Source organism: Hippocampus guttulatus, chromosome 22 (genome assembly GCF_054856545.1).
Source record: "Hippocampus guttulatus isolate MCC_2025c chromosome 22, RoL_Hgut_1.0, whole genome shotgun sequence".
NCBI classification, from domain to species: domain Eukaryota; kingdom Metazoa; phylum Chordata; class Actinopteri; order Syngnathiformes; family Syngnathidae; genus Hippocampus; species Hippocampus guttulatus.
In genome coordinates, this window is record NC_141282.1 from 253,204 (window position 1) to 324,923 (window position 71,720).

Consider the following 71,720-nt stretch of genomic DNA (forward strand, 5'->3'; position numbering starts at 1 on the left):
TTTAACAATAAACATGTTATATTGTTACAATAACCGTTTTTAACATTGAAGAAGCAAACTTGAGAAGTGTGCAACCATGGCTTAAATCCACTATAGGCTGAGTACAGTAAATATTCCCATCCCCGGAATTCTATGAAAAGAAATATCCTTCACTCGTAATAAAAACCTATGCATTAACATTTTGACGACGATATTACGTGTTACCGGAACTTACGTAAGCGGAAATTCCACTCGCCGTAACCCGGATGAAGGCGTAATGCCGCGGGAGCTTAAATACACGCAACGCCCACCCGATGCGACGGAAAAGACACCATACTGAGACGTTTTCACTTCGCGTTTTTCGATCATCAGATTCGAAACGACGACGTGTAAGTGAGTTTTTATTGGCGTGCGTTTTACTGTAATTGTGAATGATTTTAACTTTATTCACTTACGTCCTGTAGAACGCGACACTAGCTTAAAAGCAGCACCCACTCGACACGACAGAAGAAACGTGTTCGCCTCGCCGTTTTCATTCATCAGATTCGAAACGATGACGTGTAAGTGACTTTTTATTGGCATCCGTTTTACTGTAATTGCGAAAGATTTTAACTTTATTCACTTACGTCGTGTAGATCATGGCATCGAAACGTAGAAGAACTAATGACTGTAGCGGAGCAAGTGAAATGCATCCGTTTGAGCGAGGCTGGACTCAAAGTAAAAAGCATCCAGGAGACACTTGGAGTCGGAAAGACGCAAATCTACAAAACTTTAAAAAACAAGGCATCGATTCAACTCCTGATGACAAGCCACCATCCAGCAAGGAAGCAATGCAAATGGCAACAAAAATCCTTCAGTATGCACAAGAATTACCAGACATCGGTGAGCAACGGGACACTTGCAACTAGCAAGAAAACTGTATGACACGCAGGCAAACATTGTCATAAACCAAAGAATGCATCCAACAAAACAATCCAAAATAGACACATTTTTTTCCCCAAGACAGAAAAAAATAAACATTAAAATACTGTATGTATTTTACTGTTGTGATTTTTTTGGGATACACCTGTATTGCAGTTTTTGTTACAAAAATATACTGTCCAAAAACTGTTTATATATTTTATTGATTGTATTGTGACAGGTGCACTTTGTCAACAAACTTGCAGGTTCATAAAGGACATGTACCATACTCCTTTCCCAAATGAGGAATTTCTGTTATCAGGACAAATTGGACAGCGCAAACACGAGTCCGTACTAGTTTACCTTAGATGTGCACTTTATAATGTTATATTGCTCTGTTTTGATTCCATAAAAAGAGCTGTTAAAGCAGCTGTTGTGTGACAAAAAAAAATGTTTTCACCGTTGTTGTTGGACAGTAATATTGTGTGAGAGATTATGTGTAACTGCTCCAAGTGAAAAGTGTTCATGTAAAATTGAAAATCGAAATTATTTCAGTAAATATTAGCATTTTGCACATAGAAAACTGATTCATGATTCCATGTTGTGAGAGCATTAAAATGGGGAAAAATAGGACAAAAAATATAAAAGGAATTTCAGAAACGATAAAAAATGCCTGAGTAATCATGATTAATAATTAGTTAATGAGTTAATTACGACAGTTGCGTTTTTAATTAGATTAAATATTTTAATCGTTTGACAGCTCTAATATATATATGGCTACACTGTTACTCTAACGCAGTGTGTTATGCCTCGGATAAACCGAGTTTGGGGGGATCCAAAAAGTGTAGACAAAGACAAGGTCTCCGTAGGAAAAAAGACAATTTAATGTCTCAATCGCACCGAAAATAAGGCGAGAACATAAAGCGCTGGTCCCCAATAAGGACCAGGAGGCAAATCCAAACGAGTAACAAAAAGCACTTGCACAAAAAAGCAAGGACGAAAAATAAAGATCGCAAAATACGAACGAAAAACAGTGTAACACCAGTACGCGCACAAAAGCCAGATCATCAAAACAAAACAGTACTTACTCAAAAATGGGTACCGAGAACTATAACGCGAAATCACGACGAGGTCAAAAGCCAATAAGTCAAAGAACAGCGAAGACAGCAATGCCATAGAACAATACTCCCACAACAGGTGAATGGCGGAGGAGTCCTTAAATGCTGAGTCTAATGGTTACAGATTGGCAGCAGGTGTGCAGAAAGTCCGCTCATGCCACCTGCTGGCCAGACCGCAAAACCGAAACGTGACACAGTGTTCCTCAAATATTGGGGCGGGCGCGAGGATCCGTCAAGGGGGGTGTGTTTGACCTCGGGAACATCAGAATCAGAATCATCTTTATTGGCCAAGTATGTAGAACGCACAAGGAATTTGTCTCCGGTATAACACGCTGCATTAGTATCATCATAAACAAGGACATGACAAATAATTATGGAAAAATTAAGTATGGAAGGACATTTCGTAATGTAAGTGAACCGTAGTGCGGTGGTACCACCCAGTGACAACTGTGAGACAATGTGCAAAGTGTCAAGCAGAGCTAAAGTGATCAGTGGTAGAATACAATACTATGACAGTTTGTACAGTTGGTGCAGAAGATCATTGAACCATTTTAAAGTGACCATTAGCAGTATTTGTAGGACAAGAAGTGTGCAATTGTGCAGATGTCCTTGAGCGCTTTGAAGTGTCTGGTGCGGTGTAGTGTACGTCAGTGACTGTTTAGGGAGTTAATGGCTAGAGGGAAGAAGCTGTTTAATTGTCTGCTGGATTTGGTGCGCATGGATCGGTAGCGCCTGCCTGAGTGGAGTAGCTGGAAAAGGTGGTGGGCAGGGTGCGGGGGATCCAGTAGGATTTTCCGTGCCCTTGTCTTGATTCTTGCAGTGTGCAAGTCCTCAAGAGTGGGTAGGGCGGTGCCAATGATTTTTTCCGCTGTCCTAACAGTCCGTTGAAGTCGGATTTTGTCCTTTTTTGTGGCAGGAAGCTTTTTTATTTTGATTTTTTTTTTGACTGTCCTAGAATAAAGTGCAGTGGCACCTGCACTACATTAGGGGGCAGTGGCGCTCTCGTTGGCGGAGTTTGCTCATTCGAAGGGAGGAAATATGACGAGGTGTATGTAGTGCTTGGCTTCACTGTGACTGCGATGGCAGACGAGGAAAGATTGATGTGCTTACTGTGTCTAAAAATGTTGGTAGCGGACAGCATGAAGCCAAATAAATTAAGGCGTCACTTAAAGACATTACACCCCAATCACGCTGATAAGCCGCTTGAGTTTGTTCAGCAAAAATGTGTCGAATATTGCCAACAGGTGTGTCCTGCTTCAAACCTCACTTCGAAAAGCTGTGCATTGCAAAACGTGCTCATTGTAGCCATTAATCCAGACGTCCTCTTTTGATTTAAAAGAAATCAGCACAAATTATTTTATATATTTTTGTTTTGCAAGTTAGTGTTTTTTTAAATATTGTGCTCTTGATTTAATGTTGGTGACCAGTTTGAATGCATTATTTATTGACAGTATCGTATGGTTTGACATTGTCATGATTGGGTTTAGGGACCAACAGGTGGCACTGCAGGGCTCCCCCGGCAGCTGCACACCTGTTGGTCATAGGTAATAAGGGCCTTAAAAGGACTCCCAGCCCGAACACTCAGTGTCGGGTCATTGTTTGCTCTTGGCTACTGTCATGTCATGTTTGTTTGTTTGCTTTTGCTACTGTCATGTTCGTTTGTTTGCTGTTCCTTTGCTGCAATCAAGTTTGTTTCAGTCATGTTTTGGTTGCTGTTATGTTTTATCTTCAGTCATGATTTTTGTTTGCTACTTTGGACTTTGTTTGCTTAGGATTTAGTTTTCTGTGTTTTATAAATACACTTCTTCAAATACACCCTGCTCCTCTCTCCTGCCTGCTTTTTGAGGTCCACCACCACCTCGCAAACGTGACAGACATGGTCAGTCAAAAAATGTTTACAGTTTAATTAAGGATTTAATTTTATTTTTGAATTTCAGATGCACTTTAAATCTTTTCTGTTCCAGTTAATGAAGCTATTCTTTGTTGGAAGTTGGTCCATATATGTTTTTTATTCTCTTATCGGTTAATAAGAATACAGTGTTATGCAGAGGTGTATTTATAAACATTTTTTAGAAAATGATACTATTTCAGTGATAATTTTACAGTTTACTCCCAGCGAGTGCAGGGACTCGCTGATCAGAAAAGTATGAGTCCCATTATGCATTTAGAGATTCCCAAATTTCGAATTATGAAATGGTCTACTTATTCAATTGCATATGATAATAACACAAACAACAACATATACAGTACATAGAATTATAAACAAATGCTGCAAAAATTTAAATAATTCAGGAGCAGGCCTGAGGATTTCGGAAATTCACGGTAACCGTTTTTCGGTTCCGTCGGATTACCCAATGGGAAGCCACAGTAACTAATTTTGGATTCCGAAAACATTCATCAGGGGAACCCATTTTTCTATTTTGACTGATATTCGTAATCAAGAATTCTGAAACTCAAAATTATAATGTTTCAAGGTTAAATGTTTGAAAACTATGCATTAACATTCAATATTACATCAGCAGCTGTGTACTCCAGGCTTATTCAAAAAAATAAATGGATCAAAATATGGTGTACTCATATGGCATCATGAATACAGCATACCACATAACACATATTTTTTCCAATCCCACACTGCAAAGATTAATTTACTGGTAATCATTAATACAGGTAAGTATTGATGTGGCTTGACATCCTCTTCCCAAAACGATGCATGTGTAATCTACTATCAATTTGATGAAAGAATCTACCACACGTCATCATTAGTTCTACCAACAGTTAACATTAGCATTACTACACCTTGTGACGAATGTTTTATTCCTAAAGTTACCATGCTACAACCAGTAAATTATAGAATAACCAAGACTGTTTCATAATATTCTTCATAGCGATTAGCCTATAGATCTAATGACCAACTTGCCTCGTAATCGTGCCTCCCGTCATATCTCGCTCTCGTGTCCTGTGCATACATCACAGGTGAGTTTAGTGATACGCCCTTCGAACGATTCATACGAAAAATCAGACTGGCATTCCCATTTCTTAAATGTCGTAATTAGTAGACCTTTGTGTGTTTTTTTTCACCGCCGTCTCAAACTTTCATCCGCGCGATTCCTCAGTTTGCGGACTAAAATAGCAACCCCCATGCACACATAACGTTTTCTGTTCTGCCCCCCCAACACTGAAACAAAAAAACGAAATAAATTAGAAGAAACACACTCACACACCACACCACAAACACACATACAGGCACAGTGAAATCGCGTTGATCACACAGGAGAGATTTGATCGCGTACAGTCAACTCGTGTGCGGTGATTTTTCGGTACCGTCAAAATGACGCTACGGAAACGAGGGGGGTGGGAGAGATGTTCTTCCTTGGGGGGGCATGACAGAAAATAATTGAGAAACACTGCTCTAATGTGTTTAGTACTCTTGTTAACATTTTTCAGATCAAGCTAAACGAAGCTAAGCTAGGCCGAGAAACACAAACGTACACCGAGACGACTTTAATTGAACACGTAGATTCAACGAAATGTGTTTTAGCCCAGCGAAGTGATGGTGGACGCCCCGATGGAGGTTTGTGTGTGTGTGTGTGTGTGTGTGTGTGTGTGTGTGTATAGATATATATGGTGGATGGTCAGCTCCAAAGGTCGACTGACAAGAGGCACAGGAGATGAATCTTTTTGCCCATAAATAAGCAACCATTCATTGAACGTGCGCCTTAAAAACCAAAGCGCCTTATCGTCCAGAAAATACGATGTGTGTGTGTGTGTGTGTTTACATACATGCTGTGATAACTCACTTATCGGGGTTAATGGAGACTGGGCCCTTGCCGCGATAAGTGACAAACCGCAAAGGAGGGTTTGCAAGGAATTTTTGTGTTTGTGGGTACCAGCGTGTTTAAAATATGTAAACAGTGATTAAACTTCACAAATTTGAGACAAAGACTACAGCAGTACACATATTTACTGAAATCTTTAATCATAAAACCTTATACAGTCATTCACATTCATCAGCACTGCCCCCTGAGAGAGGCGAAGAGACTTGTGATGGTGTCCTCGAAGGTGGCTCTCACTTTACGCTCTGATGGTGTAGCCACCATTAGCCTCCAGCTAGCTCCTGCCAACTACCCCCGCTCAGCCAATGTGTTTATGATAAGACAATTCATCGGTATTGACAGAATCGAGCTGCTGCTTTCGGTGAAGCTGAAGCCCTTTTTCTCTCGCTCCCCCCCCCCCCCTTTCTCACTCTTTCTCGCTCTTTTTCTCTCTCCCCGCTGCGCAAATAGATGAGACAGTATGCCAGAGAATCAACAGTGTGACGTGACACAAGGCTTCCCGAGTGTCTCGTCAAGCTGGGTGGGGCTCTGAAGATGCACAGCCAATCAGCTCACGGGATGAATCCACTCATCCAAAACCTCTGAGTCGTTTGGCACTTTTTTTTCTGAAAACAGTACTTGGGGGGGAAAAAATGCGATGTACTGAAGCTGCGATAAATGAAGTGTGATATAGTGAGGGATCACTGTCGAGTTATCGCTCTTTTTTCGTGGTTCAGAAATGCCCCGCAACAGGTGAAAAGCATGTGGTAGAATTTGCGCTCTGGACTTATAAACCACCACCATGAATAAAAATAATCAAAGAAAGAAAGAAAAATCCACCACTAATACTGTCCGCCTGCGCTGCACCGCTTCCCGGGCGTCGCTCCTCGTCCTTCCCGGAGGTGCATCCGCCACGGGTCTCGTCAGGGCTTCCACCTCGATGGCTCCAGGGGCATCACCTCCTTTTGGTCGTCCTCCCGCCAGCCACGCAGAGACAACGGCAGAAACGGCGGCCGAGCTGCGGACCACGGCGTGTTGGCCGGCCTGGCTGGGTCGGCTAGTGCTCCTCGCGACGGCGACGTTGCCGGCGTCAACTATTTATAATCGCTATTCATCTCTCCTTTTATGATTTATAATTTTATCTGTGGTTTTATTGTTCTTGTTTTGGTTGTAAAGTGTCCTTGAGTGTTTTGAAAGGTGCTTACAAATGAAATGTATTATCCATCCATCTTCTAACGCTTATCCGGGGCCGGGTCGCGGGGGCAACAGCTTTAGCAGGGAAGCCCAGACTTCCCTCTCCCTAGCTACTTCTTCCAGCTCTCCCCGGGGGATCCCGAGGCGTTCCCAGGCCCGCTGGGTGACATAGTCTCTCCAGCGTGTCCTGGGTCTTCCTCGGGGTCTCCTCCCGGTGGGACATGCCCGGAACACCTCACCAGGGAGGCGTTCAGGAGGCATCCGAATGCCCAAGCCACCTCATCTGGCTACTCTCGATGTGGAGGAGAAGCGGCTTGACTCTGAGCCCCTCCCGGATGACCGAGCTTCTCACCTTTTCTCTAAGGGAGAGCCCGGACACCCTGCGGAGAAAGCTCATTTCGGCCGCTTGTATCCGGATCTCGTTCTTTCGGTCACGACCCATAGCCCGTGACCATAGATGAGGGTTGGAACGTAGATCGACCGGTAAATTGAGAGCTTCGCCCTTTAGCTCAGCTCCTTCTTCACCACGACAGACGATACAACGTCCGCATCACAGCAGACACTGCACCGATCCGCCTGTCGATCTCTCGCTCCCTCCTGCCCTCACTCGTGAACAAGATCCCAAGATACTTAAACTTCTCCACTTGGGGCAAGATCTCCTCCCCGATCCGGAGGGGGCACTCCACCCTTTTCCGACTGAGGACCATTGTTTCAGTTTTGGAGGTGCTGATTTTCATCCCAAGCGCTTCACACTCGGCTGCGAAACGCTCCAGTGAGAGTTGGAGAGCCCTGTTTGAAGGAGCCAACAGCACCACATCATCTGCAAAAAGCAGGGATGCAATACTGAGGCCACCAAAACGGACCCCCTCAACGCTTCGCCTGCGCCTAGAAATTCTGTCCATAAAGGTTATGAACAGAATCAGCGACAAAGGGCAGCCTTGGCGGAGTCTTACCCTCACTGGAAACGATTCCGACTTACTGCCGGCAAGCGAACCAAACTCTGACATCGGTGGTATAGTGACCGAACAGCCCGTATCAGGGGGCTCGGTACCCCATACTCCCAAAGCACCCCCCCACAGAACTCCCCGAGGGACACGGTCAAACGCCTTCTCCAAGTCCACGAAACACATATAGACTGGTTGGGCGAATTCCCACATACCCTCGAGGACCCTGCTAAGGGTGTAGAGCTGGTCCACTGTTCCACGGCCGGGACGAAAACCACACTGCTCCTCCTCAATCTGAGGCTCGACTTCCTGACGGACCCTCCTCTCCAGCACTCCTGAATAGACCTTACCAGGGAGGCTGAGGAGTGTGATCCCTCTGTAGTTGGAACACACCCTCCGGTCCCCCTTTTTAAAAAGAGGGACTACCACCCCGGTCTGCCAATCCAGAGGCACTCTCCCCGTTGACCACGCGATGTTGCAGAGGTGTGTCAACCAGGACAGCCCCACAACATCCAGAGCCTTGAGGAATTCCGGGCGGATCTCATCCACCCCTGGGGCCTTGCCACCGAGGAGCTTTTTAACCACATCGGTGACTTCAACCACAGATATAGGAGAGCCCACCTCAGGGTCCTCAGACTCTGCTTCCTCCAAGGAAGACGTGTTGGTGGAGTTTAGGAGGTCTTCGAAGTACTCTGCCCACCGGTTCACAACGTCCCGAGTCGAAGTCGGCAGTGCCCCATCCCCACTGTACACAGTGTTAGTGGTGCACTGCTTCCCCCTCCTGAGACGTCGGATGGTGGACCAGAATTTCCTCGAAGCCGTCCGGAAGTCGGCTTCCATGGCCTCACCGAACTCTTCCCACGCTCTGGTTTTTGCCTCGGCGACCACCGAAGCCGCGTTCCGCTTGGCCAGTCGATACCCGTCAGCTGCCTCTGGGGTCCCACAGGCCATAAAGGCTCGATAGGACTCCTTCTTCAGCTTGACGGCATCCCTTACTGCTGGTGTCCACCAGCGAGTACGAGGGTTGCCGCCATGACAGGCACCAACCGCCTTACGGCCACAACTCACATGTGGACACCCTTATGTTTGAACAAGGTGTTCGTTATGGACAGTCCGTGACGAGCACAGAAGTCCAATAACAAAACACCACTCGAGTTCTGATCGGGGGGGCCGTTCCTCCCAATCCCAGTCTCACAATTACTATTATGAGACACGTGAGTAATTAGAGCTTGAAAATGCAATTAAAATGACATATGCACTTGTCAATTTAACCAATTTCAGTTTTGTGGTTGTCAATGTTGATTTGTGTTACATTGAAAATAATTATTATAATCTTACTGGATTTCTTCGAAGCTGACATGTGTCACTTCATCATCTGATGAACTTAGTTCATCTTCATCACTGTCCTCCTGTCATGATTCGGTTTATGGACCAACAGGTGGCACTGTAGGGCTCCCCGGCAGCTGCACACCTGTTGGTCATAGGTAATTAGGGTCTTAAAAGGACTCCCAGCCCGAACACTCAGTGTCGGGTCATTGTTTGCTCTTGGCTACTGTCATGTTTGTTTGCTGCAATCAGGTTTGTTTCAGTCATGTTTTGGTTGCTGTTATGTTTTATCTTCAGTCATGATTTTTGTTTGCTACTTTGAACTTTGTTTGCTTAGGATTTAGTTTTCTGTGTTTTATCAATACACTTCTTCAAATACACCCTGCTCCTCTCTCCTGCCTGCTTTTTGGGGTCCACCACCACCTCGCAAACGTGACACCTCCCCAGCAATATACTCCACATCTTGGTCCAGGACGTGTTGACTGTCCTTTTCCACGTCACTCTCCTCTTCACTGTCTGTGTCAACCAGTGGCATACAGACCTTTTTCCTTTTGGGTTCTGGTTGGCCCAAGTTGCATTGCATACCAATGGACCGGTAATTTGCCCTCTTCTTACATTTCTCGCATGGAGGACAATACTTCCGTTTTTTTCAAAACGTCAGTTTTGCTTGATTTGACAAAATGACAGGTCAATATTCATGTTTGAAAAACGTTCACAAAAATAATAAATAATAAATATTATATGTTGTTATTATTATATATTGCGGTCATATGATTTTTTACGAGCTTGATTTTTTATTTTTTTTTGGTGTGCCCCCATCCCCCCCAGGTTGTTGGTGCCCTATGCGTAGTGCGTGATCAGCGTATGCCGAGCACCGTGCCTGACTGTATTGTTAGCCACTCACATGAACACGACCAGATGAAATTCATTCTTGCGCACCCTAAAAAAAAACCGTGTGGAATGTGCAACCATTTTGGTCAAAGTCGCGAGCTCTGGAAAGACAAGCTTTGCATGTAGGGGAGGATCTTCGATTAGCCTCATTTGTTTGTTGAAAAAAAAATGCAGATTAACAATTCAGTCGATTACCTAAAAAAAAAAAAAATTTAAATCTAGAATGAATAAAATATTTTTCTTCCTAATGCATTTCAATGGTAATCTATTAAACGTGGAATTTGGCTTTCATGGGTCGGTCTTTTTTTTTTTTTTTTTGGCCCAAATGGATGTGATCTAACCACAAATCATTTGGCACCAGCAGTTGCGATAATCTGTAATGTTCCATATTTTTCATCCCTAATCTGTGATGCGTCCAGGATACACGTTTGCCATCACCTTCCTTTTGCAGATCTCTGAGAGGCCAGAGTAGAATGAAGGCTGCTTGGGCCTCGGCAAAGAAAAGGGGAGCCATGCCACAGCTGGGTTGGTCCGAGTGACGCACTTGGGAACCAAACTCGTCCATGATGTACCACACTGGAATCTTCTCCTCCGCACACTGAACGTCGCAGCATATTAGGATTAGAAAGAAGCGCATGTCATTCAACCCGTAGAGTACAGTGAACATTCTCAGCGCCGTATTGACAGCATTCCTTCGCATATTGGCATGAGTGACAGTTTTGGAAGCAGTGACTGATCACTCTTTCTGTACAAATCAAACAAAATCATGGTTTGTCTTCAGAGTGAGAGGTTTTCATCTAGATGCAAGTAGTAACTTTTATTTCTAAAAGAAAGAATGATTTCGTTGCATTACTACAATTCAAACTCATTAACTCCCTACGCCCTATTTCCACGTCTTTTCAGACTCCACCCATTCAATCCTAGATCCTTATTTTTTTTCTTTTTTTTTTTTCAAGAGTTAAGGTGAAAAAAAAATAGTGCAAATTGCAGGTACTGAATTTAAAATTGGACACATGGAAAAGAATCATCACATGTAACGTCAGTTACACCAGTGGTCCCCAGCCCGTGGGTCATTTGGTACCGAGCCGCACAGAACGAACTTACATTAGCTCTGTTTTATTTGTTTCGGAATCTGAATTGTTTTATTTTGAAAAATGACTTGATCCATCTACAGCACAGGTGTCAAACTCAAGGCCCGGGGGCCAGATCTGGCCCACCACGTCATTTTATTTGAACGGCGACGGCAGCTCAAACATGTCAACTTCCTTGATCCTTTCTAAAATGTCTTCCAAATTTTTAAATTCTCATATGTAATAAATAAGACATATATTCTAAGCATTTTCTTGTTATCAAACCCCTCATGTGACTATCATTTAAGCAATCATTGAATCAACAGTTATTCTTGACTTCTTTGTATGGTTTCAGTCATCTCCTCCAAGTGTTCCAGCATTGGAGCAGATGAGTCCAGAGTAGTATTGTGATTTTGCTTGCGAGATAGAATCCTTGTAGACGGATAGTTGAGCTGTATAGATGTCCTTGTGAGCAGTGAGACCGGTTTTCCTATAAAGTCTCTCAAGCTGCCGGGTTTGGGATTTCAAGGAACGGAGATGAGGGGTGAACCAAGGGGCAGACCGAGTAAAAAGGACAGAGCGGGACTTGACAGGGACGAGCGTATTGAGGATGCTGATGAGACCAGAGTTATATCGGAAAACCAAATCATCAGGAGTGGAATCAATGTCCGGAGTCAGGGTGGTCAGCCATGCAGTGAGAGAGTCAATGTTAATGTCTTTAATATGACGGTAAACGATGGTCCGGGGTGATTTGGCAGTTGAGAGCTGGAGCGTAATGTTGAATGAGATAAGGAAGTGGTCTGTTATTGGAAGTTCGTCAGCAGTACAGTTGGAGGGGGTAAGACCAGAGCAACAAATCAGATCCAGGGTGTGACCTTTGATGTGTGTGGGTAAGTCTACAAACTGATCGAAACCAAAACTGTCAAGTGAAGAAGTGAAGTCAATGGTAAGAGAAAGGGCAGAGAGAGAGCGAGACCTCCTCCGCGACCGGGCGGGGCTTGGAAATGTAAACAAATCCCGGGGGAGTAGGATGTCGTTAAGGTCCCCAGGAGTTTGCCAGGTTTCATTCAAACAGAGAATGTCAAGCTTACGGTCAGTGAGGATATCTTGGATACGATTACCCTTCCCAGTAAGCGAACGGATGTTGAGTATCCCGAGGTTGACGCCGGCAGTCTCGCTGCTGCGAGGACCGTTAGCCGACCTAGCCAAGCCGGCTAACACACGATGGTCGACGGACCCGCCGGCATTCCTGGATGGCCGAAGGGAGGATGACCAGAAGGAGGTGATGCTGTTGGATCGGTCGAGGCAGAAGCCCCGACGAGACCCACGGTGGATGTATTTCCGGGAAGGAAAGCGAGCGATGTCCGGGAGCAGGTGTAGAGCAGGAGGAGGGCCCAGCCATTGGAAGCGGAGCCTGAGGAGCTCAGCCACCGAGTACCGGAACAGACCCTCGACAGGTCGATGGAGGAGCGACAGGATGGTCCACAACAGTAGAACCCAGACACAGGCCCTGCCAACCCCCATCACGGGGCACAACGGAGCGGAGATGGCACGGGGCCTGGTCCGAGAGCCGAGCAGGTAGGACGCTGAGACGCCAGTATGAAAACAGTTGAAAATGGTTGAGGGTGTGAAGCAAGAGTGGATTGGGGGCTGGAGTGGAATGATTGTCGTATGAAGACAGTAATTCCGTGCAAGGACAGTAAAACAGTCGACCGTAAAAACACCGTAAAAACACAAAAGTTATGGGAGAGCAGCGGCAGCCAGACGCGCCAGCGTTCACTCATCCCGGAAGCAATCTACATAATCCGACAGCGAGCGAGTACAACAAAGGTATTGTTTGGCCCCAAAATGTTATAATACAGAATATATTTCAGCAGACCTTTACTTTTCTTTTAATCCTTCACGCCGCGACCTTATCTTAAACTCATGAACCCCTTTCTGCTTCAGGTTGTGTGTAAATACATCGAGGACCCGGTGCTGTTCAACTCAACTCTCAACTCAACTCAACTGTATTTATAGAGCACTTTCAAACGGCCATTGCTGCATACAAAGTGCTGTACATGGAGCAACTAACATATACAGTACAACAGTAAAGCAACAAATCAAGAGGGAGGACGTTGGACTGGTCAAGTTTGACATCCGCTACATGTTGATGCTACGCTCTGTCAACCCGCTGCGTCTCTACGCCTACAATGTCTTCTAGTTGCGCTTTGCAAATAGGTATTGCACCGCAATCATAAAAATATCGATAGTTTTTTTCTAAAGCATACAAGTTAGAGAGCCAGATACTAAATCTGACAGATTTGGAGCAAGAAGGACGATTGTGTCGATCTCATCTATCTGCATTTTGTCAAGCCATCACACACGCATTTTTCCTCAATCTCTTTAGACCAGTGGTACGTACGAAGCAGGAAAAGGGAACTGCTTCGTACTTAACAGAGAAAATGAAAATAAGCGGATCCCCGAAATAGCAGACACCAACAAGGACTTTGTAAAACAATAATATTTATTATAAACAAAAATCCCGCCTAATAAACAACAGAAAACGCTGGTCACAGAACGATAGCCAGGCAATAAGGAACGCGACAACAGAAAGCGCTGGTAAAAACGAGCACCAGGAAATAAGGAAATGCGACAACAGAAAACGCTTGCAAAACAACGGCAAGGAAAGTATGTTTAAACGAGTACTACTTCACGTACGCTAAGATAATGATTCCCGTGGAACGACGATAATATAACCAACCGCGAAATGGTAACGAACAATAATTTGTGAAATATGGGCAACAGCAGTGGCACGGCATGTAATACTCCGGCAATGGGTCGACCGCCGGAGCGCCTAGATATAGCATGTGCAATCACTGAAAAATAGGCAGCAGGTGTGCAGGCGGCAGAAATGAACGCGTGCCACCTGCTGCCGAATACGGAACATGACAGTACCCCCCCCTCAACGGACGCCTCCCGGCGGCCCACCCGGTTTGGACGGGTGAGAAGCGTGGAAGTCACGAATTAGGGACGGGTCTAAGATCCAGGAGCGGGGGACCCATTGCCGATCCTCTGGCCCGTAGCCCTCCCAGTCAACCAGATACTGGAACCCCTTGCCCCTGCGCCGAGAGTCCAGGATGGCCCGCACAGTGTACACGGGGTCACCGTCGACGACCCGTGGAGGAGGAGGCGAGGTGGGAGACGGAGCCAAGGGACTGGTCGCCACCGGCTTGATCAGCGAGATGTGGAACACAGGGTGAACCTTCATTGAGGCCGGTAACCGGAGCTTGACCGTGACGGGGTTGATGACGGAGTCCACCACAAACGGTCCGGTGAACCGTGGCCCCAACTTGGCAGATGTGCCGGCCAAGTGCAGGTCCCTCGTAGCCAGCCACACCTTTTGCCCCACCACGTAGGTCGGTGCCGGGCGTCCCTGACGGTCCGCGATCTGCTGGTTTCTGGACGCGGTGCGGGACAATGCGGCCCTGGCCTCCTTCCACACGCGATGAGCCCGTTTGAGGTGGAACTGCACCGACGGAACCTCCACCTGACCCTCCTGGGACGGGAACAGCGGTGGTTGGTACCCGTAGGCCGTCATGAAAGGGGACCGCCCAGTAGCTGAAGAGACGAGGGTCTCACCCAAGGTGGAGTATGCTAAGGACTAAGGACGAGGGACGGTGGAGACACACACAACGGAGGGCTGCCCCCAGATCCTGGTTGGCGCGCTCCGCCTGCCCATTGGACTGCGGGTGGTATCCCGACGTCAAACTCGCCGTGGCCCCCAGGGACCGGCAGAACCGCTTCCACACTCTGGACACGAACTGGGGCCCCCGGTCGGACACAATGTCCTGAGGAATGCCATGGAGGCGGAAGACATGCCTGACGAGGAGGTTGGCGGTCTCCAACGCCGACGGCAATTTGGACAGAGGGATGAAGCGGGCCGACTGGGTCCACAATGGTGAGAATGACGGACCGCCCACGGGATGGAGGAAGACCCGTGACAAAGTCCAGGGAGATGTGGGACCAAGGTCGAGGAGGAATGGGTAATGGTTGGATCAATCCAGCCGGAGGCCGATGCGAGGCCTTGCCGCAGGCGCAGGTGGAGCAGGCGTTGATGAACTCCATGACATCCTTCCGTTGCTCCGGCCACCAAAACCGCTGGGAGATGAGGTGCAAAGTCCGGTTCACCCCGGGATGGCAAGCCACCTTGGACGCGTGCCCCCACTGCAACACCTCCGAGCGCAGTGGTGGAGGCACAAACAGCTTCCCTGCGGGACAATCAGCCGGGACTTGGACCCCATCTTGAGCCTCCTGAACCCTCCGCTCGATCTCCCACCTCAACGCCCCCAGGATGCGATGGTCCGGGAGGATGGTTCCTGGTGTGGGGTCCCTTTCCGCAGGATCGTGGAGGCGGGAGAGGGCGTCAGGCTTTGTGTTCTTAGATCCGGGACATTATGTGAGGGTGAAATTAAATCGTGTCAACAGAAGCGCCCACCAGGCCTGTCGAGAATTCAGTCTTTTTGCGGACCGAATGTACTCCAGGTTTTTATGGTCCGTGAAAACGGTGAAGGGTTCTGTAGTCCCCTCGAGCCAGTGTCTCCATTCCTGTAGTGCCGTCACCACAGCTAGTACTTCACGGTTTCCCACGTCGTAATTCGCCTCCGCGGCACTGAGACGACGAGAGAAAAAGGCCGGAGAACGTTGAGACAAAACTGCCCCCACTCCTGAATCCGAGGCGTCCACCTCTACTACAAAAGGGTGGTCAGGATCAGGATGCTGCAGTACCGGTGGGTTAGTGAAAGCTCTTTTCAAGTTTGCGAACGCTGTGTCTGCGTCCGAGTCCCATGTAAACGGTATCTTAACGGAAGTCAACCGGGTTAACGGAAGAGCCTGTTGGCTATAATTATGAATGAATCGTCTGTAGAAGTTGGCAAACCCCAAGAAGCGTTGCAGTTCCTTGCGGCTGGTGAGTGTAGCCCACTCCACCACCGCCTGGATCTTTACGGGGTCGGCCCTCAGTTTACCCTGCTCGATGATAAATCCCAGGAACGAGATGGCTTGTACGTGGAACTCACACTTCTCTGCCTTGACGAAGAGCTTGTTCTCTAATAACCGTTGTAAAACGAGCCTGACGTGCTGTTTGTGCTCCTGTACTGACTGGGAGAAAATCAAAATATCATTGAGATAGACGAAACAAAAGACGTTCAGCATATCCCTCAACACGTCATTAACCAGACTCTGGAACACGGCGGGGGCATTAGTCAGACCGAAAGGCATGACTAAATATTCGAAATGACCTAATGGAGTTTTAAAAGCCGTCTTCCATTCATCACCTTCTCGCACGCGAACCAGATGGTACGCACTACGCAGGTCTAATTTTGAGAAAATGGTGGCCGATTGTAACGGAGCGAAAGCGGAATCTAACAATGGCAGGGGGTATTTATTTTTAATCGTTATGTCATTATGCCCCCGATAATCCACACACGGCCGTAACGACTTGTCCTTCTTTTCAACGAAGAAGAATCCGGCACCTAACGGTGATCGTGATGGTCTGATGAGACCTGCAGCGAGCGAGCTGTTAATGTAGTCCCTCAATGCCTCTTGTTCTGGTCGAGACACCTAATATAATCGAGATCTCGGCGGGGCGCCCACCTGCAGGTCTATGGTGCAGTTGTACGGACGGTGCGGAGGCAGAGATCGGGCGCGATCCTTGCTAAAAACCTGTTTCAAATCGTGATAGTAACTAGGCACCCCGTCAAGGCAGATGTCTTCAGGGGCATCGTTACAGACACGCGTGTGCCCCCCTACGGCAGACCGCAAACAATGCTCGTGACAGAACGGGCTCCATAGTTCTATGGCCGGGCGGTTCCAGGATATGATTGGGTTGTGAATCTTGAGCCAGGGCAAACCGAGAATAACCGGAACGGCTCGGGAATGCATCAAATAAAACCGTATGTGTTCTACGTGATTCCCTGACAATCTGAGCTTAAGTGGTTCCGTGATCCGTGTTACCACCGCCAGAAGGCGTCCGTCGAGATCGTGAACACGTTTCTTTTCGGCTAGTTCCTCGCTCGAACAGCCTATCTCCGAGGCAATGTCTGTGTCCAGAAAACAGTCATCGGAACCGGAGTCTATTAGAGCCCAGATCGGACGCGCCCGAGATGCCCCGTAGATCTCACCCTCGAGTCTCCTGGGGCGTCCCGGTCGAGAGTCGACTCTCCGAGGCTCTCCAGATTCAGTGCGGGGTCGTGACTCACAGTAATCAACGGTCGTAGGTGGATGAGGTCCCGATGAGCAGGGAGCGGCCCGATGTCTCAGTAGGTCGCGGTTGGAACCAGTACCGGTGGGTTAGTGAAAACCAGCCTGGTCCCCGAACTGGCGCCGTCTCTCCTCCGGTTGGGAATTTCCGCCCCCCAGCTGCATCGGCTCCTCCCTGGCGGCAGCCCTCCGGTCGCTGGGATGCTCCCCGGGCCCAGCTGTCCGAGTTGTCTCGGGGGATGCACCATGGTTCGCTGTGTGCCGGAACGGGAACCAGCCACCTCCGCGCTCCCGGCTTCTCTCTCTCAGGCGGTTGTCCAAGAGCAGAGAGAGATCAATCAACTCCTCCAGGTCGGTACTGTTGTCGCGGGTGGCCAGTTCATCTTTAAGCGCCGCGTTAAGCCCGCGACGAAACAAGCCACACACCGCCCGGTCGCCATAGCCACTCTGGGCAGCCAAGATGCGAAACTCGATCGAGTAGTCCGCCACGGATTGTCTCCCTTGGCGGAGCTCCAGGAGTCGACCCTCAGCCTCTCTTCCCCGCACAGGATGGTGGAACACCCGACGAAACGCCGCCACAAAGTCGGGGAAGGAAGACCGAAGGTTCGGTTTTGCTTCGCGCACTGCAATTGCCCATGACGCCGCCCGACCAGTCAATAAGCTCATGACATATGCAACCTTTGCGTCATCACTGACATAAATGGAAGGCTGCTGGTCAAAAACGAGCGAGCACTGGTGGAGGAAGTGCCCGCACTGACCATGCTCGCCTCCATAGCGTGGAGGATGTGGAAGCCTCGGTTCCCTACTAAAGTAAGACGGGGCGGGTACCTCCGGGGTAGGCGCTCTCCGTCCCTCTAAAATAATTACGCGAGGTTCGTACTCCTCGAGCCTGTGAGCCAGCATGGAGACCACGCCGCGGAGCTCTGATATGGTTTGGCTCTGCTGACAAGTTGCTCTTGACGAGACAGAGCCGACAAAACCTTATCGATGTCTGCGGGATCCATGGTGGCCGGAGTATTCTGTCACGTTACGTACGAAGCAGGAAAAGGGAACTGCTTCGTATGTAACAGAGAAAATGAAAATAAGCGGATCCCCGAAATAGCAGACACCGACAAGGACTTTGTAAAACAATAATATTTATTATAAACAAAAATCCCGCCTAATAAACAACAGAAAACGCTGGTCACAGAACGATAGCCAGGAAATAAGGAACGCGACAACAAAAAGCGCTGGTAAAAACGAGCACCAGGAAATAAGGAAATGCGACAACAGAAAACGCTTGCAAAACAACGGCAAGGAAAGTATGTTTAAACGAGTACTACTTCACGTACGCTAAGATAATGATTCCCGTGGAACGACGATAATATAACCAACCGCAAAATGGTAACGAACAATAATTTGTGAAATATGGGCAACAGCAGTGGCACGGCATGTAATACTCCGGCAATGGGTCGACCGCTGGAGCGCCTGGATGTAGCAGGTGCAATCACTGAAAAATAGGCAGCAGGTGTGCAGGCGGCACAAGTGAACGCGTGCCACCTGCTGCCGAATACGGAACATGACATTTATAACACAATAACTGCAGCATACAGTACATGTACTGTCTATAAAAACTACAAATTATAAGAAGGGTTGGACGATTTGCTACAAAATGAGATGAGTAACAGACCCTAGTGGCTTTTCCTTCCACTCACTCATTGCCTCGAACTTTACCTCCCCCCCCCCGATCACCACACATGACAGCATTTTTCAGCTGATGTTGTGCAACGAACTTTTGAAGTCAGCCACGGGACGCTTCGAAGCCTTCGATGCTCATAGTTAGCCCTTTGGAACTCGCCTTATCTCTTTTTAGCGGTCCAATTTGCGAAAAGTTTTTAACACGACCACAGTCAAACCATTCCAGGAAACGTTCGTCGACTCGACCGTCCGTTGAGCCGCAAGCAATTCACTCCGAGCAGGGAAATTGCAAGAATCGCTTCCTTGTTTTTCAAAGTCTCGTAAATTTGAGTCTTTCCGACTCCAAGCGTCTCCTGAATATTTCATACTTTGTAACCCGCTTCGTTTAATCAGATGCATATCACTTTCTCTTCCGCGATCATTACTGTTCCTCTTTGTTTGGATGCCATGGTCAACAGGGCGTAAATGTAAATGAATGAAATTAAAATTCCAGTAAAACTTACTGCAATCAAGAGTCACTTGCACGTCGCCGTTTTGGATCCAATGATAGAAAATAGCGGCGGCCCGGACACACGCTTCCGTCGTATCGAGCGGGAGTTGCTGGAGTTGGCGCTACTGCGGGCTTCCGGAACTTACGTTGTTATTAAGATTAAGATATCCTTTATTTGTCCCGCAATGGGGAAATCCATCCATCCATCTTCTACCGCTTATCCGGGGCCGGGTCGCGGGGGCAACAGCTTTAGCAGGGAAGCCCAGACTTCCCTCTCCCTAGCTACTTCTTCCAGCTCTCCCCGGGGGATCCCGAGGCGTTCCCAGGCCAGCTGGGTGACATAGTCACTCCAGCGTGTCCTGGGTCTTCCCCGGGGTCTCCTCCCGGTGGGACATGCCCGGAACACCTCACCAGGGAGGCGTTCAGGAGGCATCCGAATCAGATGCCCAAGCCACCTCATCTGGCTCCTCTCGATGTGGAGGAGAAGCGGCTCGACTCTGAGCCCCTCCCGGATGACCGAGCTTCTCACCTTATCTCTAAGGGAGAGCCCGGACACCCTGCGGAGAAAACTCATTTCGGCCGCTTGTATCCGGGATCTCGTTCTTTCGGTCACGACCCATAGCTCGTGACCATAGATGAGGGTTGGAACGTAGATCGACCGGTAAATTGAGAGCTTCGCCCTTTGGCTCAGCTCCTTCTTCACCACGACAGACCGATACAACGTCCGCATCACAGCAGACGCTGCACCGATCCGCCTGTCGATCTCTCGCTCCCTCCTGCCCTCACTCGTGAACAAGACCCCAAGATACTTAAACTCCTCCACTTGGGGCAAGATCTCTCCCCCGACCCGGAGGGGGCACTGCACCCTTTTCCGACTGAGGACCATGGTTTCAGATTTGGAGGTGCTGATTTTCATCCCAACCGCTTCACACTCAGCTGCGAAACGCTCCAGTGAGAGTTGGAGAGCCCCCTTTGAAGGAGCCAACAGCACCACATCATCTGCAAAAAGCAGGGATGCAATACTGAGGCCACCAAAACGGACGCCCTCAACGCTTCGGCTGCGCCTAGAAATTCTGTCCATAAAGATTATGAACAGAATCGGCGACAAAGGGCAGCCTTGGCGGAGTCCTATCCTCACTGGAAACGATTCCGACTTACTGCCGGCAATGCGAACCAAACTCTGACATCGGTGGTATAGTGACCGAATAGCCCGTATCAGGGGGTTCGGTACCCCATACCCACGAAGCACCCCCCACAGAACTCCCCGAGGGACACGGTCAAACGCCTTCTCCAAGTCCACAAAACACATGTAGACTGGTTGGGCGAATTCCCACATACCCTCGAGGACCCTGCTAAGGGTGTAGAGCTGGTCCACTGTTCCACGGCCGGGACGAAAACCACACTGCTCCTCCTCAATCTGAGGCTCGACTTCCTGACGGACCCTCCTCTCCAGCACCCCTGAATAGACCTTACCAGGGAGGCTGAGGAGTGTGATCCCTCTGTAGTTGGAACACACCCTCCGGTCCCCCTTTTTAAAAAGAGGGACTACCACCCCGGTCTGCCAATCCAGAGGCACTCTCCCCGTTGACCACGCGATGTTGCAGAGGCGTGTCAACCAGGACAGCCCCACAACATCCAGAGCCTTGAGGAACTCCGGGCGGATCTCATCCACCCCTGGGGCCCTGCCACCGAGGAGCTTTTTAACCACATCGGTGACTTCAACCACAGAGATAGGAGAGCCCACCTCAGGGTCCTCAGACTCTGCTTCCTCCAAGGAAGACGTGTTGGTGGAGTTGAGGAGGTCTTCGAAGTACTCTGCCCACCGGTTCACAACGTCCCGAGTCGAAGTCAGCAGCGCCCCATCCCCACTGTACACAGTGTTAGTGGTGCACTGCTTCCCCCTCCTGAGACGTCGGATGGTGGACCAGAATTTCCTCGAAGCCGTCCGGAAGTCGGCTTCCATGGCCTCACCGAACTCTTCCCACGCTCGGGTTTTTGCCTCGGCGACCACCGAAGCTGCGTTCCGCTTGGCCAGTCGATACCCGTCAGCTGCCTCTGGGGTCCCACAGGCCATAAAGGCTCGATAGGACTCCTTCTTCAGCTTGACGGCATCCCTTACTGCTGGTGTCCACCAGCGAGTACGAGGGTTGCCGCCACGACAGGCACCAACCACCTTACGGCCACAACTCAGATTGGCCGCCTCAACAATAGAGGCACGGAACATGGTCCACTCGGACTCAATGTCCCCCGTCTCCCCCGGAACATGGGAAAAGCTCTGTCGGAGGTGGGAGTTGAAACTCCTTCTGACAGGGGATTCTGCCAGACGCTCCCAACAAACCCTCACAATACGTTTGGGTCTGCCAGGACGGACCGGCATCTTCCCCCACCATCGGAGCCTACTCACCACCAGGTGGTGATCAGTTGACAGCTCCGCCCCTCTCTTCACCCGAGTGTCCAAAACATGCGGCCGCAAATCCGATGATACAACCACAAGGTCGATCATCGAACTACGGCCTAGGGTGTCCTGGTGCCAAGTGCACATATGGACACCCTTATGTTTGAACAAGGTGTTCGTTATGGACAATCCGTGGCGAGCACAGAAGTCCAATAACAAAACACCACTCGAGTTCTGATCGGGGGGGCCGTTCCTCCCAATCACGCCCCTCCAGGTCTCACTGTCATTGCCCACGTGAGCATTGAAGTCCCCCAGCAGAACAAGGGAGTCCCCAGCAGGAGTACTCTCCAGCACACCCTCCAAGGACTCCAAAAAGGGTGGGTATGCTGAGCTGCCGTTTGGTGCATATGCACAAACAACAGTCAGGACCCGTCCCCCCACCCGAAGGCGGAGGGAAGCAACCCTCTCGTCTACCGGTGTGAACCCCAATGTACAGGCACTGAGCCGGGGGGCAATGAGTATGCCCACACCTGCTCTGCGCCTCTCACCATGAGCAACTCCAGAGTGGAAGAGAGTCCAACCCCTCTCGAGAGAACTAGTACCAGAACCCAGGCTGTGTGTGGAGGCAAGTCCGACTATATCCAGTCGGAACTTCTCTACCTCACACACCAGCTCGGGCTCCTTCTCTGCCAGAGAGGTGACATTCCATGTCCCAAGAGCTAGCTTCTGCAGCCGAGGATCGGACCGCCAGGGTCCCCGCCTTTGGCTGCCGCCCAGCTCGCATTGCACCCGACCCCTTTGACCCCTCCCACGGGTGGTGAGACCATGAGAAGGGGGACCCACGTTGCCTCTTCGGGCTGAGCCCGGCCGGGCCCCATGGGTGTAGGCCCGGCCACCAGGCGCTCGCCAACGAGCCCCACCTCCAGGGCAATGGGGAAATTACAGTCAGAATTCAGAAAGGAAAACACTGGGTAGGGAGAGGGAAAAAAACCCACGCTCGAACTATCCTCTTCTGAGGATAATTTAAGTCCAGGATAAAAAAAAGACCCTAGCACATAAATAAGCATATGACAGTTACAACAAGTCACAAGACATAACATGTAATAAGGGGGAGGATGAATGGGAAGTGGGGGGGGGGGGGTGACCGCAACATATGCCGCCAACTGCTCTCTCTCCATCCAGTTCCTCCTTTTTCCTCCCCTTTTTCGCGAACCGACCGCTGAGAGAGATTCGCCTAGATTCTAACTGCCTCCGTTTCAATCTAAGATCAAAACTGATTTTGCGAAGTCAACCCGATCTTCCTTCGTTCCGTCTTCGTTCCCGACGAGCAACCGTCATTTTCAGAGTCGGAGAACTACGGAGCGAATAATGCGCTTTTACGGCAGCTCACTCTCATTATTTTTCACGCTGTTGCTATTGGTATCACACCTAGGTTAATGTTTAATCACCGTTGTTACAGTCATTCGGGTTTGTTAGGTTTGGTTCATTTTTATAGGTTTGGGCATAACCTAGAAAGCCGGAGTAAAACGTTTTTATATGATTTCGTTCGATGGAAGTTTATACGGAGTCTGCGGTTTCGGATGGTTTGTGATGGTAGTGTTTTCACTTTTCGTAAGAGGATGAAGACAAGGACTCATATATATATATACATAATCAACGGGTTTTTAATATGATGCTCTTTTTCTCACATGAAGCAGACCAGCCAGCCAGCTGGTTTATTCACAGCTGTAATAATAAAGAACATCTCGACCTTTTGATATTGATTACAATTGTTCCAAGTCACTCTTAGATAATGAAAATAGTAGTATGAGTGCGATGAAAGGTAAAGGGAAGAAATTGAAAGATATCAAAGATATATATATTGGGGTGTTTGAGAAATTACAATATAACAAAGAAATAAAGATTTTAAGTAATAAAATGATCCTGTAAGCACAATTCTGAAGTTATTCTCTTTTATATCTAATCATCGGTTTGCCTTTCGCAGATTGATGAGGTCCCGAAATGCTCCCGAGATTCAACTTGCCTGATTGTTAATAATTTTACTTTGGGCTTGTCTGTGTCTCACCGCATATATTTTATTTTTCTTAGTTACAATTTGGGAAGAACTCTATGTGTCTAGTGGGTCAAGATTCCTTACCCCTCCAGGACGGCCTCGGTCAAGCCCGTTCCGGCAAGATAAATTACAAGATCCAACTTAGACAGGTCTCCACCGCGAATATCCAGTATCGGGGTCATCGTGTTGGGTCAAATTCAGGTAAGGGAAAAGGAGAAATTCGCCATTACAGCGAAACTGAGGGGTTTTAACAAGGAAGCTCAAATAGGGAACCGAAAGGGATAAGAAAGAGGAACCAGGCAGAGGAAGCCTCCCACGCAGGGCAAGTTCCCTGGATCTTTTTCTCCGGAGATTGAGATCTGTTCTGGTGCCGCTGGGCTTCGTCTCGCCCGCCGGCTCTCAGATCTTCAATTACCCCGTTCTCCCATTCCCCTCGAGTTCCTCTAAATCTTAGAAAAAGGGAGAGAAACGGTCCATCTGGTACCAGAGCCCTCGCAGGACCGCGGAATCGCGGAACCGCTCTGGCCGCATCCGGAGGACCGCTCGGTCCGGAATACCTCCGGAGGGTCCTTCTATATTTCGCAATACTTCTCCTTTTATTAACTTTGGCCCCCGCAAGGGGGGTTTCCTAGCCAAAAGTCACATGTTGTTCTCAAATGTTCTATCTCCTCCCAGGCACGAGGTTGTTGAGTCATGCTGATCTCACATTTCAGGTGGTCACATGTTGTTCTCGAATGATCTCCTCCCAGGCAGGGAGGAGGGAGCACAGTTCAAGCAAGGTTGGGGGAGTGCATCTCGGGCAATCTTCTTCTGGTTTGAACCGGTTGGAGGGACCTCAGGTCCCAGGCGGGGTTGAATCAGGGCAGGTTGTGCCCTTAACATTTGTTGCACATCATATGACATTACTTGGAGAGAAAGCAATAGTCATAAGGTAACATTCTTCACTCAAAGCGGTTTCAAAAGCATTGCTTTGGCATTTGATTAATATCTTTGTTCCTTTATATAATGTCATTTTACTAATGACTGGAAAAATCAAGAAGAGATAAAAGAAAAGGAATGTTTTGTTCCCTTAAACGCTCTTTGAGCTTGGATGATTCTTTATCAGTTGCCGAATTCCGTAATTATCTTGTAAGGCTTTTCACGGAGCATTGACTCTGGTATGTGCTTTTGACCGATACTTCTCATTTAATTTGTTTTAAACTCATTGTTCAAGATTTGCGGAGCTGGCTCTCATGGCTTTTATGGTCACTCTGTTCCTCTCTAGTGTTCGAATTAGGAATTTGTTCCAGGACTTTAAACCATCCAATTCCCTTCCCTTGATTTTGTGCTTAATCCTCTGCCTGATGAGGCGCGTTACCTTGACAGTGTGCCTTATTAGTGCGGAAAATACAGTAATATAACTGCATCAAATGCCGATCAGTGGATTCCAAAAGCAGCTCAATGCGATGGTGATGAGCGAAGGGCAATAACAACGCGTCTTTCTCAAATAAGGTCACACAAATATTTGGCAAATGCTTTCTTAATTTTATTGGCACTTTAAATGACAGTGCAAATCACCTGTCAGTAAGACCTCTTGATCATTTTTCATGCACCGCTGGCCGACAGTGTTAAGTATGATTTTTATCTACAATGCTTCTTTTCCTCTCTCAGGCCCAATTGTTCAAAGCATTCAAGAGGCTCTTGTCCACAAGATCATCTTCGGGGGTGGGACAAGCGTGCCAGTGGAAAACAGTAGGTTCTTTTTGTATATACCGTAGCTCGTATTTTCCGTCACTTATGCTGACATCATTGCCTGCGAACAAATGAACTAGCCTTTCTTTCATTGCTCCATTCTTATTCTTGGATGAATGAGCTGCTTGCTTGTGTCGCACGCCTCAGTGCCATAGCACCATATTGAGTGTGTTGACGAAAATCTACCAAGCTTTCACGGTATCATACGCACACGGGAAAGGGATGTCCACTCGACATGGACGTCAAGTAAGTCAAGCGGGATGAGGAATGGTGCCCTGAGGAGCTCCACTGTGTGACGGGTGACATCTAAGGGGGGGAAAAAGCTCTGGTGAGTCCTATTTGGTGTTGCTTTAGGGGAGGACTTTGAGCCATCCTTCTACAAACTTGAGGCCAGCGACCTGACGGCGTGTCTTGCCACCAGCTTCAGCCGACACAATGCCACGGAGAGGGCGGGAAAAGGGCACATGTTCGAGGAGTCTCGCGCCGTGCGATTATCAGACGGCTCGCTCTACAACCAGGTGGCACTGATAACAGCCGCACATGACGACACGTGCGAGGAAGGTGAGGAAGGTCAGGTGAGGCCTCCAGTCATCTTAATGGAGTCACCGCCTCATGTCTGCTTCCTGTTTGGTCGCCACAGGTAAAAGTGGACCAGGGCACTGCCAGGACGCGTTGGTGCCAGGTTTGTATAGAACATGCGAGAGGCGCGCAGTCTGTTAAATGTGCATGTCGCCGGCAGACGAGAAGGTGAACCTCCTGTCCCTCATCGTCCTCACCCTCCGCCTCATCTTCGCCAAGACGCTCGCCATCAACTGTGTCATAACACTGGGCCTGTGGTTCAGCGCATCAGAGTAGCCAGCGCGGAATTCTCACCACCTTCCTGATTTCAAATACCTAAATGGAGGAAAACAGCTGCAATTAGTTTGGATGGATTTGTTTGTTTGTGTTTGAACTTGCCTGAGCTAGTTCTTTATGTCACTGAGCTACCAAATCGATCATTAAATCAATTTGAAAAATACTTTGAAATAAAACCAATAGAAAACGAATAAAGGTGATTCATTTCTGTTTACAATGGTGAAAGCTTCTTGCTTGGCTCTCGACGAAGGCGGACGCTTTTGCTTTCTGCTCCTGCCCCCCACCCCCACCCCCACCCTTTCCTGCTCGCCACTCAGTCCATGTGCTGTCTTTGTCTGACTTTTCCTAGCCTCCTGTCGTATTTTCATCCTAAAAACAAACATGGAATTGGTTGGCTGGTCTCTCGATGCCATCGACAACATTTTCTCGATGAGAAGAGCAGGCAGTGGGGAGCCTACTTGCCCCTCGGGGACTTTTGCTGCTGGGTACACCCTAGACCCTTGGAGGAAGCGGAGAATGGTGTGCCTGTCAACACTGTCCGTTGAGGATGTGGATGACATCTACATTTTCGGCCTTCCGACAACAGGAATGCTGCTGTTTGGTGTTAGCAGTTTCCTGATCTATCGCAAAATTCAACCGACCGGAGCGGCTCTATTGGAAGTGAAGAGGCTGCCGGTCTAAGGATGGCATAACGCGGATGTCCAACACTCAGACTCAGACTGTGCTCAACTACAAACTGTTGCGGTTTTGGAGCGTCTCTGCAAGATGGTCAAGAACTTGGAGAAACTGGAATCCGTGCTCAAATATTGACTGAAATCACGGATTTATCTGATCGACGCCACTAAAGAGACATAAGCCACGGACTCAAGGCCGTCTTAAATTCTTGGGCAGACTGCTACCAAAACAACATCTGCTATCTCTACCTTCCCCTGATGAAAATATGCACGGAAGCTAGTCCCCCACCATCACCCCCTCCCTCATACATTCCCTTGTTTCACCGTCTTCATTGTTTATGTCTTGTGACCTGTTGTAACTGTCATATGCTTGTGCAGGAGTTTTTTGCCTCACTCAAATTATCCTCAAAATGAGGGTAGTTCGAGCGTGTGGTTTTTTTCTCCCCCTCTCCCTCCCTTGTGGTTTCTTTCTGACTTTCGGGTTGAGTGAACGCTGGCGCGTTTTGGCTGCCGCGGCTCAACCCGTATTGTTTTGTGTTTTTTGTTATTGTAAAGTGTCCTTGGGTGTCTTGAAAGGCGCTTATAAATAAAATGTATTATTATTATTATAAAGGGGACGTCAAAAAGAAAGTTGTTTTTGTAGTCATGTTAGCGCCCAACAAAACCCGTGATACATGCAAGTTAATATGTGTGTGTGCATTACAATGGATGTATGAGCGTTTGTTTAAGAGCAAAGATGCTTCTTTGCTCTTAAACAAACGCTCATACATACATGGTCTACTACTTTGCAATGTGTGTGTGTGCATCTGTTGCACTGTCTTTGTTTTTGCTGCTCTTTGCACAGGAAGTGGTCACCTTGGCACCTGTGTCACAGATGACAGCATTTCGGTTCTGGTAAAACAGGTCACACCACATCCTTCAAAGGCTGAAATAACTGGAGTTCCCCTGATCTCATTCTGATATAATGCCTAAAATACTGGTTCCAAGTTTTCATGTCCGTTTCAAGTGAACGATTCAAGGAACAGTGACAAATGACACACTCGCACGTTCATTCACAGCAGGTTCCCTTGCTGATCCTTTGTCTAACATGTTGAACAAAGGTTGTTTGTGACGCCTATTGGATATCCATCCATCCATTTTCTAATCCGCTTATCCTCACAAGGGTCGCGGTGCATGCTGGGGTCTATCCCAGCTGTCTTTGGGCAGTAGGCGGCGGACACCTTGAACAGCAGGGTACACAAAGACGAACAAACATCCGCGCTCACACTCACACCTCGGGACAATTTAGAGTCTTCCGTTAACCTGCCATGCATGTTTTTGGACTGTGGGAGGAAACTGTACCCAGAGAAAACCCACGCAGGCACGAAGAGACCATGCAATACCCACACAGTGCATCTGTTGCACTGTCTTTGCTTTTGCTGCTCTTTGCACAGGAAGTGGTCACCTTGGCACCTGTGTCACAGATGACAGCATTTCAGTTCTGGTAAAACAGGTCACACCACCTCCTTCAAAGGCTGAAATAACTGGAGTTCCGCTGATCTCATTCTGATATAATGCCTAAAAAAACGGATTCAGTTTTCATGTCCGTTTCAAGTGACCGATTCAAGGAACAGTGGCAAATGACACACTTGCACGTTCATTCACAGCAGGTTCCCTTGCTGATCCTTGGTCTAACATGTTGAATGAAGGTCGCCTATTGGATATCCATCCATCCATTTTCTAATCCGCTTATCCTCACAAGGGTCGCGGCGCATGCTGGGGTCTATCCCAGCTGTCTTTGGACATCTTGAACAGCAAGGTACACAAAGACGGTGCATTCTCCTTCACATAACTTCCTTCCATCCATTCATCCAAGCATTTGCAGTAAAAATCCCAGTGCTTCATTTGTTTAATGCAACATGTGACCTCTTCCCGAATTGTCAAGGAGTATTCCCAACACAAATTTGTCCCATTTTGGACAGACCTAACTTCAGATCAGAAAGAAGGAGAGGACATTGAAATACATGAAGGAATCCATATGGAGTCTCAAATCAGATTAGGAAAGGAGCACATCTGAGACTCATGACAGAGTGAGCGGCAAGAAAAATCGAAAAATCATCCTCAGTGAGTTACAAAGTATGTTTTTAGGCCCGCTGGGCCACAACGGGACAAAACAATATCATTTTGAGCACGAAAACAGTCTGTTGTTAGGCTGAGTTCCAGCTCTGCGACAGTGTGACCCATCTCATCCTGTGAGGCCACGCCCCCGATGTATGTGACGAGATGAGGCGGTTGCAAGAGTTTTTGTGCAGGCACGCCAGTGGATGTGTCAGCGTGGGCTGCAAGGCGCAGTAGAAGACTCCCGAGTCGCTGGGCTTCACACGCTCGATACGCAGAGGAGCTTGCCGAGCACTGGCATTCATGCTGCAGCGATACCTGTCAGCGTATTTTTCTGCCGTCTTGCCTTGACCAATCTTAAATCGGCTCAGGATGAACTCGGGAGCTGCGTTGGCTTCTTGTTTGTACCAGAAGATGTAGTCGTTGCTCACCGATGTGACGTAGCTGCAGTCCGGCGTCACTGTTGCACCCTCCACAGTGTGGACGTCCACTTTGGGCTGGTGCACGGTCTGGCCGCTGCTTCCTGTCACAAAAAGGCAACAAATGCGGTGGAGACATCAGTTGAAAGTGCCGTTGACCGCACATGACCTTACAAAGACTCCAAGCAGCCATCAGCACACATACAAGCACCCGACTCATGTCTGCACCCGCAGTCTGCATGAACGCTGACTTCTGGCTGAGGAGGCGGGGGTCTTCATTTCCTGAGGCAGAGACATCACACCCGCACATTGGAAGCCTGGCGCTGCTGTGAGAAGAGGAAGAGTGACCCCCTGAGTCGCAGCAGCGCACTGTGGTTCTTGTGTCTTGTCTCAACGTCATCTTTTGTCTTGTCTGCGTCTTCTTTTCGAGAATACTGGCCGAGAAGCGGCCAGTGGTGGAGGGGAAAAGAAGGCTTCCTCTGGTACACAAACAGGCGGACAAGTTTCCCTCAAAATCACAATGTGGTCTTTTGCTGATGTCACACCACTGTGACAAGAAATCTATCAACAGATGTCAAGGAAATTGAAAATCCTACTGTGTTGGCAGAAATTGCTCTGTGATCTGATTCCGTTTCGTTCATTCTCTCAATTGAAAATCATGCTTCATTTTAATAACATGCACACTTAAAATATATATATTTTTCCTCAAACGTCACAGCGATTTGTGATTGAATAATCATGAATGCAGAGGTGGGAGCTTCACCCACATATGCAACAGCTCCCGCCTTCAGGTGCGGGAGGAATGTAACAAGTTTTCAGATTCACCATTGCCAATGATGGTTACACAGTGGGATATATCCAACCACTCGTCCGTGCCAAGACCGCTGCGGTATCAAAAATAGTCCGGAAATAGTGGTCATTCTTCGATGAAAATTACGGACGAAACTCGAATTGTCGGCGAAAAGGAGCATCCGTCACTCAAGATTGCACTCCATTTCTTTAATACATTTTGGCAAACGACATCATGACATTTTGCACAGATTGAATTCTACCTTCCGCATTGTTTATCAATAATCTTTCTTTTAAAAAAAAAAAATCAATCTGTCAGCGATCCTTTGGAAAGAGGAAAAAAAGAAAATATCTCAAAACAAAGATCAGACTTCCAATGTGGGAGCAAAACATCTCAGACGGCATCACTGACTTTGAGTCGTAACGCAAGGGGCGAGTGGAATGATTCGCAGAGGAATTTGACTTCTGCTCCAAAAGAAAGGAAACAAATTAATGTTGTCAGACAAACCCGACCAAGCGGAAGGATTGGTTTTGCCTAACTGAGTGTTTGTAAGAGATTCGGAGAAGGAAATTGATCTTTCGTGAGTGTCCACTTGAACTCGGATCCTCTGCGGCTTCACCGATGGAATGTAGGCTCCGGATACGTCTGCAAACCCTTTGTACTCACCACCAAACAAGCCAATGCCGTATGCGGCCATAGAATTTGGCAAACAGCAGGAAGCGACGAAGCTCCTCGAAATCCTTCTTAATCTTGCTTTCCATCCGCTGCCTCTGGATCTTGATGTATGCCGCTTGTTCATTGCAGTCGTCTCGGATCTCGTTCAAAACTTCCAGTCTTTCCTTTGCCCCCTGCAGACCTTCCCAGAGTTTCTCTTTGTTACTTTTGAGAACTTCCTCGAGGGGACGGAATGTGTGGCCGGCGTGTTTTTCTGCATCTCTGCAGACGAGGCACACAAGCTCCTGGTGGTCCAAACAGAAGAGTTTCAGTATCTCCTTGTGCAAACTGCAGACGTCTTCCGCCTCAACTGAGGCTTTTGAAAAGGCCTCACACACATTCCTCAGGGCCAAGTTTAAAGGGACATCCATCAAACTAAACTCAGTTCTACAGACTGGACATGACTGATGTCCCTTCCGCTCCCACCACTGCTGCACACACGTGCGGCAGAAGCTGTGACTACAAGGCAGTACGACAGGATCTGTAAAGATTTCCAAACAGGTCGGACATACTAGGTAGTCCGCAACTCTTCTCGCCATGGTCCTCGCGAAGACACCCAGTCTGCAAGCTTGCAACTTTGGCTGTCAGGAGAGCTGCCGTGCGTTGGCTTCAGTCATGAGGGAAGGAATCGTTTGTCACCAAGTGGACTTCCTGGTTTTCGTTTTCTGACTTGACGGCAGCCAAAAGCACACCGTTATCTGGGATCACACAAAATGAGGTTTATTATCACTTGCGCATGCACACACACACACACACACACTGAAGCGCGCGCACTCACATGCATGCGCACAAAAACATTCCAATAAAACAAGTCACACCGAGCAAAATCAAATTAGGATTCAAGCACCAAAAAACACTGCAACAAAGTTTCCCCGACATGGAGCCGCAGGAGAAGAAAACGAAAGCAAAATGCAGTCCTGAAAGCTAACTTGCTCGGAAAAATAAAAGAGGATAAAAAGGGCTTGTAAGGAGATGGCAGCTTACCTGTCCTGCTTTGTATTCAATGTGAAGGGAGCGACGAAAGAAAACACAATGAGCTCACTGAAACAACGAACCTGCCAAACTGGCTTCACCACACTACAAAAATAGCAAAACAACTGATGAACTAAAATGAATGACATACGATAAAATGAACTAAAATGTTGACCTCACTTTTGCCTTTCTTCTTACTGCAACTCGCCGAAGATCCGCTCTGGGACGGCAAGAATTTTTAATTGTTTTTTTTTTTTTTTTTTTACATTTTGCTTCCAATATTTGTAGCTGAGGAAGCGAGGAAGAAAAATCATTTGACACAAATAATATGAATGCATCAGCAGCCCCCCCTCCAAAAAAAAAAAGAAAAAAACTAACACAAGTTTTAAGTCATTCTTTTTCGACAACACAGTCGAAAAATAATGACACAGAGAGCAGAGCAGTGAGGGAGATGAAACAGAACCAGTGAATTAGTGAAAGTTATCTTGGTTACAAAGACAAATAAATACAATGATTTTTTCAGATGTGGGTCACTATCACACAACGGAATGTCTACAAAATCATTTGTTGCGAAATATTTGTAAAAATTCAATTTGTAGCATCTGCAACGTCCGTGATGACCCGCCACAGTACCACACTGGCCCAGGGCCATTAGGCCACCGTGAATGTCGGACCCTGTGCCATTTTAAAGGCATTACTTACGGCCACCTGGTCACATCAAGTTAGATGCGATCTATCTTTTGAGGACAACAGAGCCAACGTGATGTCATCAGTCGAAGAACAGAATGAGGCCAGAGCTGGTGGGCGTGGCCAATGTGGTTGCACCTTTCTGTCACAGCGTGAGTTGTTGCAAGAAGGCTGCTCGAGGCTACAAGATTTTCTTTGGGGGCGGGACAAGTATGGCCTTGGAAACGGATATAACAAGATGAAATATGTTCTCCATGTGATCATGCAAACAATGTGATGATATAATTTACGTGTAAGGTTCAAAACAGATCACATGCAGTTCTTGTTAAGGGAGCAACTAATGTGTGACAGGATGCAACAGGTTGCTTTTTGAAAGTGGAGCCAGATTGACGGTGGAAAGTTGGAAGTGGGATTCTGATTCTGATTCTGATTTTTTTGAAAGAGTATACTTAGTTTTTTAAAATCTGAAACTGATATTTAGCTACTGCATAGTTTTTTTGTTTTTGTTTGAGTCTCAAATTGTGTGAAGGTGTTCTACAAATGCCTTAGGAACATTCGTGGCCCAAATATATCATCCAGAAGGGGAGAGCTTGCACTTTTGCAATATTAATGCACTTTGCGAGCACCAATCTCGTACAGGGACCCTCGCGAGTCAATTTCTGCTCCAACAAAATCCTTCAACTGCCCTGATTTTAAAAATGGAGTGGGGGGAGTCGCTTGGATTGGTCATACATATTCCATACTCTGTTCAAGAAAACTTTTGACACAACTTCCCATGTGATGTGAGAATGTGGTTGATGTTTTAGGGGAGGACTTTGAGCCATACTTCAACAAACTTGAGGCCAGCAACCTGACGGCATGTCTCACTCCTGACACAATGCAAAGAGGGCGGGAAAAGGACACACCTATTCGAGGAGTCTTGTGCCAAATATCGGACGACTCGTTATACAACCAGGTGGGACTGCTCCTAGCCCAACATAACGACACATTCGAGGAAGGTGAAGAGCGTGGAGCACAGCCTCCAGTCATCTTAATGGAGTCACCACCTCAAATCTGCTTCCTATTTTGGCACCACAGGTGACAGTGGACAAGGGCGGTGCCGGGACGCGTTATTGCCAGGTTAGTATTGAAAGTCCGAGAGATGCGGTCTTGTCTACGCAGGGATCGTCTCTAATTAATGAATTTGGGGTCCTTTTTTTCTTGACTTCGGGGATCCGACCTCCCAGTTCAAAGCAGCGTTCAAAAATTCCCTTCTGCCCGTATTTAAGATATGTTATCATGAAAGTCAACATTTGAATACAGACAAAACTTCCTTTTTCGGGTTCCTATTTTTCAATCTCATTCCAGGGAAATTGTGCCTCACCAATCATGAATCCCACCATTATTGTGATTGGTGATATTGAAGAAGACTTGGCTGATCCAAGCTTTTTGACCAAGGAGAACTTTATTGGCCAGCAAGCAACACACAGCATCAAACAATAGGTATGGGTGCTTCATAAATTAAATGGCAAAATGGAAAATGCCCATTTTATTCAGGATCACATTCAATAAGACTATAAAACACATAACTCGATACGTGGGGTGCTATCCAGAGGACAGTTCAATTTTGAGAAACGAAAACAAGAACTAATACAAATGACCAAGCCCCCTTTGAAAACAAATTAAAACAAACGACAAAAAGCCCAACTCAAAGTCAAATACAAAGTAACTAGTATGTAGAATCTAAAACTATTAGAATGCCAAAAACAACGTAAAAATTTCTAATTCATTTTAACAGCAATAAAACTTTTCAATGCAGTCAAGAAAAAGAAAAGTACGTAAAAGTATAAAATTCAATCAGTCTTGGTGCATGAAATCATGAAGCTTGATCAGATGGGAGGTGAAAACTTCATTGCTGACTGTTCATCTCATTAACACACTTGTGATTCTTCATCTGATATGTCCGTGAGAATTTTTGCCCACAAACTGAGCAGGAAAAAGGTTTCTCACCTGTGTGGGTTCTTGAGTGTACTTTTAAGTCTCTCTTCTGAGAGAAACTTTGGCCACAAACTGAGCAGAAAAAGGGTTTCTCACCAGTGTGGGTTCTGGAGTGACTTATCAAGCCTCCCTCCTGAGAGAATAATTGCCCACAATCTGAACAGGCAAAGGGTTTCTCACCAGTATGTGTTCTTGTGTGACGTTTTAAGCTTCCCTTCTCAGATAATCTTTGGCCACAAACTAAGCAGGCAAAAGGTTTCTCACCTGTGTGTATTCTTACGTGCCTTTTCAAGTGTGCCTTGGCTGAGAAACTTTGGCCACAAACTGAGCAGGAAAAAGGACTTCTCCCCAGTATGGATTCTTGTGTGAATCGTTAAGGTTCCCTTCCGAGAGAATTTCCGGCCACAGTCTGAACAGGTGAGTGGTTTGTCACCAGTGTTAAATCCAGCTTCTTTCACCTTAGACAGCTGGCCAAAATAAAACCTCTCCTCTCACATGAACACTTTGAGATGGTAATTCATGCCTTTGTCACATCCCGGCTCGATTACTGCAATGCCCTTTACTTTGGAGTCAGCCAGTCCTCCATTAAGCGCCTTCAGCTGGTCCAGAATGCCGCCGCTCGCCTCTTGACTGGTACTCGTAAGAGGGAGCACATAACTCCTACTCTGGCATCCCTTCACTGGCTCCCCATTCATTTTAGAGTTATTTTCAAGATCCTCTTATTTGTTTTCAAATCTCTGAATAATCTCGCGCCACCTTACCTCTCTGAGCTCATCCGCCCCTACACGCCTGCCCGGCGCCTCAGGTCTGTGGACCAGACTTTATTAGAAGTACCAAGAACTAAACTGAGGCTCAGAGGGGATCGAGCCTTTTCTGTTGCTGGTCCCTCTCTCTGGAATGACCTCCCACTAAACATTCGGCAAGCCTCCTCGCTGCCCATCTTCAAAACCCTCCTCAAAACTCACTTGTATTCTTTGGCATTCGACTCAGCATGACTTAGATTTGTTCTTGGTTTTACTGTTTGGTGCTTTCTACCGCCTTTATTACCGATTTGTCTTACTGTTTATTGTGCATGTTAAATTGCTCCATGTACAGCACTTTGTATGCAGCGATGGCTGTTTGAAAGTGCTCTATAAATACTGTTGACTTGACTTGACTTGTTGACAGTGTGGGTTCTCATATGTCTTTTCAAAGTGCTCCTACAGGTACAATTCCAGGGTTTGTTGTCAGTGTGACATGTCAGATCACCATCAGACTCTTCATCCACATCATCATTCTCATTGAATAATTGTGAGATTATGCCATATCAAGTCAAGTCAACTTTATTGTCAAATGTGCTCAATGTGCAACATACAGCACAGATTACATTTCTTTCCTCTCAACCACAGGAGAGAGAGGAGCCATTGCGGGTACCCACGCCGTCATCAACAGAACAGTTAACATAAAATGACAAAATAAATCAACACATACAAAACAGACAGTCATGCAATCTTCACCACTTTTCTGCATACACTTTGTTCTTTGATGCAGTTGTAGATGAAAGAGGAGAGCATGAAAGTGTCCTTTCACCAGTGGAACAAAGACATCATGCTGAATTATATAACATCAAATGGATTAAAGATTTCAGACAAAGAAAAAAATTATGAATATGAAACATATTTCTTCATATTTGTCAGGTCTTTTCTGTCCTATGGTTGTTTTGTATGGATGGTTTTGGAATGCCAGAGGAAGCCTTCGCGGCCGCAATTCAAATTGCAATTCAAAGCACAAGAATTGTGAGGCAGACATGCTAACCACTTGGGTACCATGCTGCTAAAATGTTGGATTGCTCCTCTGCTCTTATTTTCTGACGTAAATGTCAATTTAATCCCCTTTTCCGTTAACTTAGAAGTTAAGCGTGAATCGTATTTTTTTTTAAATATTAATGGTTGAAGGTACATTGTGGCGGCTACCCCCGTACTCGTTGGTGGACACCAGCCGTAAGGGATGCCGTCAAGCAGAAGAAGGAGTCCTATCGGGCGCTTATGGCCTGTGGGACCCAGAGGCAGCTGACGGGTATCGACTGGCCAAGCGGAATGCAGCTTCGGTGGTCGCCGAGGCAAAAACTCGGGCGTGGAAGAGTTCGGTGAGGCCATGGAAGCCGACTTCCGGATGGCTTCGAGGAAATTCTGGTCTACCATCCGATGTCTCAGGAGGGGGAAGCAGTGCACCACCAATACTGTGTACAGTGGAGATGGGGCGCTGTTGACCTCGACTCGGGACGTTGTGAGCCGGTGGGCAGAGTACTTCGAAGACCACCTCAACTCCACCAGCAAGCCTTCCTTGGAGGAAGCAGAGTCTGGGGACTCTGAGGTGGGATCTCCTATCTCTGTGGTCGAAGTCACCGATGTGGTTAAAAGCTCTTTGTCTCGGTGGCAGGTGGATGAGATCCGCCCAGAGTTCCTCAAGGCTCTGGATGTTGTGGGGCTGTCCTGGTTGACACGCCTCTGCAACATCCCGTGGTCAGCGGGGAGAGGGCCTCTGGATTGGCAGACCGGGGTGGTGGACCGGAGGGTGTGATCCAACTACAGAGGGATCACACTCCTCAGCCTCCCTGTTTTTTCAGAGGTGCTGGAGAGGAGGGTCCGTCAGGAAGTCGAGCCTCAGATTCAGGAGGAGCAGTGTGATTTTCGTCCGGCCGTGGAACAGTGGACCAGCTCTACACCCTTAGCAGGGTCCTCGAGGGTATGTGGGAATTCGCCCAACCAGTCTACATGTGTTTTGTGGACTTGGAGAAGGCGTTTGACCGTGTCCCTCGGGGAGTTCTGTGGGGGGTGCTTCGTGGGTATGGGGTACCAAACCCCCTGATACAGGCTGTTCGGTCACTATACCACCGATGTCAGAGTTTGGTTCGTATTGCCGGCAGTAAGTTGGAATCGTATCCAGTGAGGGTAGGACTCTGCCAAGGCTGCCCCTTGTCGCTGATTCTGTTCATAACCTTTATGGACCGAATTTCTAGGCGCAGCCGAAGCGTTGAGGGGGTCCGTTTTGGTGTCCTCAGTATTGCATCTCTGCGTTTTGCAGATGATGTGGTCCTTTTGGCTCCTTCAAGCAGGGCTCTCCAACTCTCACTGGAGCGTTTCGCAGCCGAGTGTGAAGTGCTTGGGATGAAAATCAGCACCTCCAAAACTGAAACAATGGTCCTCAGTCGGAAAAGGGTGGAGTGCCCCCTCCGGGTCGGGGAGGAGATCTTGCCCCAAGTGGAGGAGTTTAAGTATCTTGGGGTCTTGTTCACGAGTGAAGGCAGGAGGGAGCGAGAGATCGACAGGCGGATCCATGCAGCGTCTGCTGTGATGCGGACTTTGTATCGGTCTGTTGGGGTAAAGAAGGAGCTGAGCCAAAGGGCGAAGCTCTCAATTTACCGGTCGATCTACGTTCCAACCCTCATCTATGGTCACGAGCTATGGGTCGTGACCGAAAGAACGAGATCCCGGATACAAGCGGCCGAAATGAGCTTTCTCCGCAGGGTGTCCGGGCTCTCCCTTAGAGATAAGGTGAGAAGCTCGGTCATCCGGGAGGGGCTCAGAGTCGAGCCACTTCTCCTCCACATCGAGAGGAGCCAGATGAGGTGGCTTGGGCATCTGATTCGGATGCCTCCTGAATGCCTCCCTGGTGAGGTGTTCCGGGCATGTCCCACTGGGAGGAGACCCCGAGTACGACCCAGGACACGCTGGAGAGACTATGTCACCCAGCTGGCCTGGGAACGCCTCGGGATCCCCTGGGGAGAGCTGGAAGAAGTAGCTAGGGAGAGGGAAGTCTGGGCTTCCCTGCTAAAGCTGCTGCCCCCGCGACCCGGCCCCGGATAAGCGGTAGAAGATGGATGGATGGATGAATGAAAGATACATTGTCATCCTTTTGTTGACGTCCCATATCCTATCCCGTCTGCCTATCCTTACATGAATCCTGATTCCTGTGCCTAGGACATGCACAGAAGGATTCTCTTTCATATAAACAGTGCAATATTATTTTCAACAGGGCAGTTCTCTCTCTAAGCGAGTGAGTAAGAAGTCAACAAACCTGTTCTGCGTACTGCAGCACGTGGCTGCTGACAAAGAACTTCCAAGAGTTGACGAAGACGTTCGTTTTCCTCTTTTGGGCCACAGAGTTCCTCCGTGTACTTTGTTATGTTCCTTGCGTACATTTTCACACGAGAACCCCAAGCGTCTCTTACTGGATCTCTGTTCAGCGATGTGTTGCAGTCTCTTTGACAGCTGCGAAGCGAGTCACATTCCTCTAACTCGGGGGTTGGCAGCCTGTGGCTCTGGACCCGCATGCGGCTCTTTAGCGCCGACCTAGTGGCTCCCTGGAGCTTTTTCAAAAATATTTGAAAAAACGATACAAACCACATGTGCTTGCAAAAGGCAAGGGAAAACAAAAGAACACAAAATCAGAACAAGGAAAAGTCAATGGCAGGAAAACCAAAACACATCAAGGATAATGCTCCAAATCAAGAACAATGAATGAATGGAAAAGAAATAAGGAGATACTTAACCGGACTGTGACGATGAGCAATTTCAAATGAGGTCGAGTAAACAAGCACTTGGCATTGGTACGAGAGTTGAGAGCAAGGCAAATATCTGACAATTGGTGATAGCTTGGAGGTCTCTTTTAACAGGTGACAGATAATGACATGAGGAACAGGTGCGGAACGAGAGAGAAAGAACCTCCACTGCCAGCTGCTGGAGACGAGACAAAACCACGACGGTACTCCCACTACCCCACCAATGGACGCCTCCTGGACAACCTGGCTCTACAGTACTTAGGAAATTAGTTTTCCTCAGTAGAGGTACCACTCTACTTCCGAAATTAATTGGTTCTGGAAGAAATGTTTTCATATCTTGAGATTTCTTTCGTAACTAGAGGCAATAATTTCCTGTTGAGGCATTTCGTAACTTGAAAATTTCGTTTGAAGAGACGTTTGTAAGTAGAAGTACTAGTGTAAAAGTAAAAGGCAGCTTGGGACTGGGCTTCACGTAATCAGGGAGGAGCTTCAGTCACGCGATGAGATTGTGAGTTCAGAGCTAGAGTTCAGAAGGAGAAGCAGAGTTGACTACTACAAAAGTAAAGTCCTTCAATACAAATATATTTGTAATGTTTTTTTTTAAATAAGGAAATTTTAGTTGGCACCAAATACCCAAATTAATATAAATAAATAATCATTAAAAAATCATAATAATTAATGCCACAACAATGAACAAATAAACACGGTGGATCATCTGAAATTTTCACTTGGACTTGAGTTCCTCATACATATTGAAGCATTGATCCTGTATTCAGTAATACAAGACAAAATGTCCAGGGATTCTACAGTGAAATATAGTTTTGAACCAGGGTCCAAACATTTTCTAAATGATGTAATTATGTATGCTTATATTTACAATGCAGGTACAGGAAATTTTCAGGATTAATATTGTACAGAAATTATTGTATGAATTGAAAATTGGTGTGGAGTTTGTAGCAGTTAGGCGAGGCAATAAAACAGTGTGAAATTTTGGTTTTTCAAGGTGTTTTTTCTCTGGTTTCACAGAGAATCTTCAGTGAAAGATTCTTAGATTTTTTGTTCAAAAGCAGGTGGCCACAATACACAACAAAAACATATTATGCTGGTGTGTGTTAATATATTATTTTCCATTACAATATGGATTGTCTTGAACAAGATATAAAGCTTTATAAAAAAATAAAAATTAAAAATGTATTTTATTTTTTTTTCAGGTCTGTGTCTGGATCTGTAGTTGGATACCCCAGGTGGCGTAGTGTGCCTGAGATCTGGTCTCGCTCCGGGATTGCTAAAATATATTTTGTTATGATTCATTCATTCATTTTCCGAACCGCTTTATCCTCACTAGGGTTGCGGGGGGTGCTGTAGCCTACTGTCTTCGGGCAGTAGGCGGGGGACACCCTGAATCGGTTGCCAGCCAATCGCAGGGCACACAGAGACGAACAACCATCCACGCCCACACTCATACCTAGGGACAATTTAGAGTGTTTGTCAGGTTGGTCCAATTTGACACTCAGGAATACAACACAAGGAGGAGACAGGAGACTCAATTCTGGTACCAGGAGGGAACGAGGAGAAGCGTTCGGTTTCAGTTCTCGGCACGTCACCCTAACGATCTCCTCCTTCACCTCCTCATTTATTGGGAAATCTACTGCATAGGTGTGTCCAACCTAAAGGGTGGGGGCTGTTGAACGCACACTGAACTTGTTCGACTATGTGTGTGTATGTGAGTGTAAATTACGTACATGTGTGCAATTGTTACAAAAACATCACGTTGTAGCTGGTGTTGATGGCTCCATTCACTGTCCAACCTTGCTCACTATTTAGTCTTAACACTTATCTCTTCCCAACCACGTCCTCGGAAAGGTGGTTGCGTCCCTAAACTTCCACACAGTGCACTAAGCATTCTTGAGTCTAAATGTGAGTATATAATGGATAAAAAGGATTATAAATGTGAGTACATAATAAAGAATATATCTTTATTAAAAGCAGAAGCGTTCTTCATTGCAGGCATAGTCAATTAATGATTGCAGGCATAAGCGTTCTTCTTTGCAAGCATAATCAATTTATCATGTCAGGCATAAGCTTTCTTCTTTGCGAGCATAATTCATCAATCAATATCAATATAACAATGATAAACGAATCTATGATAACTAAAAATAATCAACCTATCATTCCCCCCTGTATATCCTACATTTGCTTTATTCAGTGGAGTCATGTAAATGCAACATAGGTAGACCCAGGGGTCGAAAAGAAAGAGGCTATCACCAGATCAAAAACAATCTGAAAAAGAACCCAGGAAAAGACGTTAAACATCGCCCACAACATTCTGATATTTAAATGAGAACAAGTCACCACAACCCGAGCCGTTTTCCACATCAGAATCATTGCCATCCAAAAGTAACAGCAGAGGGTACACTCCATTCACTTTAGACGTCGTGGGTGCCATAACCGTAGTGATAAATTGGATAAGCAGAGCTATTGATACAGGGACCGCAGCAAATCCACACAATGTCGAGATAGCTGAGAGAAAAGAATTTGAAAGATTAAGACATAACACACCAGTATGTTACGTGACAAAGGTCTTACTCCATAACTCTGATGACAAGGGCATGGTCACGCCGGAGCGATCCGGTTCAGTGTGCGGGGCCCTCAGGGCGTGGTTGAACAGCACCGCTCACCACATATCGCACACGCTCGATTGGCCTCAGCCAAGAGCACATTGACCGCTATGCAGTCCCGGAACACCATCAGAGAGATGACTGTCAATTGCTGTTTTACTTCCAATCGCCAAAAAGGCTTCCACAGTATAATTTGCAAGCTTCTGGACACTGTAGTGGAGGTAGCAGATCCCGTCAGCACGTTTATAAAAATGAACCCCAATCGTGCAGCAACCTGGTTAACCAATTTATACTCATCTGGTACGCCACGAGGAACCCCAATTACACCAACGTAGATGGAATCTCAAATATCCTCTCCTGTGGACGATAAATAGTCATTGGTAAAAGCAGTGACACCAATGCGCAAACACCAGTGACAACCCTTAAAGCAGAGCTCTTTCATGATTTCTCCCAAAGAAAAAGAAAAACTCTCGGCCGCGATAATCATCATTTGCCTTCAAAATCAGTAGAAGTACACTACTGCATTACATTGTATCCACATCAACATAAAATAAAAATAAAAGAAATATAGTTCAACTTTCAGCAGAGAATAACTATATTAACGTCGGGTTGTTTTCTTTTACCATCAAAGAAAAGATCCTAAACGCATAAAATCACCTAAGAAATGTATTTAAAATCCGAACCTCATGTATCTAAAATCTGAACCTTTATGACCAAATTAATGCACCATTTGAACTAGGAATAAATCAATAAACCGTAATAAATTCAATTTCAGCCTGTCATGTTTGCGAGGTGGTGGTGGACCCCAAAAAGCAGGCAGGAGGAAGGAGCAGGGTGAACTTGAAGAAGTGTATTGATAAAACACAGAGAAAACTAAATCCAAAAACAAACAGTCCAAAGTAGCAAACAAAAATAACAAGTGAAGCTAAAACAGAACCGTGACCAAAACAAACCTGACAGCAGTAAAGGAACAGCAAACAAACGAACATGACAGTAGCAAACAGCAACAATGACCCGCCAATGAGTAGTCGGGCTGGGAGTCCTTTTAAAGCACTAATTACCTAATGACCAACAGGTGTGCAGCTGCAGGGGGAGCCCTACAGTGCCACCTGTTGGTCCCAAACTGAATCATGACACAGCCCAGCAATATCAACAGAGGAGCACAATACACAAATCACTTCAACCTCCAAAACAAACCCAAATAAAACAAGTCGTGCTCTCTTTTATCACTCTTGGTGTGTTCACCGCTCAATTTTTATTATTATTTTTTTCATAATGAGATCAACGAGATCGATTATAAATAAAAAACCTTTGCCTCCAAAACAAAAATGTATACAACAATTTGTGCCGAAATGTGTTTTTTCTTTTCTTTTCCTAAGATCATCTAGATCACAGGTGTCAAAGTCGAAACCCCACATACATTTATACATACATTTATGTGGCCCGTGAAAGCAATTGACGCGCATCAACTTCCATGAACCCTGCTAAAATTTGTACTGAAATGTCAAAATCCTACATAAATAATGTCGAGATTTTTGTGATAATCGTGTTACCTGTCAACACTCACTCAAACAATAATTAAACAAAATATGACTGGTTTCAGAATTTTCCAATTCATTCATATGCTGTTGTTGTTAGCAAATAATTTCATCATTGTATTTCTGATATTCACTCCATGTACATCACATTGTATACAGCGATGGTTGATTTAAGTTGCTCTATAAACACAGTTGAGTTGTACAATTAATAAAATTAGTGAACGCTGGCGCGTTTTGGCTGCCGCTGCTCTCCCACAAACTTTTGTGTTTTACGGTGTTTTTACGGTGTTTTTACGCTCGATTGTTTTACTGTTTTGCACGGAATCACTATCATCATCTCACAGTCATTCCACTCCAGCCCCCATCCACGCCTGCCTCGCACTCTCAACCATCTTCGACTGTTTCGTCCCGATCCATCGACCATCGTGCGTTAGCCGGCTTGGCTAGGTCGGCTAACGGTCCCCGCAGCAGCGAGACTGCCGCCGTCAACTTCGGGCTACTTAACATCCGTTCGCTTACTGGGAAGGGTAATCTCATTCAAGATATCCTCACGGACCGTAAGCTTGACATTCTTTGCTTAAATGAAACCTGGCAAACTCCCGGAGACTTCTCACAGCTGAACGATTCCACTCCCCCGGGATTTGTTTACATTTCCAAGCCCCGCGATTCTGGTCCACTTTCCTCCTTTGAATGCCTTGCCTGTCAAATATCCGGATCCATTCCCACGATTATTGCCACAGTGTACCGCTCCCCCAAACCCCACCACAACTTCTTAAATGAAGTGTCTGCTGTCCTCACCCATCTCTCCTCTCTGTCACCAAATGTAATAATCCTGGGAGATTTTAATATACATATGGACAACACTGCTCTTCCTCTCACCATTGACTTCACTTCTTCACTTAACAGTTTTGATTTTGATCAATTTGTAGATTTTCTCACACACATCAAAGGTCACACCCTGATCACATCTGATCTGCTGCTCTGGTATTTCCCCCTCCGACTGTACTGCTGACAAACTTCCAATAACGGACCACTTCCTTATCTCATTCAACATTACGCTCCAGCTCTCAACTGCCAAATCACCCCGAACCATCGTTTACCGTAATATTAAAGACATTAACATTGACTCTCTCACTGCATGGCTGACCACCCTGACTCCGGACATTGATTCCACTCCTGATGATTTGGTTTTCCGATATAACTCTGGTCTCATCAGCATCCTCAATACGCTCGTCCCTGTCAAGTCCCGCTCTGTCCTTTTTACTCGGTCTGCCCCTTGGTTCACCCCTCATCTCCGTTCCTTGAAATCCCAAACCCGGCAGCTTGAGAGACTTTATAGGAAAACCGGTCTCACTGCTCACAAGGACATCTATGCAGCTCAACTATCCCTCTACAAGGATTTCATCTCTCAAGCAAAATCACATTACTTCTCTGGACTCATCTGCTCCAATGCTGGAAATACAAAGACTCTCTTTTCCCTTTGGAACAGAATCACTCAACCCCCTGACTCCCTACCACCTCACTTTTATTCTCGTGACACCTGCAACGCACTTCTCCTCTTTTTCAATGAAAAAATCAACAAAATCCACCAGCATCTGGGCTCCTCTGTACCTTTCCCCTCCTCTGACCTTCTCACCCCTTGCAAACTGTTCTCTTCTTTTGAACTCCCCCATCTCTCATTAATTTCAGACCTCATCATTAAATCCAAGACTTCCTCCTGTCAGCTCGATCCCCTCCCCACATTTCTGGTCAAATCCTGCCTACCCTCTCTGCTTCCCTTCATCTCAGCCATTATCCATTCCTCTCTGTCGACTGGAATTGTTCCTGTGCTCTTCAAATCTGCAGCTGTCACCCCAATCCTGAAAAAACCCGGTTCAGATCCCAATGACTTCAATAACCTACGCCCCATTTCCCATCTTCCCTTCATTTCGAAAATTCTTGAGAAAACTGTCGCCTCTCAGCTCCACTCCCACCTCACCGACAATAGTCTTTATGAACAATTCCAGTCCGGCTTCCGTCCCCGTCACAGTACTGAAACAGCCCTCATAAAAATCACAAACGATCTTCTCATGGCAGCAGACTCTGGCCTAATCTCCATCCTCATCCTCCTTGACCTGAGTGCAGCCTTCGACACGATCTCTCACAACCATCCTCCTCAACAGACTCTCTACCATAGGCATCACCAACATCCCTCTACGTTGGTTCCACTCATATCTCACTGGCCGCTCTCAGTTCATTCAACTTGATTCTTTTATTTCACAATCCCTCCCCGTCTCTTCTGGTGTTCCCCAGGGTTCTGTCCTAGGTCCGCTCCTTTTCATTGTCTACCTCCTTCCGCTCGGAAACATTTTCCGCAAATTTGGCTTGCACTTTCACTGCTTTGCGGATGACACCCAGCTCTACCTCTCCAGCAAACCCGACGCTTCTCTCCCACCCTCATCCCTCTCTCACTGTCTCTCAGAAATCAAATCTTGGTTCACCCATAATTTCCTCAAGCTTAACAGCAATAAAACAGAACTCCTACTCGTCGGTACCAAATCCACTCTAAACAAAGCCGACAGTTTCTCCCTCATAATTGATAATGCCACTATATCTCCTTCCCCCCAGGTGAAGAGTCTGGGTGTCATCCTTGACAGTTCACTATCCTTTCACTCCCACATCAATAACATTACCCGGTCCGCTCATTTCCACCTTCGCAATATAAACCGCCTCCGTCCCTCACTCACTCCTCACACCACTGCTATCCTTGTTCACAGTCTCGTCACTTCCCGTATTGACTACTGTAACTCACTCCTCTTCGGTGTCCATCAAAAATTCCTCCATAAACTTCAACTTGTTCAGAATTCAGCAGCCCGGATCATCACGAGAACCCCCTCCTTCCATCATATCACCCCCATCCTCCGACAGCTCCACTGGCTTCCTGTCAAACTTAGAATCAACTTCAAATTACTTCTCTATACATTCAAAGCCATCCATAACCTTGCGCCCCCCTATCTGTCAGATCTTCTTCAAATCTCCATTCCCTCTCGCTCACTCAGGTCCTCATCCTCCCTCCACCTTTTTCTACCCTCTGCCCGTCTCAGTACAATGGGGTGCAGAGCCTTCAGTCGCTCTGCCCCCAAACTCTGGAACTCACTTCCTCCCAACATTCGTAATATTGACTCTCTTTCCATATTCAAAACCCAGCTCAAAACCCACCTATTCAGACTTGCCTACCCGCCTTAAATCTTTCTTTCTTTATTATTTTATCTGTGTTTTACTATTGCTCTTGGTTGTACAGTGGCCTTGAGTGTTATGAAAGGCGCTTGCAAATGTGATGTATTCTTATTATCATTATAAAATATAACCATTTAATTAAATTTCACCGTCGTACCGGCCCACCGAAAGAAGGTGTAACCCCAAAGCGGCCTGTGACAAAAATGAGTTTGACACCCCTGGTCTAGATCTATTAGCAAAATGTAGGTTATTATTTTTAAAAATACATCCCCTTTCACATGTGCTAAAGGAGAGCACAAATACCATTAAAAAAAGGAGAACAGTTGTCCATATGTTCGTGTGATCATATAACAGGAAATGACATGCCACCACTGATACTCTAGCACAGGGGTGCCCATTACGTCGATCCTGATCTACCGGTAGATCTGAGACAGGTCCCAAGTAGATCCGAAGAGTGTCGAGGAGAAAAAAAACGAACAACCATTTATGTGTCTTTGTACATGTTAGTAATATATTTTTAGTGTTAATGTACGCTGCACCATAATCATTCTATCAGTCTCCTTTTCACAAAATAAATATTAAAGAAAAATAAAATAAAGCAGGTAAATCTTGAATTTATGGTGGCACGTGATGACGTCACCGGAAGTTGTTTGTGCTCAGCAGTCTGCAATTGCAGCTTGTGATCAGAGTTGTTGCGCTCTATCTTTTATCGACATTATTCTCATTCAGAGTTTGCTTCGTGTACAATTCACCGAGGGCACGGGCAAAGAATAGGAACCTAGGAGGGCCCAGGGAAGCACTTTAAAACGGTACGTGTGAACTACGATGGTTAACAGGCTGCAAAAGTGCATCGCATGCCTCAGTTTCAGGCTGTTTCTCATCATGGCGTGTGCGTGTGTGTACGTGTGCGTGTACAGGTACGTGTGCTGTACGTGTACGCGTACGGGTACGTGTGCGTACGTGTGTGTACGTGTGCGTGTACGTGTGTCGGTAAGGGTAGATCCCGTGAGGTTAGTTGAGCGAAAAGTAGATCTTCGGTCCAAAAAGTTTGGGCACCCCTGCTCTAGCATGTCGACAGAAACACACCCTAAATGAGTGCAAAGGTGTCTTGAAACTTCTTCCGCCGGTCGTTTGATGTTCCCAGTAACTGAAATACTGTGCCCATCGCATCACCGAACTTCGTTCACCTTCCTCAGTGGATGTTTCTATCGAGATGACCTTTTTACAATGTCCGTCAATCGGTGTGGTCAGCAACACTCCAAAGAAGTACGATGTTTCTTTTTTCATGCTCTGAATCAGAGCCAGGTCTGCTGGAACCACCATTTTGTCCTGCTGTGAAAAAGCACAATCCTCCTATGGCAATCTCAATTCATTTCTTTTTTTTTCTAAACTTTCTCACATATAGTCAGCCGAATTAGCTTCATTTCCCAGTTCACAATTTTGTAGAAAATATCAGTAATTTATATGGTCTCCCAAACAATATTTCAAACAAAGAAGAAAACACCATTCTCGTAATATTGACATATAAATCAATTCAATTTCAATCCAAATTCAATTCAATTTCTTTAATTGAATATTAACCATATAATTTCATACTTGCTACCAATCCTGCAGATTGTAGACGGCAGGAGCAATAGTGTCTCAAATAAAATGTGAAACATGCATTCTATTTTATCAATTAGCCTTGTCTCATTGCGTGGTGGACCCCAAAAAGCAGGCAGGAGGGAGGAGCAGGGTGTGCTTGACGAATTGTATTTAAAACAAACAAAACTAAATCCAAAACAAAGTCCAAAGTAACAAACAAAAACCATGACTTAAACAAAAACTATCAATAACCAAAACACTACTAGAACAAACATGACAGCAGCAAAGGAACAGCAAACAAACAAACATGACAGTAGCAAGAAGCAACAATGACCCGACACAGAGTGTTCGGGCTGGGAGTCCTTTTAAAGCCCTAATTACCTATGACCAACAGGTGTGCAGCTGCCGGGGGAGCCCTACAGTGCCACCTGTTGGTCCCTAAACCCAATCATGACAAGCCTGTTCACAAAATGTGTTCCATTGCCGTAAATTTTTGAACCATTTTGGAAAAGCCTCAACCAAACTCAGGCAATATGGCATCCCCTCATTAATTCAAAGAAACCCATGTGCATTATCCGAAATGGAAATGTAGCTCGAAGAAACTGACCCCATTCTTGATACAAATTACCGTGTGCACAGTATTAAAACATTGGTTAAAACCATAGGTTGTATAATGTTTCCGAACCAGAGACACCATTCCCCCCGCCAACGCGTGAGATAATCCATGATGCAAAAAAGAATTTTGGGTTCACTGCCAGTGCTAACATAAACCCTTTCTTGCAATATAGTTCTGTTGTTTCTCGTCACATTCTTCATTAACCAATTGGAATTTGTTGCCGCATATTAAACAGAAGTGAACTTAACCTAAAACCTAATCATGTTGCTGATAGTCAGCAAGTCCCCCTCTCAAAAAACTAGAAACAGAGAAATACACAAAACAGAAGCTGCACCCTTTGCCGCTACGCTGCCGTGTGTGCCGCGCACGTGAATACCACAACTTGATACAATAACGAACAGCATTCGTCATACTGATTTATCAATACTCCACGTGCTAAACAACATACCCTAATTTACAAGGCACATTCAAAACAACCGCGACCTTAACAAAGAAAGTAAAAAGTTTTGGGGTTTTTTTGTCTCCAGCAAATCCCTAACAATCACGTTGGCCACCATGTTGACCAGAAAATGTGCAACCCACTTGCTGTGTTCAAAAACATGTTCAAAAGCAAACCGCAAAATAACTATACAAATCAGTCTTAAGGAAATAAACTGATGTCGTAATGTAATGGGGCACCAATTTTGAATAAGAGAGAAAAGTGACGCATAAATAGGCTAGTGCATGTGCCCAAACAGTACGTGTACAAAGCGAAAGTCGCATTTAACCTACTTAAATATAGCCCGCTAAATGCGTTTGTTTATATCTAGATTTCTTCCTTCGCCCGTCAAACCGAGATATACACAAAAAACGACCCATTACTATATTAAGTAATTCAGTCAATCATTCATTTTCCGATCCGCTTTATCCTCACGAGGATCGCGGGGGGGTTGAGCCTACTCCAGCCATCTTCGGGCAGTAGGAGGGGGACACCCCGAACCGGTTGGCAACCAATCACAGGGCACACAGACACAAGCACAACCATCCAAGCCCATGCTCACACCTAGGGACAATTTAGCGTGTCCAATCAGCCCTCCATGCACGTTACTGCAATATTAATATCAAACAAATTAAAACACACAAAGAACGAGAGGTACCTGTTCATATACTCAATAAACAAACACCCATCAGGAAGCAGTAATAAAGCAGCAGGGATCGACATTTCAACATAGCCATGCAAAATAAATGCCTAGGAGACGCCAAAATAAGCGTCAAACTGTGGATACGTTCAGTAGTGACCTGGAGGCTGCGGTGTCAAGCAGGAGTGGCAATCTCACGCCGTCCAGTTCCACTGTGCACCACTTGAATGGCTTGGCGCAGGAGCCCACGGAGTGAACGGTGGTCGGGCCGGACCGGTCAGGTGAGTGGGATGAGGGGTTTGTCGGTGTGGGGGCAGAGCGGCACATCCTGGAAAAGTGGTTCATCTTCCCACAGCGCTGGCATCTTTTTCCGGTGGCTTTGCAAGATGGCGCACGCGTGGGGTGCGAGGTCGAGCCACAGTTGGCACAAGGTCTGCGTGTGACGGCCCCTTGACGTTGTTACAGTATTATTCCTCTCCTCTTAGTTAGAGTTGATCGATAATTGTTATTCCGCTCTGTTAGTTAGATTTGATTGTTAAATTATTAGTTCTCTCAATTGTTACAGTAGTATGCCTCTCCTCTTAGTTAGATTTGATCGATAAAGTGTTATTCCTCTCTGTTGGTTAGATTTGATTGTTAAAGTATTAGTCCTCTCAGTTAGTTAGAGTTGATCGATAATTGTTATTCCGCTCTGTTAGTTAGATTTGATTGTTAAATTATTAGTTCTCTCAATTGTTACAGTAGTATGCCTCTCCTCTTAGTTAGATTTGATCGCTAAGGTGTTATTCCTCTCTGTTGGTTGTGTTTGTTCAGACACAATGTGAACAAAGAAACAATGTAGAAAGTTGTTGAAGGTATTTCCTGCTTACTGTGATTACAATCACCTTTGGTACCCCCTCACCCCCACCACTTTTAGGACCCCTCCAGAGGACATGTCAACATCAAAAGAGGAACTGTTATCTTTAGTTTCTGTGTTGCAGCTATTGAGGGACTGCGCTTTACTATGAGTTCTATTGATCCCAGTCTCTTTGCTGAACATCTGTTTGCACACTTAAAACAACGTATGTAGTGTTGAATCTTATCTTCTTCCTCCTTGGTTGATTAACGGTCCCCCAAGTGTCTTCTGTTGTTTCCCCCGCACCTTGGGTAGGTCCCTGATTGCTGTTAAGGCCCCCTGGTCAGAACTTTTATCTCAGGATGTATGCACAGCGGGGGTTCTGGAACACGCCATCACACCAAATGGTGGGTAGTGGTGGTTTGGTCTCACCTCACCACTCCCAACTTCTTCCAGCCACACCGGGTCAGATGTCATGTTACTTTCTTTGTTTCCAGGATTTGCACGAGAGGCGTACCTCCCCGCCTCTCATTATCATATTGTCTCTATATAATCTCATGACTGTATTTTCTCTACGCTCTTCTGACGAGATCTGAGACTCTCAGGAGCCCGAATTGATTCGTAAACTGCTGAAAAGAAAATTAAACTCTTCAAGGTACTGTACATCGACTCCAGCCTGATCCTGATCCTGGGCAGTCGGCCCCCGTCAGGGACTTGCCCCCCCTCCCGGGTCCCACACCCGGCACGAATCCCGTTGGTGTCTTGCAAGGTTCCCCGCCAACATTTCCTTCCCACACCTCCCGCAAGCCACCCTTCTCCCTCCGCGACCCCCATTCGCCCTTCGTTTCCCCCCAGCCCCCCCTCCACACGCCCCACCCGCTCCCTCCCTTCTCCCTCCTCCCTTCTCCCCCTCATTCTCTCCGTCCACTCTTTCACAGCCTCTCACGTGTCTGGCATAGTTTGCTTTCGTCACCCACCTTTCACACCCTCCGCACTGTCTCCTTTCTCCCTTCTCCTCATACGCCCCTCCCGTGCAACTCCTTTCGTGACTTATTTTATTCCCTTTCGACCCAAACCTCCTCCCACACCTCCCACACTCAAACTCCACCTGTTCCTCGTTCCTGCGGTGTATGCGTTTTTCGTGCATGGTCAGACCAGCTCTACTCCTGCATACTTTTCCGCACCCCTCATACCTACATACCAACCCATCATTCACTCTCCTAACATTCCTTCCCAGTCCCTCCTCGTTCCTACCCATCTCATATCTGTGACCCTTCTGATTTTCCCATTTATACAGGTGATCCATTCGCTCGCTCACTCTCCGCTTCCATCCGTCCCTGTCACTCGTCAATCTTTCCACCTCCGTCCAGTCCATTCCTGCATTCCTCATCACTCTCTTCCAGTACAACACCGTCTTCCTTTTGCGCCCCATCTTCTTCCCTCTTCCTTCCAGTTCCTCCCACCATCCCAATACCATAGCTTTTGTTAGTCTTTCATTTCCCATACGCATCACATGTCCGATTCTCTGCAACACTCTCCTCTCAATTTTCCACTCAACAGATTTTACTCCCAACATTTTCCTCACGTCATACATATTCACTACCCTTTCTTGCATTTGCCTCAGTGGTTCTCCATTCCTATCACTCCACACATACCTATAGCACCTATCCATCCACTTCTGTAGTTTTCCCATATCCCTCTTCAACCACGTTCTTACCTGACAGTCATACAACAAGCTGCTCTCCACACACGCCTCTACTACTCTCCCTTGCCACCTCTTTGATAGTCGTGTCCCTTTCAGCCACCCTTTCACACTCCCCCATAGCTGTCCTGCCCTTTTGATCCTGTTCTTCACGTCTGCCTGAGTACCAATCCAGCTTCCTAACACTCTAATCTCCTCCCCCTCTTGCGTTCCAAACTCCAGCACCTCCTCCTTCTCCTCATTGTTCCTCTCTTCCCACTGAGTCATCACACTTTTCACCCTCCTTACACTCTCGTGTATCTCTCCTTTCGTTCCCACTATAGTAGTGTCGTCTGCAAACAAGGCGCTCGATACCCGCACTTCTTTTGTTTCCGAGCTCCCTCTCTCCCAGCCATGTTCACCTGCGAATGACCCTCCTGGTATCCACCTCCACACCACCATTTTCTCCTCCCTGCTATCTCGGTTCCTCGCCGCCAGTGCCTGCCTCATCACCGCCTGATGGTAGATATTAAAGAGGATCGGCGATGTAGAGCATCCTTCTCGCAGCCCTCTTGCTGGCATCCATCCTCCACTCACTCCCTCCCTTCCCCTCACCTTATACTCTGTCGTCTCATGCAGGTCCATAATGGTATCCAGACATTTGCCCTTTAGCCCATACCGTTCAAGCAACATCCACAACGCTGGTTTACTCACTCTCGGATACGCCTTTTTCAAATCTAGAAGTCTTGCACATGGCCAGTCGTCATCCTTCATATCCTTCACCCCTTCCTGCGTCACTCTCTTTCTACAATCTTCTACATCCTCCTGTATGCGTACCATCATTTGCGTTACATCCGCTGTCGACTCCAGCCTTTATTTGGATAACCAACATCCTCATCATCCGAAATTAACGAACACGCGGAGGAAGAGAAAGGCCGCTCTTCCCCCAACAATGTCCGGCCACATTTACCTCGGCAACGTCCTAGGTGGAGGTGGAGTCAGAGGGTTGAGCGGTTGGAGCGACAATCTGTGCCAGAGCGGGAGAGCGTGAAGCGGTGGGCGTGTCTGGATTAGCGAGCCGCCCTGCTAATTGTGCTGCATTCTCGAGTTGGAACGCCATTTCCACAGCCTTTGACAGCGGGAGGTCATCCGGCGACAGTAACAGTTTCTCCCGTAGCTTGGGCTCAATCGTGTGCTCCGCTAATTGGTCCTGAATCATCTCCTCCTCCAAGCGGCCGAATTTGCAGAGGCCCGCTAAGCATCACAAATCGGCAATGTAGTGGTGTACCGGCTCGCCCGTGTGTTGCCGTCGTTGGCGAATGGTAATCCGCCGGACTATCACACTCTGCGGAGCAGCGAAATATCCGGCCAATAAAGCGACACAATCTGCATATGTCCATGCGGGTCCGAGAGTACGAAAAATGCGCTGTCCCTCGATGCCCAAGCTATGCACTAGCATAACCGTTAGCCGTGCGTCGCTTGCCTCGTTTAGTCCGATCGCCGTCAGATATGTTGTAAAAGAGTCATACCAGCGGGACCACGGGTTGGTGGCTCACCGGGGAGCGCGAGGAACGAGGGAAGGGGAGCTGTGTGAAATCCCATCCTCGTCGCCAAAATGTTGTGTCCGAAAAACGTGAGGAGACGACGTACTTTTTCAACGGTCTTTATTCAACTGACGTAACAGGTGTGAGTCGTCACCCAACCAACCAATGCGTTGCGACACTGCCGTAACATCATGTTGCAGTATGGTAAACAGCCATATGCTGCAATTATCATTTGAACATTTTCACTGTGTTGTAGTTATTGCCATTTCAATGTTTCTGAGAATATTACAGACTGAGAATATTTCGTGATCATTTCTCATCGAGCTCTCCATCCGACCTTTTTTGTTTTCAGACCAAGGTCTTTGGGGTGCCCTTGGAGTGCTTACCATGTACTCGGATGGAGTATGGGAGTGTCCCTTGTTAAGTGAATACACTCATTTGGTCAAATTACAAGTATGAAACATATATCCCTACTCTTCCAGTTTTCTGGTGGAGGCATGCATAAAGTTGCTGGAGCACGTCGACACAGAGGGCCTGTTCAGAATATCTGGCACTTTTGCTCGTCTGAAAACACTGCAGGTGAGTGATTGGTTGACTGTACACACACTTAACATTGCTGACCCCATTAAAGGTCTTTCAGACATTCAGTTTTGTTGTGTATGTACAGAAATGTGATCCTCCAGATCAACCCTAGGAAAACTAAGGAGTTGGTTGTGGATTTCTGCAGGAAACAGTCCTCACCAGCACCGATGAACATCCAGGGTATGGACATAGAGAGGGTGACCTCCTACAAGTACCTAGGTGTTCTTCTGAACAACAAACTGGACTGGTCTACAAACACGGACACCCTGATTAGGAAAGGACAGAGCCGACTCTTCCTACTCAGGAAACTGAGGTCTTTTGGGGTTCAGGGGTCGCTCCTTAAGACTTTCTATAACTCGGTGGTGGCCTCGGCCATCCATTATGGCATTGTCTGCTGGTCAGGCAGCATCTCAGCCCGGGACAGAAAGAGACTGGAGCGACTGGTCAGGAAGGCCAGTTCTGTCCTGGGCTGCTCCCTTGACACTCTGGAGGAGGTGGGCCCGCCCTGACAGCACTAGGTAGCTCCTTCAGCCAGAGACTGTTACACCCGCGCTGCAAGAAGGAGAGATACCGACGCTCGTTCCTACCAACTGCTGTCAGGCTGCTGAATAAAAAATAGCAAAAATAATATTAATAATAATTAAATGATGTGGAAAACAACTGTAAATAGCACCATTTTGTATTTATATTGCACTTAATTGAACGGTGTTTGTTTGTTTTTTTCTTCTTTCTTCTTTCTGCCTACATTCTTGCTGCTGGAGGCTGTAAATTTCCCCAGTGTGGGACAAATAAAGGATATCTTATCTTATCTTATCTTAAAAAATGGATTCTGGTGAGGAGTGCCTGTAAAGAGAGTCTTGGTCTCTTTATAACCACACTGGCTAAACCCCGGTGGGACAAAAGAAGACATGGACAGGACAGCTGTTGTTGGTAGAAAAATATATATGTTTGGACAGAAAGAGGAAAAAGGAGAGAAAATACAAATGACTGGAAAGTGTGTCCATCTGACCTCGAGCGTGGTGTCGTCTCAACTAACTCGGCTTTTGTTGTGCTAGGCTGTATTCGCTGTTCTCGTAGATCAAACGTCTTAAATCTGTAACGTCCTTTGCGTCAGCGCTGATTGGTTGAACGTATGTGCGTGCTCGCGCTTGCGCGCACACAGCAGAGAGCAGCGGACCATTGATCGCTCAGGCAAGCTTCACTCGAGTGGCATCGCTACACCTGTCTGCCTGTCTTCCTCGTGACGTGGCCGGCCTGGTGAAGCAATTCTTCAGGGAGTTGCCAGAACCTGTGCTGTCCACCGAGATGCAGGAGGCCTTCTTCAAGGCACAGCATCTCCCCACCAAGGAGGACCGCACCTGCACCACCATGCTGCTCTCTTGCGTCCTTCCCGACACAAACCAGAGTGTCATGCGGCACGTCGCTGAGTTCCGCAAAAAGTGTCCAAGAGGTCCTTCCATTTTTATGATTCTGATTCAGGAAGGACTTTTTCTTTGAGTGTGTTAATCTTCACTATCTGGGTTTGATTCCAAGAGTGCAAAGAATAAGATGGACTGCAGTAACTTGTTGTTAGTCTTGGCTCCCACCCTCCTCCAGTCTGGCGGAGTTACAAAGTATGCAGAGTTTATGTATTGTTTTGTTTTTTTGGCTCCTGGTGGCCACGCAAGCAAATCGTACTAAGTTAGCTTGGTGTTACTGTGATTAAAGTACAGATCCAGATTAAAAAAAAAAAAAAAAATTCTGATCTTATTTCTTGTTCAAGCCAATACATATTGTTGTGGAAAATAATTGAGCACACACCAGCATAACATGTTTTTGTTGTGTATTGTGGCCACCTATAGGAAGCTCAAACAAGACAACCTTGACTGATAAGAGCCCAAAAGACAATTTGTTTTCGAGATGGTTTGATTACCTCGCCTGACAGCTAAAAACTCAATTTTCAAATCATAAAATATTTTGCTTAAAAGCAAGAATTTCAGTTTCATATTTATGAAATTTGTACTGGACTACCGAGCCCGCATCTAGAATGTCCGTGGTGGCCCGACAACAGTGCCATACTGATCCAAGGCCATGAGGCCAGTGGGCCACCGTTAATGTTGGATCATGTATCATGTTACTGTACCTTGTACCATTACTTGGGACCACCTGGTAACATCAAAATACATGTGAGTGGCTTTTGAGCGGAACTTTGAACAGAGGCAATATGATGTCAGCATAATGAGGCCAGAGGTAGTGGGCGTGGCCAATGTGGTTGCAGCTTTGTGTCACGGTGGATGTTGTTGCAAGAAGATTGCCTTCGGGGGCCGGACAAGCATGACAGTGGAAATCAGGATGATCTTAATATGTAAGGGAGCTTGTGTTTTCCACCTTTTGGATTGACATAATTGTCCGTGAACACTTGTTTTTCTTTTTCCACTCTGTTTTTCGGGGAAAGGTTCAGCTGCTTGCTTCTGCCACGAATCTTCCTTTTATTGCCTCAAGTGCGATGGCAACATGATGAAAAATTTACCCAGCTTTTTTGGATGCAAATAACATTCTTCAAGACATCACAGACACTTGGATAAGGGTGTCCAGTTGACATGGATGACATGAAAGTCTAGTGGACGAGGAACGTTGCCCTGAGGGATGCCGCTGTGAAGAGGCAGACCGATGTTGTGAAACTAGTTTGAGTTTCACAACTGGTAAATTTTCCCATACATGCAGCTGGAACGAGCAGATAATTGGTACACTGACAATACATTTTATTTGCGTGTGGAAACATGAAGGTAAATTACAAATGGGATTTTGCTCGTATCACGCTTTTGAAGGCACTCAAAGCACTTTTACAGTCCTCATCAGCATGAGGACATAGTTGGGGCTTTGGTATTTTGCTCAAAGACCCCTTGGGCATTCGGGCTCAGAATTGGACCCACACCCTTCAGGCTGGAAAATTACCACAATACCACCTGAGCCGTGCCGCCCCATAAGGATTCCGATTGCGTTCTTGTCAAAGTTTCTCTTCAGGTTTTTGTTACGGGACCAACTGATGTGTGTCAGGAGGTCGGATATTACTTTTCGGAAGCGGTACCAGACTAACTGTGGAGACTCGTAAGTTTGGCTTTTATGCATCATGACCCAAATTGTGTCACTACCTCAATAAGATGAGATAAAACAAGATAAAATACATTTTTTGTGTGCATTTTTTACACCGCAAAGCCTGTTGAGGTTTGCAAGTTCAAAACAGATCTCAGGAGGTTCTTGTAAAGGAAACAACTAATGTGTGACAGGATGGGGCAGGTTACTTTTTGGAGGTGGAACCAGATTGAAACCTGTAAGTGGGATCTTTTTGTTTTTTTTGGACGAGAATTACTTTTTTAAATTTTAATTAAAATCTGAAAAAGAAACTGAGGTAGTTCATATATTGTTTTGTTTTTGTTTGAGCCTCACATTGTCTGAATGTGTAGTGGATGTTTGGATGTGGAACCAGATTGAGTGTTGACCCTAGTGAGTGGAAACATGGCAAAGTCTATTTGGCGGCTCAATTAAATGAAATTTGGGGATTTGGTTGTTACATGTTTACATACATGATATAAAAATGATTTATTAGATATAAACACATAACGGGGTACGACTACATACGTTTTTTACTTCTTCCTACTCCCTTGAACATAATAACTGTGTTGAATGAAGACTGATTTCTTTCTTTTTACTATTTTAACTACCTTACGCCTTTCTGCTTGGCTCTCGACGAAGGCGGACGCTTTGCACAGCTCCCCTGCCCTCCCACCTTTTTTTCCCTGCTCGCCACTTAGTCTTTTGTGCAGTCGTTGTCTAACTTTTTTTTTCCCTAGCCTCCTACCGTGTTTTCATCCGAAGAACTAACCATGGAATTAGTTGGCTGGTCTCTCGATGTAATTGACAAAATTTTTTCGACGAAAAGAGCGGGCAGTGGGGAGCCTGCTTGCCCTCCGGGGACACTTGCTGCCGGATACGCCCTGGATCCATGGAGGAAGTGGAAACCGGTGTGCCTGACAGTACTGTCCGTGGAGGATGTGGAAGACATCTACATTATTGGCCTTTTGATAACAGGTATGCTGCTGTTTGGTGTTGGCAGCTTGCTGTTCTATCGCAAGATTCAACCGACGGGAGCAGCTCTATTGGAAGTGAAGAAGCTGCCGGTCACTCTGGATGGCTTGGCGCGAATGTCCAACACTCAGACTCAAGCGGTGACTGAGCTCAACCGCAATATTGTTGCGGTTTTGGAGCGACTCCGCGCGATCGATAATACCATTTAGACGTTGGAATCCACGCTGCGGAAAGAATTTCTGGATCAGACTGATCGCGCCAGTGAGGAGATACAGACCAAGGACTCAAGGCTGTCTGGAATTGTTGGCGGCCGTCTCTCCAAAACAAACGCTATCTGGCCTTTCCCCTGGATGGAAATACGCACGGAGTCTAGGGCCCCCACCACCACCCCCCTCCTTCTCGGCCATGTACTGATAAGCCGGGACTGTCTTCATGATGAGCAGACCTCGACGAAGCAGCTATGACCTGTATACGCATACACATACACAACTGGACAACCACACGCGCATACACATCCTTGTTATCACCGTCTTCATCGCTCCGATTCTTTTTCCCCCGTGACGTGGTTCGATAATGCGGAGCGCAACGGTGACCGCACAGCTGGTCATTCTCGGCCGCGTCGCGGTTACCCTACCCTACCCCCCCCCCCCACCTTCCCATTCACCCCCCCCCCCCCCCCTTATACATGTTATGTCTCGTGACTTGTTGTAGCTGTCTAATGCTTATTCATGTGCTAGGGTCTTTTTTATCCTGGACTTAAATTATCCTCGGAAGAGGATAGTTCGAGCGTGGTTTTTTTTCCCTCTCCCTACCCAGCGTTTTTCCTTTCTGAATTCTGATTGTAATTTCCCCATTGCGGGACAAATAAAGGATATCTTATTTTCTGTCAAATTATTACTCTATATGTTTTATGTTCAATAAACAACAAACCAACCAACCAACCAATACATGCTTTGTGTGAAACTTTCAGAAGCTCTATCACGAACTTAATGTGAGAGCTATATTAGATATGCATATTAGACATGTCGGGAACCAGCAAGTTTCTTCAAACATACAAGTTAACATGATAACCCAAACTGCATCAAATAGCATTCTTTCGATTGAAAGATGGTACAACGTAAATATGAGCCATTTCCAGGATGAACTTTAAAAAAGTCGAACAAAACATGTAAAATATTCATTCGACTAATTTAGAGCAGCGAATTAACTCAACACGCACAAAATAATGACTTGAGGCTCGCTACACTTGAATTCATTCAATCACTGAATTTGCAATATTTTGTCCACAGGCGGCCCAGTGGTTAGCGCGTCATCCTCACAGAGCAGAGGTCATGTATTCGATCCCGGCTCTGCCTCCCTGTGTGCAGCTCTTGCATGTTCTCCCCAGGCCTGCGTGGGTTTTCTCCAGGTACGCCGGTTGCTCCCACATTCCACAACCATGCTTGGCAGGTAATGGAACACTCTAAATTGTCCCTCAGTGTGAGTGTGAGCGTGGATGATTGTTCGCCTGTGTGTGCCCTGCGATTCGCTGGCAACCAGTTCAGGGTGTTACCCGCCAACGGCCCAAAGATGGCTGGGAGATTCATGTGGCTAGTACAATGCATTTGGATTGTACATGTGTCGTTTAGCGACTTTCATCATTTTATTGTAGCTTAGGCTGCCACATTTAGCAAGTAGCTTGCCCAACATCGGCCTCCGAATTGATGTCTGAGCTGCACTGCCGATAGATCAGGTTCATGTGATGTATGCATGATGAACGACACCACTCGAGCGAAGCGCGACTCAGCAGTCAATAGTCCGCTGCTCTCTGCTGTGCGTGCGTCAGCGTGGACAATGAAGTCTGTATTCTGCTCATATTTCGTCATACTGTATAACTTTCCCATGCCCACAGCGTAGCTTGGTGTCATTGTAACAATCATCACCTAGAATTGGAATACTCCCTGCTGAATACTCCCTGCTGAGAATCGGTTTAGGAGAAACGAAAATTTTGATATCACACATTGTGTCTCGGTACCGCCCTTCTGATGGTATAAAAATGATGTGAATCTCTTCCTGCTTCGCACTCGTGACGTGCAACCATTGTCAGTAATTCGCGGCTGCCCGGAATATTCCGTTATTAAAAGCTTCGAAGGAACTGTTCATCGACTCCAGCCTTTATTTGGATTACCAACATTCTCCTCGTCCGAAATTCAATGAGCACGCGGGGGAGAGGAGGCTGCTCTTCCCCCAACAACATGTACGCACAGGCGCATCTTTTGGCTCAACCAATCAGTGCTGACGCAACAGACTTTACACATCAAAGAGCTTTGATCTACGACACCAGGTAAGCTAGCCTAGCCGAGACAACAGCTAAGTTAGTACAGATGACACGACGCTCGAGGTTGGACGGATATGCTCTCCAGTAATCTGTATGTTTATTTTCTTTTCCTGTAAAAATATACATTTTTTTCCCACTACACATACATCAAGTCTGGCTGCGCACGCATCTTGGAGGCAAAAAAACAGAACAAAATCATGTGGCGTCCTCATACTGGGAGTTAGATCTACCATTTCAAATTACATTCAATGTTGTGAAAGCCCATAATAATGTTCAATTAGTGAACAGAACAAATGAGTGAAAATAATGATGTACAGCATGAGTGAAGTTTAGTAAGCCTTCATTTACAAGTAACTGTTAAGTCGTCTGAAAAATAATGCCTCCTCATTTGGTAATGACAAAACAAATCAGCCCACAGGTAAAAATTTAATATACATGTATGTGATATGATTTATTTTACAGACGATCAACCTGTACCTGTTTATTGCGCAGCTGCCTCCATCACAACAGAGCAATGTCAGATCAACTTTCGTTGAAAGTTCTTCAGGTGTGAGATCATCTGCTGACTCTTCATCCAAAGTTGCAACTGGCTCATGAAGACAGTCCTCACACTCCGAAGCAGCGTTTCTGTCTGTGGAGTCCTCGTGTGAAAAAATGCTTGTGAGAACTGCAGTTTTTGATGTAATTGATCTCAGCAAGTTTATGTATGCGTTAGTTATTCCTAAATATGAAATCAAATATATAATTATGAATAAAAGCGTTTGAAACATGCGACATTTAACATGTTGAGTACAAGTGCCTGTTTCATATGTGTGTATCATTATTCACATTTAGTTGAATTAGGATATTGCTATTGCAATCTATTTCAGCAAATTATCTCGACACCTTTGCTTCATTATGTGACTCACCCCGAGTTACCACAATGCTCTCTTTGGATATCCTGCTTAATTGACGTTGCACATGATGTTTTGCCAGTTGTCTTAACTTTCTTTAAGTTGATATCACACGCACGTACTGGTTCCACTTTCTTTCTGGACATGTCATTCCATGCACCGGATCGTGACGTGCAGGCTGAAGTGGAAAGGCCAGTCTGACAGCCATGTCCACCTTAAACATGATTACTGCTGCATGGCTGCAACATGAACCAATGCTGAAACAAAAAGACTAATAATTCAAACTGAATAGAAAACTGTTGAACATTTGTGATGTTATTGAGACAAAGGTGTGCTTAATCTTATGCTGTGTTCTTCATCTCTCTGCTGTGTGTGCGTCAGCACGGACATGTACGCACGCGCGCGTTTGGCTCAACTAATCAACACTGACACAACGGACTTTACACATCAAAGAGTTTTGATCTACGACACCAGCTAAGCTAGCCTAGCCGAGACAACAGTGAAGTTAGTAGAGTAGACGCGACGCTCGAGGTCGGACGGACACGTTTTTCTGTTGTCTGTATATTTTTCTCTCTTTTCTATCCAAATATGTATATTTTCTACAAACAATAGCTGTCTATTAGCTAGTGTATTTATAAAGCTAGTGTATTCATAAAGAGACCAAAATCTCTTTAAACATACAGATGACAGAAAAACGTGTCTGTCCGACCTCGAGCGTCGTGTCTACTGCACTAACTTAGCTGTTGTCTCGGCTAGGCTAGCTTGGCTGGTGTCGTAGATCAAAGCTCTTTGATGTGTAACGTCCGTTGCGTCAGCGCTGATTGGTTGAACCAAAAGACATGTAAGTTGAGGGGTGTTAAGGAATAATTCCGCTAGAAGTAGTAGTAAAACACTGTTGGGGAATTTCACCTTGCTATGAGAACTATTGGTACCGGCCTCTGTCCTGAACATCCGCTACTTAAAACAAAGAATGTAGGGTGAAGTTGGGGTCCTATTTCCCCTTGTCACGTATGCGAGGTGGTGGTGGACCCCAAAAAGCAGGCAGGAGGGAGGAGCAGGGTGTATTTGAAGAATTGTATTAAAACAAAGAAAACAAAATCCCAAACACACAAAGTCCAAAGTATCAAACAAAAAACCATGACTAAAGCTAAAACATAACAATGAACTAAACATGACAGAAACTAAGAGCAAACAGTAGCAAAAGCAACACACATGACAGTAGCAAAAAGCAACACACATGACAGTAGCAAGAGCAACACACATGACAGTAGCAAAAAGCAACAATGACCCGACACTGAGTGTTCGGGCTGGGAGTCCTTTTAAAGCCTTAATTAGCAAATGGCCAACAGGTGTGCAGCTGCCGGGGGAGCCCTACAGTGCCACCTGTTGGTCCCTAAACTGAATCATGACACCCCTTGAGTGATTAACAGCCCCCAAGTGTCTTCTTTTGCGTCCCCCACCTCAGGAAAGTTCCTGAAGGCTGTCAAGTTCTCTTGAGGAGGAACTCTTATCTCGAGATTTGTGCACAGCAGATGTGGTCTGTACTTTGTCAAAATGCCAAGATCGAACTGCATTGACCTTTCTTTGTTTCTGATTTTTACATAAGCGGAAGGACTGCCCGCCCCTAATTAACATAATTAACGTACTATGCCTATATATACGTGTGACTGTAGTTGCTCGGGGCTTCCTGATGAAATCTGAGACTCACAGGAGCCCGAATCGATTCGTGTTGCGTTGTGATAAACTGAAGAAAAGACGACGTGGTGTTGGGTCTTCTTCCACCTTATAGAGAGATAAAAGAACCTGTAACCAAGGAGGGCCAAGAGCAAATTGACAGCTCCCATTCCTCAACAGGGGTTCGTTGTTTTTCAGTGGATGGCTCTTTTTTACGAATGACAGATGGAATCATTTAATGCAGTTTATTAAAAAGGAGAAAGGAAAAAAAACATCTGCACCTCTGAACGGATGAACGAGAACACAACCTCCTTTCAGTCACGAAAACACTTCCTGCTTCTCTTTAGCCAATAAGACGCAAGCAATATAAGAATGTTTCAGAAAGTATTAAACAGAATATAATTTAAGTAACTAATATAAAAGAATATAATGCTCAAATATAAAATGAAAATAATTGATAATTTTACATAAGCTTACATTCTTACCCCTCCCACTACAGAAATGTCCTCATTTCTAATTCGATCACTTAACTCATTCAGTACGAACCAATTCCAGACCAAGTCTGAAAAGACGTTTAAAAACGTCATTGGGAGTGAATGAGTTAACTGTAAAATCCAGGTTATAACAAATGAACAACATTATACGGGGGGGGGGGGGCATCAGGAAGATGTCAGAACAAAGTCTTTGAAATTAACATGGTGGTGGCCTGGGCGTGTAAAGGAACTGGGACTTGAGGCCAATGCTGCAGGCAGAGCTATAAACCTTCTGTCCATCATTCATCTGTACATCATTCAAATGACTTTTCTGCTGTATGTGTCGCTTGAGGTAGTCCAGCTTCCATTTAGTCCATATATTTCGCTTACAACTTTAGCTTTGCTGCATGTTTCTCACTCGAAAAACTAAATATCTCACCCAGTTTCACTGCTTGTTCTATTTGCACATACTCCTCCAGCCATTCCAACTTAAAAGATTTGCAGTTCATTGTTATTTTGGTTTGGGGAGTTGACGTATCACATTCACCGCCCGGGTGACCGTCACGCTAAGTCAGGGGTGTCAAATAATTTCACATTTTGGGCCACATACGGCCTCTGGAGATGTAAAGTGGGCCAGACCATTAAAATGATACCATACTCTGCTATAAATAACCAATTTCATGTCTTTCCTTTGTTTTGGTCTAAAGAAGCACAAGAACATGAGGAACATGTTGAAATTTAATAAACATCTTTTACAAAACATTTCATGAAGCTCCTTAGATTTCCTTAGATAAATGTGCAATTTACTTTTATCGTTCACATACTGTATATGTATTGCAACTGATCCCACTGATTGTACAAAGGCACAAAACTTTAACAAGTAATTGGTATTGAAAAATATAGTCATGCACTTTTAAGATTAAACGAGATTTATAAAGAAAGGAATTTTTCAACCATTTACATGTGCATATAAAATTTAAATGAAATCCTTACCTACACCTTACAAACTAATGAGAGTGCTATTAAATGTGTAAAGAATAAAGTCAAGTCAAGTCAAGTCAAGTCAACAGTATTTATAGAGCACTTTCAAACAGCCATCGCTGCATACAAAGTGCTGTACATGGAGCAATTTAACATGCACAATAAACAGTAAGACAAATCGGTAAAGGTAAATGTAAAGTATTCACATGTCCTTGACAGCGTCTGCTGTGTTGGATCTGTCTCAATGACAGACTGAGGCTGCTGTTGTGTTCTTCTCTGATCAAAACAATGTTGTCTTTTATTCTGATCAAAACAGTGTGTTCCCCTAGCGGATACACCATGAATTGCACCAGATTAAACATATTCATGCCGTGTTTTTTTATGCATTTTTCACTTTTAAATTATCCTGCGGGCCTGATTAAACCTCCTCGTAGGCCCGCGGGCCGTGTGTTTGACACGTTGCGCTAAGTGATTGATTGAGCCCAAAACTCGGTAAAGTTTGGGCTCATCTAATCGCGAACGACCACAGATAGTGGACCCCTCCCATTGGTCGACAGCTCTTTCGGCCCTCAGCCAATTGCAGACGGCCACAACATGTCAGTCTTCTCCCATTGGCTAATGTCCGCACGCGCCCACTTCGTCATTCTCGCGATCTGTTCGGCTCTCAGTTTGGTTTAATGTACAGTATAGTACTGTGTTGAGGCGAAATTAACCACGCATCGTCGAACTCAGCCAATCTAGGAAGCCTTGAAATCACTCTTCTGGTAAGTATCGATTTGGTTGAATACTTTTGGAGGTTCGTTCGGGTATGTCTGGAGTCCGTGCGAATCTGTCTCGTACGAATTACGCGACTGTACTGTATTTTTGTATTTTTTTTTTTTTCTTGTTCTTTCTGCCTACATTCTTGCTGCTGGAGGCTGTAAATTTCCCCAGTGTGGGACTAATAAAGGATATCTTATCTTATCTTATCTTATCTTATTTTTACATTTTCTGCTCTCTCCCTCTCCCTCACAAATGTTGAAAGGACATGTTACTGTAAAGTCGAGGGGTATGTTGTTTTTAGTGGATAGCTCTATTTTACGAACGGCAAAAGGAGAGATGGAATACTGAATGCAGTTTTATTAAAAGGAGAAAAAAGACGCGAAGACGCCTGCACCGCGGCACGTTCGAGAACGCAACATTTTACTGTAAAGTCGAGGGCTTCATTGTTTTTAGTGGATAGCTCTATTTTACGCACGGCAAAAGGGAGATGGAATTATTTGCAGTTTTATTAAAAGGACAAAAAAAAAGACGATCAACGAATTCTCAACTCAACTGTATTTATAGAGCACTTTCAAACAGCCATCCAGTGGCGGTTCTGGGGGGGGGGGGGGGCAACGGGGGCCAGTGCCCCTGTAGCACTGATTCTGGCCCCCCCCTCCGAGCGTAGATTACGCAGTCGCGCCGAGTCGCCGACGCGAAAGGTGGAACCAAAGTGCTTTAACATTCTAATCGGACCCTTTAGTGCGCTGCGCCACTTAAAAATGAGCGGGAAAATGAGAAGCAGTCCGCAGAGAAGGAAATTACCACGACACGAGTGTTATTTGCGTGTGAATGTGTGTGTGTGTGTGTGTGTGTGTGTGCACGTGTGTGTGTGCACGTGTGTGTGTGTGTGTGCGTGCGCGTGTTTGTGTGTGCGTGCGCGTGTTTGTGTGCGCGCGTGTGTGTGTGTGTGTGTGTGTGACTTGTTTAGTCTCCCTTTTTATTTTAATTTTTATTTAACAGGATCAAGATATAAGACATTGCCTTTTAAAATGTGGATAATTATATGCATGTAAAACATCTAGCTTCCGTGTATTTGCAATTTTTGTCCCCGGCTTGAATATTCTCAACAGACGTATTGTTACGCTTGCAGATATTTTGGCCCTCCTAATACTGTTTTTTTTCTCATCACTGTAATGTTATGACTACAATTTCAAAGTTTGAAGAAATAAAAAGTCAAATAAGATTTCAAATCTGTCTTTTTAGCCCTGGGTTGAATGTGCCCCCCCATCAAAACTCCTGGCCCCAGCCCGGCCCCCTCAGTGAAATTGATCCAGAACCCCCACTGCAGCCATCGCCGCATTCAAAGTGCTGTACATGGAGCAACTAACATATATACAACAATAAAGCATAAATCAGTAACAAAGACGTCACAAAGTAAAATAAATAAAAAATAAATAAAACAGTAACAACGTAACAAAGACAAATAGTCAAGTACAATTTTATTGTCAAATCATCTGCATGTGCAACAGACAACATAGATGAAATTTCTTCCCTCTCAAGACAACATGCAACTGGTGCTCAGTGAGACTACGCTCCAGTTTGGCCAGTACCGGGGCCAAACATTCAAATGGCTCCTTGGGAATGATGTGGGTTACTGTGCTATGGTCGTGGCTTCCCACCAGAAGGAGCGTGACAACGGCGACACCACCTTGGTTTGCCAGGCTCCTTCTTGCACACCTTGAATGCCTACGTCGTTGGGAGAGACAAAGAGGCAAATCACAAAGTGTCTCGTCCAGGGAAACGACCGCACCCTAATGGGTCTATGGCTCCGAATGTTGCCAATTTCATCTCTTTACAGCGACAAGTGAGCAGCCGTCAGTCCCGTTGGAGCCATCAGATGACGTGCTCCTTGTAGCTGCCATGGAGGTGGAGTCTCAGTGTGAGTGACCTTATCATGTCAGTTGGAAAAATGGAGAAACAAAGAATTTAAAGTGAGAAGTGACTTAATTTATATCTTGTGTTGCCAGTGTCCCAGGCTTCCACATCGTCTGCCACCGGCACTGCCATCACATCGCCCACCCCTGCAGGGCGCTCTGCCCCCGTGGTCTGGGCCCGTGGCGACACGTTGCCACAGCTGCCGGCGCCAAAGCAGCAGGGTGTGCTTCCAAAGGGCTGGCTCGCCACACTACCCGAGAGCGAGCACGCGTGGGTAGGCCAAGTGCTGTACGATAGAACGGCCAGTGGGAAAACGGTGCTCACCTCAAAACTCAAGCTGTGGTGGGAGCCCCCAAGCCTGCCCGCGTATTTTACGCAGCCCCCCGCTTCACCCAAGCAGTTTTTCCATTTTAAATTCTTCTTGTGGGCGCCATACAAAATGTGAGGGGTGAAACTGGCGTGCCCCGATTGCAACCACGACCGCCTGACCGGAGCCGGACTGTACAAGACCGTTCGGCGGGTGCTGAATCTCAGGGGCTGGTACTTCATGGGCACCGAGTGCCTTGAGTGCATCAATTGCCGCAAGAAGTACTCTGCCTGGGAAGAGAAAATCCGGAAGCAACTGCACATCTCCAAGCAGTTATTGTTCCCGGCGATCCTGACATACAAGTGAGAAGCGAGCCGGTCGGCCTTCTCATTCATTTCAGCCTTCTCATTCATTCACCGTTTTGTGGCACTAATGATTCCCTGCCTCTCTCCTCATCTCTTTAGACTGGCTTGTGACAAAGCAGTCATCCCTTTGATGAGGGTGCGCACGCCAGGCAACAGTGCCACTCTGTTGCGCCGGGTGCTGATGGAGATCCACAGCGAAGAGTGGTTGGCCAGATGCACCAGCTACCTGTCCATTCTCACGCACCTGGGTGTCCCAGTCAACGGGGGGAAGCCATCCCGCCAATGCACCCGCTCCCTACCGTGTCCTGGTTTCTAGCAGCCTATGTGATGGACGTGGTCCCCCGCCTCGAGGATAACAAGGCCCGTCTCACCTCCATCTTTGAAAGCATCCTGAGGATTGTCTCCACTAAGAAGGCGTAGTTCACTAATCACACGGACGTGACCGTGGTGATGAGAGTTGCGTTGATGTCATGTGTGCCTTTTCACCTGCAGTTGACCAAGAAGCTGGCAGGGGAATCCGCTGGAACGGCTGCCTGGGTGACCAACGTGGGCAATGAGTACGGGCAGGTGCTCATGTCCGTGCTCACGGCCGCGGAGGGAAAGGGCGTTTCAGCCATGGCGGATGGACTTGTAGCGTCGCCACTTGCGCTGCATCCAGGACCCACCGGGTGTGGCCCTGTACACAAAAACTGTTGAGGTAAAAAAAGGTGGGGTCGCGCTCCCGGTGTTCCACTGCACGCGAGGGTCCACCTCCCTGGAGTCCTTCCACCTCCATCAGTGCCAATTCATTCCGGGTGAGTTAAAAGCGTGTGCATATTGTGCCCATGTGTTTGTGCCAAAGACTGAATTCCATCTCATTTCCGACTCTGCAGGCACATCGGCCAACGCCCTCCATTTTCAGGTGTACCTGCTGGAGGGCTTGACCAGGTGGAGCGAGGACAGAGCCAGGGCGGCCGTGGTGGGTAGTGGCAAAGACCAGGTACGCTCCTATAATGCGCATGTGGTGGATGGCTTCCAGGAGGTGGTACAGCCGCGCCAGACCTCTTCCCCTCTGCGCAACTACACCGCACCGGGGGTTTAAACTGGTCAGGCTCACGGAGGACGATGTTTGAGAGAGATTCTTACGCAACGTCTGACATGGTAAGTGCTGACTCTGACTCGCATTCAGGGGAGCTCATCGGGGTGGAGTATCTGCAAGCGCACACCGGCACTGTGCTCAAGTCTTATCTGTGAGGAGATGAGGAAGACGTGGGTGACTGGCAAGACCAGTTCGAGGAGGAGGAGGACGAGGAGGAGGGGCTGGAATTCCATTGCATGTTGGCCATGTCGGCACTGTCTGAGAGTCTCCCAGAAAATGAGCCACGGCAGGGGTGCCAGGAGAAAGAGGTATGTCTGACTCTCTTTCTCAATTTTGTTCTCTCTCTTTCTGTACACCGCACATGTAGCATTTCAAGCCCTTCTTTTAACACAGGAGGAGGATGTCGTGGGCCCGGACGGCCAAGGTGGCTCCCAGCACGTCTGCCGGCTGGTGACGCGCTGGTGCAGCTGCGCCGCAATGCATTCGTGACATTACAGTGGATCACAGTATTCTGCTGACTCGTTTGCAGCACTTGGTGGGCATTGGCGGCAGTGCTCTTGAGTGGTTTAGGTCCTATTTAGCTGACAGAACCTTTTGTGTCAGCCTTGGCTGCTCTGAGTCACGCACTGCTCCCCTGTCATGTGGTGTTCCACAGGGCTCAATTCTGGGGCCTCTGCTGTTCTCGCTGTATCTACTCCCATTGGGTTCCATCTTAAGGAAACAAGGTATTCCCTTCCACGGCTATGCAGATGACTGCCAGATCTACGTCCCACTGAGCAAGAAAGACACCTTCTCATTAAGGCCACTCCTATCCTGTCTGGAAGAAATCAAAACCTGGATGGCACAAAATTTCTTGAAATTCAATGAAAAGAATACAGAGGTGATATTGTTTGGTCCCAGTGGCCCTTGTACATCCCATCCTGTAGACTTGGGCCCCCTGTCTCCTTATCTTAAGTCAACAGTCTCAAACTTGGGCCTTAAACTGCACAGTGATTTCAAACTCGATCGGCAAATTGGTGCCGTTGTTAAATCCAGCTTCTTTCACCTTAGACAGCTGGCCAAAATAAAACCTCTCCTCTCTCATGAACACTTTGAGACAGTAATTCATGCCTTTGTCACATCCCGGCTCGATTACTGCAATGCCCTTTACTTTGGAGTCCGCCAGTCCTCCATTAAGCGCCTTCAGCTGGTCCAGAATTCCGCTGCTCGCCTCTTGACTGGTACTCGTAAGAGGGAGCACAGAACTCCTACTCTGGCATCCCTTCACTGGCTCCCCATACATTTTAGAGTTATTTTCAAGATCCTCTTATTTGTTTTCAAATCTCTGAATAATCTCGCGCCACCTTACCTCTCTGAGCTCATCCGCCCCTACACACCTGCCCGGCGCCTCAGGTCTGTGGACCAGACATTATTAGAAGTACCAAGAACTAAACTCAGGCTCAGAGGGGATTGAGCCTTTTCTGTTGCTGGTCCCTCTCTCTGGAATGACCTCCCACTGAACATTCGGCAAGCCTCCTCGCTGCCCATCTTCAAAACCCTCCTCAAAACTCACTTGTATTCTTTGGCATTCGACTCAGCATGACTTAGATTTGTTCTTGGTTTTACTGTTTGGTGCTTTCTATCGTCTTTATTACCGATTTGTTTTACTGTTTATTGTATATGTTAAATTGCTCCATGTACAGCACTTTGTAAGCAGCGATGGCTGTTTGAAATGCTCTATAAATACAGTTGACTTGACTTGACTTGACTTGACATCGTCTCAGGTGTCACAAATAAAACCCTGTGGCAGAAGCTGTCCGACCACTACAAGGCTCCTCCAGCATCCCTTCCATCGCGCCAGAAGCCACTGGTCCGGGGCCACTTCAAGGAGGGAAGCTCCAAGGGTTCCCTTGTGCCAGGCACGGGGGCTGCCAAACGTTACATGTAAAATATCAGCGCTGGCTTGACTTAATGTGACCTCCCGCAGAGCGGACCCCCACCACGGACTGCTCCTCCCCGACTGCGTCGTTTG

At 46.6% G+C, this 71,720-nt stretch overlaps 2 protein-coding genes, 2 long non-coding RNA genes, 1 pseudogene and 1 gene segment (V, D, J or C); 4 read left to right on the forward strand and 2 right to left on the reverse strand.

The window, feature by feature from the left end:
* The first annotated feature begins 201 nt into the window (after positions 1–201).
* On the forward strand, positions 202–1,428 carry LOC147185881 (uncharacterized). Its single transcript, XR_015099188.1, has 3 exons — positions 202–368; positions 444–539; positions 615–1,428. It is a non-coding gene; the product is annotated as an uncharacterized LOC147185881 (long non-coding RNA).
* A 12,750-nt stretch (positions 1,429–14,178) lies between these two features.
* Positions 14,179–14,814, reverse strand: LOC147185882 (uncharacterized). Its single transcript, XM_086102964.1, has one exon. The coding sequence runs from the start codon at positions 14,812–14,814 to the stop codon at positions 14,179–14,181; it is 636 nt and encodes a 211-aa protein (XP_085959090.1).
* A 10,094-nt stretch (positions 14,815–24,908) lies between these two features.
* Positions 24,909–26,850, forward strand: LOC147185883 (T cell receptor delta constant-like). The segment is given in 5 exon segments: positions 24,909–25,020; positions 25,740–25,820; positions 26,175–26,381; positions 26,461–26,502; positions 26,560–26,850. Coding segments are annotated over 3 exon segments (255 nt in total).
* Positions 26,851–29,219: 2,369 nt separating this feature from the next.
* Positions 29,220–39,332, reverse strand: LOC147185884 (E3 ubiquitin-protein ligase TRIM17-like). 7 transcript variants are annotated; one of them, XM_086102954.1, is made up of 5 exons: positions 32,522–33,104; positions 32,354–32,446; positions 31,322–32,067; positions 30,071–30,191; positions 29,754–29,969 (listed from the first exon to the last, which is right to left on the reverse strand). In XM_086102954.1, exons 3-5 carry the CDS (start codon positions 31,906–31,908, stop codon positions 29,904–29,906), a joined length of 774 nt encoding a protein of 257 aa, XP_085959080.1. In that variant the 5' UTR covers positions 31,909–32,067; positions 32,354–32,446; positions 32,522–33,104; the 3' UTR covers positions 29,754–29,903. The 7 variants fall into 7 exon arrangements, with proteins under 7 accessions (XP_085959084.1, XP_085959085.1, XP_085959080.1 ...); XM_086102956.1 differs by lacking the exons at positions 32,354–32,446; positions 32,522–33,104 and adding an exon at positions 39,062–39,160; XM_086102955.1 differs by lacking the exons at positions 32,354–32,446; positions 32,522–33,104 and adding an exon at positions 32,148–32,347.
* LOC147185885 (uncharacterized) lies at positions 34,001–41,494 on the forward strand. The gene is made up of 3 exons (XR_015099192.1): positions 34,001–34,147; positions 39,660–39,830; positions 40,757–41,494. It is a non-coding gene; the product is annotated as an uncharacterized LOC147185885 (long non-coding RNA).
* Positions 41,495–68,398: 26,904 nt separating this feature from the next.
* On the forward strand, positions 68,399–70,198 carry LOC147185886 (uncharacterized; annotated as a pseudogene).
* The last annotated feature ends 1,522 nt before the right edge of the window (positions 70,199–71,720 follow it).

What these genes read in the sequence shown, in the direction of transcription:
- LOC147185884 (XM_086102956.1), bottom strand. Translation starts at nt 31,908, where the DNA reads ATGGCGAGAAGAGTTGCGGACTACCTAGTATGTCCGACCTGTTTGGAA. An exon ending in CGGCATTGGCTTGTTTGGTG is followed by an intron (nt 30,192 to 31,321) that starts GTGAGTACAAAG and finishes CTCTTCTCACAG; the next exon opens with CAGCGCCAGGCTTCCAATGT. An exon ending in CAGACATGAGTCGGGTGCTT is followed by an intron (nt 29,970 to 30,070) that starts GTATGTGTGCTG and finishes TTTTTGTGACAG; the next exon opens with GAAGCAGCGGCCAGACCGTG.
- LOC147185882 (XM_086102964.1), bottom strand. Translation starts at nt 14,814, where the DNA reads ATGACGGCCTACGGGTACCAACCACCGCTGTTCCCGTCCCAGGAGGGT.